Genomic DNA, 72,089 nt, shown 5'->3' with positions numbered 1-72,089 from the left:
GCATTACCCACACCCCTATAAACATTACACTGCCAGCGATGCCCTCCTCACATACAATGGGAAGCTAAAGAATGTGATGGGGAAAAAAAAGAGAATGTGATAAGAAGGGTGTTTTGCCAACATAGCATGAGCTAGTTCACTCTTATCTTGAAAGTATATTGTTCTTCTTAATTGTAAATATATTTTAAAAACACACCCCTAGGGGTGCCTGGGTGGCTCAGTCAGTTAAATGAGTCAGGTCATGATCTCATGACTCAGTTTGTGGGATTGGGCCCCATGTCAGGCTCTGTGCTGAACATGGAGCCTGCTTGGGATTCTCTCTCTCTCTCTCTCTCTCTCTCCCTCTCTCTCTCTGCCCCTCCCTACTCCTGTGCCAGCTCTCTCTCCCTCTCTCTCTCAAAATAAATAAATAAACTTAAAAAAATAAAAATAAAAATCACACCTCTATACATATACTCATTGGTAAAGAGCAATGAATCACGCTTCTATGAAATGCTATGCTTCTACTAAATGAATCAGGGTTCCTCTATTACATGCCATGCTACACTAATGGATTAATAAAAATCAAATTTTCAGGGTGCCTGGGTGGTTCAGTTGGTTAAGTGAGCGACTTCGGCCTAGGTCATGATCTCGCCATTCCAGTGTTCGAGTGCTGCATCAGGCTCTGTGCGGACAGCTTGGAGCCTGGCAACTGTTTCAGATTCTGTGTCTCCCTCTCTCTCTGCTCCTCCCCTGCTCATCCTCTCTCTCTCTCTCTCTCTCTCTCTCTCTCTCTCAAATAAATGAAACATTTTTAAAAAATTTTTATAAAAAGAAAAAAAAAGAAAAATCACATTTTCTAGCTAACATCAAAACATACACCCCAATAGGGGCACCTGGGTGGCTCAATTGGTTGAACATCTGACTTCAGCTCAGGTTATGATCTCATGGCTCATGAGTTCAAGCCCCATGTCGGGCTCTGTGCTGACATCCCAGGGCCTGGAGCCTGCTTCAGATTCTGTGTCTCCCTCTCTTTGCCCCTCCCCTGTTCATTCTCTCTCTCTCTCATAAGCAAACATTAAAAAAAAATTTTTAAACATACACCCAAAAGAATAATTATCAACGGCATACAGTTCATTCTCTCTAGTTGTAATCAGCTTTGTAGCCAGAAATCTGTCCACTGCTTTCTCATCACTGGGTCTCATGGAATCCCACTCTCATTCAAGATTTCCTCCCGGGAAAAATTAATTTCTCCCTCAGTCCCTCAGTCATATTCCCATAGGGCTACATCTCCATGTCTGTCCTAGCAACAATTCCCGTTTGCACGGTTATTTATGGATGTCACTCTTAAACAATTTGGGAGGGGGGGGGGGGCAATGTGTGAAAGAAGGGAGCCTAACATTTACTGTGCCATTTCTATGTTCCAGGCTCTACGCTAAACATTTTATAGGCATTGTTTTGCTGTCTTCACAATAATCCTATGAGATAGGTACTATTTTTATCCCTGTTCTACAAGTGGAGAAATTAAGGCATAGAAGATTTTTATGTTACTTGTCTTAGGCCACAGGGTGCTGGAGTCCTCAGCTGTGAATCCCAGCTCTCTGGCACTAGGCTGAGGCCCCTAGTCATTATCTTTCCCAGTGAGGACTTTGTGGAGCCCAACTGTGCCTCAGAAGCCTCACAGACCTACTTTGCTTAGTCACTGCCCCATCACCCTGCATTTCCAGTCACAAGAGTAGCAACTCGGTGTTGGGATTGAGGGGAGGTAAGAGTTGGGGTTAGTCTTTGCTCCATGTTCCTAGCTTTGAAATATTTAAGTATCCCAACAGGTGGGTTTTTCCTTAGGATATAGGATTCTGGCTGGATTCCACCCCCCCCCCTCTCTGCCTTTATTGTTGTTGTTCTTTTTGGCATCACAATCACGTTAGCATCCCAAATATACTTCATCTCCAAATCCTCTACCCTTAGCTTAGCTTACAGGTTTTTACTCCAAAGTGGGAACAATGGTGAGATTTTTAAAACAATGTCAAATTTCACCTTCAATTTGTTGTTTTTCCTACTCTTAGCCCCATTTATCAAATTTCCCACTTTGGGTTCTGCATTGTCACATCCCCTCTCCCTCATACATCTGGAAGTGTTTTCCTGCTCCAAGCCATGGAACCTCCATCCCAATCCATTGCTACCTCTTCAATCTCATTTCAAAGGACTCTTTCATCAAAACTTGGGTACAGAACACTGAAAAAAAAAAACTTTAAAGGCCAAAAAATTGAGCACAGTTGCTAAATTCCACAGACGGCTCACTCCACATCTACAAACGTATTTGTAAGAGTGGTTCAACGGCACAGGAGAACAAATAACGAAGTAAAACATTAGCCATAAAAACCTTCTTTTCTGGAAATATCTATACATTTTGAATGAAATGAATCATACCTTCTTCATTCATCTATTAAATGTACCTTTTCATTCGGTTCACAACTATTGTTCACCATAATGGACACTGGAGAGACAAAAATGAAAAAAATATATAGCCTAGGGCCCCAAGGATCTTACCTTCTCATGGGAAACACAGGAAATAAAGAAAAAGATTGCAAACCTAGTTATTCCTAGTGATCATGCTCTATATAAAGTCCACGCATACCAAAGTGCTATAGAGAAAAACAGACTGGATCGGTATGAAGATCCCAAGCAAGTGCTAAAGTATCCCCGGGTATCTCCTCCCCATCCTCTATTGATCAGCAATGGTTTTAAGCAACATTGAAGTCACTTCATGATAAACCAAAGGAAAGATAAATTTCAACTCCGTCTGGCATCTCCAAGGGCATGAAGAGGTAACACACCAAAACGCAGCCTTGTGTAGGAACTGACAAGGTTTTAGCACTGTCCTTCTGTGCCCCCTCTTTCGCTTCCTCCTCTCTACATTTGTTTCTCCCTCCCTGCCCACCACTTTTCTTTTCCCATGTTTATTCCTTATTCTCCTTCATCCAGATGTACTATCTATAAAAGCTCACTTTGAAAAAAAATCCCTGTTGAATACTGAACTTTGATTTTCCTGTTCTTAGTACAAAGTTTGTCAGTTTATGCCCTTAGATGATGTGTGTGTGTGTGTGTGTGTGTGTGTGTGTGTGTGTGTGTCTTAACAAAAGAACAGACTAAATGAAGTTATTTTTATTTCCATATTGCTCTTGGCTGATTCTCTTTTGTGCGTCAGAGGCTTTCCAAAGGTTCCCAACTCGAGATCCAAAAAGTTCAAAACATGATTGAGTACAGAATAAACTACTCCCTTCATGCAGAGGGGAGCCCAGGGCCACAAGCACCACCAGCAATTGGAGAAGGAATCTGGGATCTGGAACCCTAAGCAGCAAGACTTCCCATGGCCCACAGTTGACCACAAGCTTCTGCTCTGTGCACCCCTGACATAACCTAGGAGTTAAGTGAGCAGGTTAGCTCCAAAATGGTCATTTCCCCCATGGTTGGCAAATACAGCCCTCCCCAAAACAAACCCTGGCCTCTCCAGACTTTCCCAGGATCCTTATCCCAACCTCCTCACAATCAGGAAGTAAGGCTTAGCCCAATAGGTTTCCAGGACTCTGCCCCAAGGCTCCCAGCCCTGAACTTAACCAAACTCCACCTTAACTTCCTCTTCTGAAAAATAAGGGAGTTGAACCGACTTTCTGAGTTACACTCTGATTGCAGTTATGTCAAATTATTTCTCCCTAAGGACAAATACAAGATAGGAATATGACAACTTGAAAAAAGTTTATTGGTTAGGAGGGTGGAATCTCAGGTTATATTTTACTGATGAGACAGCAGTGCCCCAAATTCTGGGTTCAGGCTGCCAGAGATGGAACCCCAGCTCTGCCATATGCTAGCTATATGATCTCTCTGTGCTTCAAATTACCTCATCTATAAAAGGGAGATGGTATTGGTACCTATTTCACATGGTTATCTTGAGGATTAAAGGTGTTCATGTTTGTAAAATGCAGAGAATAGTGCCAGGCACATAGTAGGCGCTACATAACTACTGATTAAATAAATCATTTTATTCTGTCCCTGCAATGTTTGTTTAATAAATTCAAAAATTAACCTGCAATGTTTGTTTAACAAGTTCAAAAATTAAGAAAATTTCACAACAGAAAGGAAAAAAAAAAACCTGTGACACTACGAAACACTTACGTAACATATACGGTTGTTTAATAACCCAGCACTAAAACATCTGGGATCCAGATTTTACACTGCATTGTGAATTTAGGGAAACCAATACACTGGAATGCATTCCCACTGCAGCAAAAGATATGATGTGTACAATTCCTTTTCTAATCAGGAAAGTCGCAGGCTTCCCGGAAATTTAGGTTACAAGTTTCTCATTTTCACTCTGCAACAGCATTTATCCACACCCCAGCTGGAGAATACATTTTATTGTGTGGTGCTAACATTGAAAGGATTGTAAACATAAAACCAGGCCTGGCACAGTGACAGCTGTCTCCTGAATACAATGACTCAGAGCAACTGTGAGTTTAAAGAGCCATGTCTTATGTGCTAAGTCCTCGAGCATCATTGTTTAGTAGACACCTGGAGAGCAGAAGAAATCGCCACACCCAACAGTTAGCTTGGTCAAAACTGCTTCTAGTCACTAAAAAGGTGCCACCGTCTGAGCTCAAGCATGCCTTTGATACAGGCTACTGCACCGCTAAAGGAGCCAAAAGTATTTCAATTTAAGGTGAGATATGAAGGGGAGGAAACTATAAATAACAACTAACTACCTCCCGGATTCCTCTCTCTGGATAGCTAGACTTCACAATACCTTTATATGCAAATTTAAATAGCTCACCAGCTTATTCTTATTTTTTTTTTTTACCAGCTTATTCTTAAACAGTAATGTGTCAGATCTGTCGTGATGGAGATAAGATTTACTAAACACAAACTGGCTGTGGCTTTTCACCTTTCCTCTTTAAAAGTGCATTTTGATGGGGAGGGGGGCAGGGGCGAGTTGGGGAGAGGGGAAAATGGGTGACGGTCATTGAGGAGGGCACTTGTTGGGATGAGCACTGGGTGTTGTATATAAGCGATGAATTATGGGAATCTACTTCCAAAGCCAAGAGCGCATTGTATACACTGTAAGTATAGCTAACTTGAGAATAAATTATATTAAAAAAAAAATGACAGGCTAACAAAATAAATTCTAAAAAAAAAAAAAAAAGTGCATTTCTATAAAGCCATGGGAAGGAACTCAAACCTCGAATCATGAGAAAACTAAAGCCTGCAGCACAATCACTGTCATCAAAATGTTTTGAAAACCCTATGGGAAAGACAAAAGGTGTTCTGTGGAGGGATGGTGGTGATCGTAGGACAACAACGAGAAAGTACTTAATGCTATTAACTGTATGCTTACAAATGGCTAAGATGGCAAATTTTATGTCAGGTATTCACCACAATAAAAATAAAATTCAGAAAAACTCTGTTTAAGGGTTAAAGGTAAATGAGTTTTCATAATTAGTTTTAACTAAGAAACATACACTCGTTGGGGGGCTTGGGTGGCTCAATCGGTTGAGCATCTGACTTCGGCTCAGGTCATGATCTCACAGCTCATGAGTTCCAGCCCCACATCGAGCTCTGCACTGACCGTTCAGAGCCTGGAGCCCGCTTCAGATTCTGTGTCTCCCTCTCTCTCTGCCCCTCCCTCACTCGTGCTCTGTCTCTCTCTCAAAATAAATAAACATTAAAAGATTAAAAAAAAAAAAAAAAGAAAGAAAGAAAGAAACATATACTTGTTAATTAATCAGACAAGGAGAAGGGTCTCCCACTACCTAGTTTTAAGCAGATCAACAAACCTTTATGAGAGTTTTACAGCCCTTACCACTGTAATTCGTAAGTACTCTGACATTGGGGACAAACAAGGTAAAGACACATCTTCCACAAATCCTTAACTACTCATGCTTCTTATATTGATTGTGAGTTATACTGGATCTTGGAAAGACAGACTGGGAGTTAACACTGGGAGTTAGTTGAAAGGTTAGACTGGGAGTTAGTTGAAAGGTCCCCAAAGCAACATTTAAAGTCTGTATACAAATTCAAGCTAAAAGCCTGGGTACACGTTCACTTGTATGTAAGTTAACAAAACATTTAATACTGAAAGAAATACTTACTCAAATGTAACGTCGTGTGTAAATGTGGTGTCTGTTAACAGTTCAAGCTGTAGATTCTTTTCATTCTTTACGCTTTCATTACACCACCCTAAATTAGCCCTTTTAAATCACAGAGGTCTCTAGGTACCTAGTCTCCCAAAAGCCCTCAGAAGGCCCACAGGGGTTATCTAAACTGAAATTGGCAGACCTGGTAGACAAAGTCAATGGAACTCTCCATTCTGGAGAAAGACCTAGGGATGATCTAACACTGAAGTCCTGTGGTCCTTAAGCATCTGCTTGAATGTAGTACTTCAGAGGAAGGAAGGAAGGCAATAACCTGAGACTCGGAGAAGAAGCAAATATAGGCGTGGCGGTGGCTGTGGACTGATTGTACAAGGGCAGTTCTGAAGGGCATCACGAAATCCTACCCAACACTTGGAGCACCCCGCTCCTGGATCAGAGACCTGGGTCCCAAACACCTTGAGCTGGAGACAGAAAAACAAGCCCTTTACCACACAACGGGCTCCTGGGCCCTTGCCCTTGCCCCACCCCAGCGTCATCACCTCGTGGGCGCACAGCAAGCAGCTGTGTGGCCACACGCCCGGCACCGTACATCTGGCAGGCTGGGCTCCAAGCCTCCGAGCGCAGCACTTCCTGGTTGGTCCAGGATGCTGGTCCCCTCGCGCCGCCATCCCCGCCACCCCACGGCGCACGAGAACCCCGGGCGCGAGAGGACACGGAGGCACCAGCCCCACTGCCCCAGCGAGGCCCGCGGCGCACCCTGAGGGCACGCCCCCAGCCTCCCCTGGCGCCCGCGCGGCTCTGCGCTCCAGGCAGCGCCCGCCCTGGCAAAAGCACGGCCCGAAGTTTGTAAGAACTACTCTGCAAGAACTGGGCCCGAAGGCGCGCACAGGAGGCCCCGGGGCCTCCCGGGAGGCCGGTCCCGCGGGGCCGCCGGGCTCTGGCGCCCGCCGCCGACGCCTCTGCCAAGGTCCCGTCCAAGTTGGGCGGGGAGCGGCCAGCTGCCCGGGGCCGACGGGAGGAGGGACGGAGCGCGAGAGTAGCGGAAACCAGACGCCCACGGGAGCCTGGCGCGCCCGGCCGCGGCGCGGCTCCTACCTGTAGGGCGAGGGCGGCCACGGGCACCTGCGCGGTGACGGCGGATTCTCGGGCCTCGGGCGCAGCTGGCACAGCTGGAGGCGCGGGAGGAGGGGAGGAGGAAGGGCCTGAGGGGGCACCGCGCTGCGCCGCCGCCCGGAACTCGCCGCCCGGATTCGCCCTGGCTTGGCAGGGGTGGGGCGAGGCGGTGCCGGGTCCGGGTGCGTTGCCGCTCAGGCTGGCCGCCACGGCTGGGCCGAAGGGCTCCAGAGGCCGGGCCTCTGTCCTCCTCCCCGTTTCTTCTCTCTTCTCCCAGAGTCTCGTGACTCAACCTCATCAACCTATGGAATGTTCACTAGCATTATTGCTGTTATTCTCAGGTGCTCTTAGGCCACCAAGTGCCCGGGCACCCGTTCCAGGAGCTTTGCCTGTGTTAACATACCCTCGCCTACTGGAGCCGGTAGCCACGAGTGGCCCTTTTGCAGGTAGGGAAACGCGGGTTGGAAAGAGGAAATAATTTGCTTGAGGTGACATAGTTAAGAAGTAGGAGCCTTGTTGACATCACCTATAAAGCCTTCTTCCAACTTCCAAGACTGGTGTTATTGCTAATGATAGGTAAGGAAACCGAGCCTCAGGAAAGTGAAGTATCCAGCCTGATGCCACCCAACTTAGAACACAGAATTCTGGAATTTGTGTCTTGATGTCTCTAAAACTGAAGCTGCGTATAATTCAGAAATCTTAGCATAAAATAGTAAGTTGGGAATAAAATGGAAAATTCCCAATCTACCCATGGAACTGTGCAAATAGGGCAATTTTTATGTTTTTAGTCCACCTAGAATAAAAATCTTAAGAGAAAGAGAACCAGTTATCTTGTGGCTTGACCAACAGGCCTTTTGGAATGTAGTTTTGAATATAGGCCAGCTCCAACCTCATTACACAATATTGCATTCTGCCAAGACGGAGGGAAGCAATCGGCCCAGCATACACCAAACTGTTAATAAGGATGGCCACTTTAAAGCACTTAGTGGATATTGCAAAGCTGAGACTGGATGAGTTACATAATTTCTTACTGCAAACATGGAATTACATGAAATGAAAAATGTCGTATTCCAGTCCAGGGGAAGGGGGCGGGGGGTGAAATTGCAGTCTGGAACTCTTTTTCCCTATAACCTATAGTTGCTCATCCCTCCCTAGACCACATTTTTTTCTCTTGAGCACATCTTTTCCTAATGATAGAAGAGTCACGAAGCCGTCACTCTTTCCTTGTTGACAGAAATGATTGATGTCTTTTAAATCCTAGGATACTGACAGCTTTTTACAATTAAACACATGGCTCTCTGAGCAAACAGAGTATTGCCTAAGAAGAGTTTGGCAAGTGTAAGACAAGCATGTTACTGAAAGACTGAATATCCTTTCCTCCTCTTCTTTCTCAAGTTTTATTAGTCACAGATGATTTGGTAAGTGTTGTACACACAATTAACTGCACTCTTACAAGCTTGTCTTTAGAAATTGTAATGCTTTTGATTGAGAAGCAGCAGGCTATAAAATTGCATCCCAAATTCCTAAGTGTCATCATTAAAACATTTGGCACTGACCTACAACAATAGGTCTTCCTATTAACTATAATGAGAAATAAAATTATTTAAGTGCCCTCACAATAATTGAATTTCTGCTTCTCTGTGCTGGAGGAATCAAATAGTAAAAGGCCATATGTTGTTGATAGACAAACATACGCTGTGGACTGCCAAAGAGAAGTTTTAGGTGTACTGTGATTCTGTATGTAATTATTTCTGTTTTCCCGAGAGGTTTGCTGATTGTTGGTTGTTGCTATTATTTTTCCAAATCTTGCCTGTCTTCAGAGTTGTCAAGAAAAAAGTGACTACAAGATCCTATTATATATCCATCTGGATACACATTTGACATTTTTATCAAATGATATTCTAAATTCTCTCTAATTTTCATCTTTTCTTCTCAGTATAAAAGTGATATATGCCCATTTTTAATAATTTCCACATGTATATTTTACAAAAATACAAAGTTTTGGAGATAACAGAAAACAACTTTTTTTTATTGAAATTATCTATAGCCCCCCCCAACACACCCATTGTGTGTTGGTACATTTCTTTTCTGTTATTGTTTGCTGCATTTCTTTTTTGTTCATTTTATATACCTAAACAAATGTTCATTACAAAATTATCATCATGCTGTACAATTCAGAATCCTGCTTGTCTCACTGAGTATTTTTTACTGTCACTAATTTTGTAAATATGATTTTTAATGGTTGAAGAATATTCCAATCATTTTTTTAAAATCTCTTCACCTACTGATGGCTTTTAGGATGTTCCCAGGCTTTGGGACAGTTTACAAACATTCTGGAATGAACATTGTAAATACCAATCTTTGTCGAAATCCCTAAATTCTTGAGATAGAGTCCTAAAAGTGGAACTACTGAATCAACATCTATAAACATTTTCAAAGATCTGTGAGATGCTGTAAAAACACCTTCCACTATTAAGTATTAGTTGCTTATATTTGAAAATGTGATGGATCAAAATCACATCTTGTTTTAACCAGGACTCATTCAACAATCAATAATGATGAACACTATTTTTTTGTTTATTATTTGTGCTATTTACTGACAATGATATATTCATGTCCATTTCCTGTTTCTTATCATATTATTTCTTTTGTTAGTTTTCATTAATGCTTTTAATAGAAACATGTTATATGTATATACATATACATATTACTTATAGAATACACTATAAAATATAATGAATGCTAATACACATATTATTTACAGATTGTTCTTTAAAATTTGCATACAGTTGTGTTCCCCTAGATTTTCCCTCATGGTGTTTTTATATGTATACTGCTGTCCAAATCATCTAGGTCATTTTAAGATGCCCAGCATCTATCATCTTTTCTGATAGTTCCATTTTCTTATAGAGAATTAGCCCTCCCCAAAGGTGTATAGTCTCAGCAAGAGAGCAATTTTGTGCCGCAGTCTCCAAAGCAAAGGGCAGATCCTTCCTCCCTATTCCCACCACCACTTTATTTACCTCAAAGGCCAGGTGGACCATACGAGGAAGCAGGTGATGTTTGAGATGGGACCCACTGAGCAAAGGCAGTTGTAGCCCCAGCATCAACTTGGCCCTGACCCCGGTGACCCAGTGAGAGACAGTTTCCTACTTCCTGATTTTTTTTTTGCTTTTAACCTTCTGCACTTCCTCAGTATCTGCTGCTCCCAGCCTTGCCTTAAGTCTATGAAGCCCCGGTACTCTTTTCTTTCAGACAGCCAAGGGTCTGCATCCATTGTTTGCCCCCAGTAATCCTCACTGACATAACCTGCAGGACTTCTGTGTCTTTCGGTCCACCTTCCGTCCCCTGGTTAGCAACCATTTACTTTGTTTGTTAATTTGTAAACGTTTGATTCTTAATGCTAATTAACCACAGCACACAGCTACTCTGAAAACACAGAATACGGAGGAAGATATTTTATCATTGATCACCTGCTGACATAAATCAAGTCAGGCACCATAACAGTGACAGAAAGATGAGAGAACAGTGTACTTATCAAGACTTAAAGTTTTTAAAAACACATGACCTAATTAATTAATTTAATTTAATTAAAAAATACATGACCATGTCTATGGCCAAAAATCTCAAGAGAGAATGAGGAACAGAGTGCATATTGCCAAAGTATATTAAAGCTTTGTGTCTCTATATCTTCATTTTAGCTTTCTGTGGACCATTCATGTTTTATAATTTCTCCCAATAACGTTCAGCTTGTAAGCTATCTAGTACATGACTCTTTAAAAAGGGGCCACATTTGACGCCTACAGCCCCAACCAGGGATGAATCTTCTCAGTTACCCTTAGCCAGTCCCTTTGAAGGGTTTTCTGATCCAACAGTCATTCAGTAAGTCTAATAACTTGTTTAAAATATCTCTGTATTTTCAGTGTTTACTTGTTGTTTGAAATGATACTCATTTTCATGGATTTGTACATATATACGAGATAGGATGATTATTAAATAAGAAAACATATGAAATAATTTGGAAGAGTGAATATTTGTTTAGAACAAGTGTATGTCAATTGATTGCTACAATTGTGCTAAAATAACTTTGGGAGCACCTGAGTGGTTCAGTGGATTAAGCACCCCGCTCATAATTTTGGCTCAAGTCATGATCTCACTGTGCATGGAATTGAGCCTCCCCTCGGGCTCTGTGCTGACATCTCAGAGCCTGCTTGAGATTCTCTCTTGCCCTCTCCCTCTCCTTCTGACCTTCCCCAGCTCGCTCTCTCTCTCGCCCTCTCTTAAAATAAATAAACATTTAAAAATAAATAACTATAAAAGCATCTGTACTTGGTTTCCAAAAAAAAATCCATAAATTGCACAGTAAAAAATGATCTCAAAAAAGTAATGGCTCTAGGAATGTATAATTAAAAAAAAAATTTTTTTTCAAAGCTATTTTATCCAAACATACTCCTGTATTTTTGACTTTCACACTCAACATCAAATTTAAATATCTATCCATTCATACATCCTGAAAAACCACTATGCTGCAGGTACCGTTATAGTAGCTAAGGATATTGCATGAACAGAAGAAGCCTCTGCTTTTCTGTAGGAAAACAGACCTGAATGCAATATAGAGGAGATGATGGGTACGATGAAAAAACATAAACCAGGGTAAAGGAAAAAGCTGCCAGGGTGGGGTTGGGGAAATTGGCAGTGAAGGCCTCTCTGATAAGATAACCTTGGAGCAGAACAAAAGGAGAAAGCCTGTCAGATGTCTGGGCAAAGAGCATCTAGGCAGAGGGACTAGGAGGTACAGAGACGGTGAGCTAGAAATGTGTTTGGTGTTTTCATGAAAGGGTAAGGAGGCGAAGGTGAATAGAGTGGTGTGAACAAGGAGAAAAGTAATAAAACTGGAATCGGGCGACAGGGAACAAGTTTCTAAAAGGAAGAAATTTGAATTTAGTGTTAATTGATGTGGAAAGCTTCAAGTCAAAGAACGACATAATCTAACTTGTTTTAGAAGGACCATACTGACGACTATATGGAGAATAGACTGCATGGGGGGGAGGGTAGAAGCTTGAAGACAAAGTAACCGTCCAAGCAAGGGTATACTTGAGTGAGAGGCATGGAGGTGTTGGAAGTGGTCAGATTCTGCATCTTGGTACAGATAGCAAAGAAGCCAATAGTCAGGAAAACCAGTATTCAGGATGAGCCTTATTTGGCAGGGGTATCAGTTCACGGGGAGATGAATTAGTAAAGGCATCAGTGGAGCCAATTCGTTATATCACTGTTGCATTTTATCTTCAGCTAGATGAACGTTCTATGTGTTTGTGAAATGTAAATTTGAGCTCTTGCAATTTTGCCTGTAAGACTCAGTTCTACCGCCCTTAGACCAGTTGCTGTACCATACATGCTCCCATTTCAAAATTACAGACAGATTTCTCTCCCATCAAGTTTTCGACTCGGCCTTCACCCAAATAAACGTACAACCAATTCAGCATTTTAGTTCCTAACTGCAGTGCTGGTTGAAATCAGATAGGACACCTTCAGTCTCAAAATCATCTAGTTTCAGACACCGTTCTATTCCATTATAATTGGCCTTCTTTGCATTTTTTAAGAAAAATATTTCTGTAAATATGGGTTTGGCTTTATTTTTTCCTAGTTCTGTTTAGATTTAAAAGGTATGTTTGCTATACCAGCAAATGTTTTTACTTAGAATAGAAATAGAAGGACTTATTACAAAAGGTTTCTTTAGTGATAGTAAGAAAGGCAAAACTTCCCAGGGTGAGAGCCACTTGGTCCCCTGCCCATGTGCCTTCTAATCATTTAGAACCTCCAGAGAATTAGGGAAGTGTTTTCTTGGCAAACATTTGCTAACAGCTAAGGAGTTTGGAAACATTTTCATCTCCCTGCATCATTTTTCATTTTCCAGTAGAAATGCAATCCTAGGGGCATTCACTCTAAACTGTTGCTGGTATAGGTTCTCACATTTATACAATCTGTTGAATCAAAAGTGCACTTTCAGGGTGGCTGGGTGGCTCAGTTGGTTAAGCATCCGACTTCAGCTCAGGTCATGATCTCACGGTTTGTGAGTTCGAGCCCCGCATCAGGCCCTGTGCTGACAGCTCAGAGCCTGGAGCCTGCTTCAGATTCTGTGTCTCCCTCTCTCTCTGCCCCTCCCTGGCTCGCACTCTGTCTCTCTCTCTCTCAAAAATAAATAAACATTAAAAAAATTTTTTTTTAATTTTTTTAAAGTGCACTTTCGAACTAATGTCTTAGGCTAGTTTTATGACGCCTGTCAAGACACCCCCTACCCTCACACCTCAGATTGGCAAAAACAGATCTCAAAAATCTCTTAGCTCACAGCTTCAGCTGAGCTGAGATGTCCCCCAGAATCAGAACTTTCCTGTAAGAACAAAGTGGAATGGATGGATGAATGGAGGATTTCTTTATTAGGGCAAATTATTTGGCTTACATGCTAACTTAGGCTTACAGGCCCTCTGCCCAGAGATATAACATCACTATCCTTATAACAATAAAAATTCAGGGAACAAATTTCACGGTTATAGATCCTTGCCTTTAAAATACAATGCAAAAGACCCCTGCATATCGTCAGAATTACTTTCCAGTCCTTTACTCATCTCATATTCACTTCTGGGAATCTGCACAGGCCCACAAGCTCCAAAACCCTTAGGAACAGAAAAAATTAAGATACTCAGAATTTTATAAATTTTTAGAAAATTCATAGAGCGCATATTATGTTGCACCCCCAGCAAGGCCTGGGATTGCACCCCATACTGAACACCTTGTATTTCTGCAGCAAAAGATGTGAGTAAGCTACTGCATGGAAAAATAAAGACTGTAAAAAGCTTTACGTCAATGCAGATCGAGTTTTGCTGTCAAATGAGTTACGAACAAAACTTTGGGTGTTCAAAGTTTTTTGAGTTTTAGAATGTGGGTAAGGCATCAGGGACCTGAATTAAAACAGAAATGAATAGACTGCAGTCAATAGCCTTTTCCTAGTCTACCAATTCATTCAATATCTTAGGGGACAGTTTTTGTTTGTTTTTGCCAACTAATCAGAGATGTCGCATTTTTATAGTTTTAGCAAATGTATTTAACAAGTGAGCTAAGACCCCATTTGATAGTCATTTGGGGGAAGGTTTTTATCATAAATTAGTAAAGTCTACTTCCAAGTTTTTAAAAGTGGGCAGATGTGACCATTTGTATAGGTGACAAGTTTTCTGAAATCAATCAGGAAGGAAGCATTTTGCAAAGTCTTCTATCATGATCACACCACCAAGTTTTCTTCAAAAGCAGGAACTCCCACTTGCTATTAAAGTGGCACTTTTATTTTGAAGGTACAGTGTATTTTAAAATTCTGCTGTATGATTCTGGAATTGCTAGGCACTTGTTATCACAGAAAAGACAGAATGTGGAACACTAGTGTTTTTAAAAATAAGAACATGTAGGGGCGCCTGGGTGGCTCAGTTGGCTAAGCATCCGACTTCAGCTCAGGTCACGATCTCGCAGTTCGTGGGTTCAAGCCCCGCGTCGGGCTCTGTGCTGACAGCTCAGAGCCTAGCCTGTTTTGGATTCTGTGTCTCCCTCTCTCTCTGGCCCTCCCCCATTCATGCTCTATCTCTCTCTGTCTCAAAAATAAATAAACGTTAAAAAAAAAAAAAAAAAGAACATGTAGTTCCTTTAAATTGGACAATTCTGAAAGGTAGTCAGCTATGATAGATAAAATTGGAGACCTTGTCCATGATACAAAATGTTTTCACCATCACTCATCATCTCTACTAAGAACAGTAAATGGTTTACAATAGTTTAAAGATCTGGCTTTTATACTATTATCTCTATCAGCAACATCTTGTAGCAATTTGTACACTTTAGCTTCAGTTTCTTTACAGCAAGAGCTTCTTGCCTCTGAATGATGCCGCGAATACATTTATTTTTGAAGCTATCTCTGTATCTTTATCCCAGAATCCAAATTTTATTCTAGACAAAGCAGCTCTTCCACCAGTGGTTATTTTGACACAGTTTTTCCATAAAACACTGTTTTTGTTATGGAATTCATATATGTTGGGAATATATTTTTCTCCATCAGTACATCTTTCCATTATTCAGTAGCTCCCAGCCCTAGCAGAGCAACACGCCCTTTTTATTATGACAGTATCCCCTCTATTATCTTAAAATGGAATTAATTTGTAGTTTCAAAAACTACGTATAATGTATTGACAATAAGGGAGAAGTAAGAGAAAGTAAATTATAATAAAATAGACTATCTCTCAATATGTAAAATTCTCAGACAAACCACACTAGAAGACATAAATAAAAAGATCAGGGGCTGGTATTGCCTTTGGTGAATACATTTTTGTTTAAGACAAATTTCCATCCAAATACTGCTACAAAATTGCTTCTCAAATTTTGATGTGTATACACGTCACCTGCGGCTCTTGTTAAAATGTGGATTCTGATTTCAGAGGTCTAGGACCGGGCATTTCTAGTAAGTTCCTAAGTTATTATAGTGCTACTGGTCCCCTTAAAGCTGGACACTTTGAATAGGGAGGGTTAACACAATTTCTTTATAGTGACATTTAAGTGTGACAGTTACAACTGTTGACTGATAAAGGTGTTGCCATGGGTAACATAATTTTCCAAATAGCCTCAAATAAATTCAGGTCAGATTTTGCTGCCAAGTGAGTTATAAACAATCAGTTCATGACTGTTGAATGAACCAGAGTTGTTGGTAAACAACTCTTAGCAAAGTTCCAAACAATTTTTCCTCAGTTTGGACACTGGTTACATTCTCCAAAAAATGCAGTGTATATGAAAAGTGTGAAAGCAATATTTTGAATGTATACATAAAACAGAGTTTAGGTTAGGGGCACCTGGGTGACTCAGTAAGTTAAGTGTCTGACTTCGGCTCAGGTCATGACCTCACAGTTGGTGGATTCGAGCCCCCGCATCAGGCTCTGTGCTGACAGCTCAGAACCTGGAGCCTGCTTCAGATTCTGTGTCTCCCTCTCTCTCTGCCCTTCTCCCACTTGTGCTCTGTCTCTCTCTGTCTCTCAAAAACAAATAAAAATGTTTTAAAAAAAGTTTTTTTTTTTTTAAACAGAGTTTAGGTTCTAGGCTCAAATAATTAGCAGATTTTTCACCTACATGAATGTCCAATAAAACCTTTGGAAGTTGTGTGGGACAAAGAACGACTCTTCATTGTACAAAATCATTGCACACACAGCAGACCTCTAGCATCCCTGGCCTGTACCCATCACATGCCAGTAAATGGCCCCTAATCATTGTTGATCAAAAATGTACCTGCCCCATTTCCAAAATATTCTGGTGAGACAGGCAGTATGACTTCTGCTGATTACCACTGCTTAAGTGAAACTCAAACATTACTGTTTGCATTTAATTAAAACAGAATCCAACAGAAACCCAGACATTATAGAAACATTCATTCTTTCCTCCAACTGTATAGCAAGCCTCCAACACTGTGTAATTTGCTGTAACACTTGTTCCTTACATTCTCCCACAACTTGATTTATGCATCTTCCATAATTATTTGCTGATGCTTGGTTGCCATATTGTTTTCTTCACATTATTGTAATTATTTTTACTTCAATAGAAACCGGAGGGAGGATACCTGCATTTACCAAAATATTTTATTAGAACAGTTTTCTTCTTGGGCGCCTGGGTGGCTCAGTCGATAAAGTGTCCAACTTCAGCTCAGGTCATGATCTCATGATTCGTGAGTTCCAGCCCCATATCGGGCTCTGTGATGACAGATCAGAGCCTGCAGCCTGCTTCAGATTCTGTGTCTCCCTCTCTCTCTCTGCCCCTCCCCGGCTGGCTCTCTCTCTCTCTCTCTCTCTCTCTCTCAAAAATAAATAATAAAACATTTAAATTTTTTTAAAAACAACTTTATTTATAAATAAATAAATAAATAATATTTTCTTCCTACTCTTCAGAAAATTGTAAGTCCAGTTATTTTTCTTGGGTTGTATAGTTTAATGTTTGCTCTCAGAAATTCTGATTTATAGGTAATAAATAAATTATAAGCAGAGTATTCCTTATATTAATCCTATTTTTTCAGTTAATCACTATAAAGTAATTTCTATAGGCTTCAACCTTATGAAAATAGGTTGATTAATATAGAATATATACACACCAAGAAATCTCTTCTCATAATTTTGTTTACAAAACTTTAAGAAGTCTGTTAGGCTAGCACTTAACAGAGATTAATTTTTGCAATAAATGTTAAAATGCAACTTAGATTCCATAGTTAAAAATGAGAAATATACTAATTTCTGTTTTTTCTTAGAGTTTTGTTTTTATATAATTCAGCTAGCCATACACCAAATACAGCATATGGATAGTAAGCAATGTAAATTTTAAATTTTACACAAATTACATATGTATCACCAAAATGTTGCACATAAATATTGAAGACAACAATGAATAACTTGAAATCTGTTCAAAGAAGTTAAAAAAAATGAAGCAACTAGTTATGTACAAGGGAACACCCATAAGGCTGTCAGCTAATTTTTCAGCAGAAACTCTGCAGGCTAGAAGGGAGAGGTATGACATATTCAAAGGGCTGAAAGGAAAAAACTTACCACCAAGAATACTCTTCCTGGCAATGTTATTATTCAGAATTGGAGGAGAGAGAGTTTCCCAGACACAGAAAAGTTAGAGGAATTTATCACCACTAAACCAGCCTTACACAAAATATTAAGGAGACTTCTTTAAGTGGAAAAGAAAAAGCCATAAGTAGAAATAAGAAACTTATGAAAGAAAAAATTTCATTGGTAAAAGCAAACATGTAATTAAGTTAGTAGTTCATCACTTACAACCAAAGCTTATATGAAAGTTAAAGGACAAAAGTGGTAAAATAGATATATCTCTATAAAATTAGTTAAGGAATACATAAAATAAAAAGATGTAAAATATGACATCAAGTTCATAAATTGCAGTGAGGGAGTAAAAATGTAGTGCTTTTAAAATCTGTTTGAACTTAAGTGACTTAAAACCTAAAATAGACTGCTATCTATAGGGTGTTATATATGAACCTCATGGTAACCACAAACTAAAAACCTATTAGTAGATAAACAAAAAATAGAAAGGAATCAGGGAATATCATCAAAGAAAGTCATCAAATCACAAGTGAAGAAAGCAAGAGAAGTGGGGAAAAAGTACAAAAATAACCGGGAACAATTAACAAAATGGTAACAAGCGCATACATATCAATAATTACTTCAGATGTAAATGGACTAAATGCTCCCCATCATAGGCTCTATATGAAAGATATAAGGTGACTGAACGGATAGAAAAACAAGACCCATCTGTATGCTGCCTACAAGAGACTATCTTCATACCTAAAGACACACACAGACTGAAAGTGAACAGATGGAAAAAGATTTCACACAATAGAAACAAACTAACAAAGAAGCTGGGGTAGCAATATTTATATCAGACAAAATAAACCTCAAAACAAACTAGCAGGAATGCCCAGGTGGCTCAGTTGGTTAAGCAACCGACTCTTGATTTCAGCTCAGGTCATGATCTTGCATTTTGTAGGTTTGAGCCCCATGTTAGGCTCATGGTGACATCTAAAAAAATTTTAAGTTTTGTTTTAAAATAAAATCAAACAAACTAGCAAGAGACAAAGAAGGGCATTGCATAATGATAAAGGGATCAATCCAGCAAGAGGATATAACGATTATAAATATCTATGCACCCAACATTAGGAAAATCTAAATACATAAAGCAATTATTAATAGACATAAAAGGAGAAGCTGACAGTAATATAATAATAGTAGGGGACTTTAACACTCCACTTACATCAATGGAGAGATCATCCAGATGGAAAATTAATAAGGAAACAGTAGCTTTGAACAATACATTAGATCAGATGAACTTAACAGGTATATAAAGAACATTCCATCCCAAAACAGCAGAATATACATTCTTTTCAAGTACACCTGGAATGTTCTCCAGAACATGTTAGGCTACAAAAGAGTCTCAATAAATATAAGAAGAGTGAAATTATATTAAGTATCTTTTCCAACCACAATGGTATGAAACTAGAAATCAATTAAAAGAAAAAAAACTGGGGAGGTTCCGGAAGATGGCGGTGTAGGAGGACGCGGGGCTCACAACGCGTCCTGCCGATCACTTAGATTCCACCTACACCTGCCTAAAGAACCCAGAAAACCGCCAGAGGATTAGCAGAAGGGAGTCTCCGGAGTCAAGCGCAGACTAGAGGCCCACGGAAGAGGGTAGGAAGGGCGGCGAGGCGGTGCGCGCTCCACGGACTGGCGGGAGGGAGCCGGGGCGGAGGGGCGGCTCGCCGGCCAAGCAGAGCCCCCGAGTCTGGCTGGCAAAAGCGGAGGGGCCGGACAGACTGTGTTCCGACAGCAAGCGCGACTTAGCGTCTGGGAGGTCATAAGTTAACAGCTCTGCTCAGAAAGCGGGAAGGCTGGAGGACAAAGGGAGGGAGAGCTGCTGAGCCCCCGGGCGGCAGAGCTCAGCTTGGCGGGGAACAAAGGCGCCAGCGCCATCTCCCCCGCCCATCCCCCAGCCAAAATCCCAAAGGGAACCAGTTCCTGCCAGGGAACTTGCTCGCTCCGCGCAAACACCCAACTCTGTGCTTCTGCGGAGCCAAACCTCCGGCAGCGGATCTGACTCCCTCCCGCTGCCACAGGGCTCCTCCTGGAGTGGATCACCTAAGGAGAAGCGAGCTAAGCCTGCCCCTCCACCCCCCGTGCACCTTGCCTACCCACCCCAGCTAATACGCCAGATCCCCAGCAACACAAGCCTGGCAGTGTGCAAGTAGCCCAGACGGGACACGCCACCCCACAGTGAATCCCGCCCCTAGGAGAGGGGAAGAGAAGGCACACACCAGTCTGACTGTGGCCCCAGCAGTGGGCTGGGGGCAGACATCGGGTCGGACTGCGGCCCTGCCCACTAACTCCAGTTATACACCACAGCACAGGGGAAGTGCACAGCAGGTCCTCACCACGCAAGGGACTCTCCAAAATGACCAAACGGAAGAATTCCCCTCAGAAGAATCTCCAGGAAATAACAACAGCGAATGAACTGATCAAAAAGGATTTAAATAATATAACAGAAAGTGAATTTAGAATAATAGTCATAAAACTAATCGCTGGGCTTGAAAACAGTATACAGGACAGCAGAGAATCTCTTGCCACAAAGATCGAGGGACTAAGGAACAGTCACGAGGAGTTGAAAAACGCTTTAAACGAAATGCAAAACAAAATGGAATCCACGATGGCTCGGCTTGAAGAGGCAGAGGAGAGAATAGGTGAACTAGAAGATAAAGTTATGGAGAAAGAGGAAGCTGAAAGAAAGAGAGATAAAAAAATCCAGGAGTATGAGGGGAAAATTAGAGAACTAAGTGATACACTAAAAAAAAATAATATACGCATAATTGGTATCCCAGAGGAGGAAGAGAGAGGGAAAGGTGCTGAAGGGGTACTTGAACAAATTATAGCTGAGAACTTCCCTGAACTGGGGAAGGAAAAAGGCATTGAAATCCAAGAGGCACAGAGAACTCCCTTCAGACGTAACTTGAATCGATCTTCTGCACGACATATCATAGTGAAACTGGCAAAATACAAGGATAAAGAGAAAATTCTGAAAGCAGCAAGGGATAAACGTGCCCTCACTTATAAAGGGAGACCTATAAGACTCGTGACTGATCTCTCCTTTGAAACTTGGCAGGCCAGAAAGGCTTGGCACGATATCTACAGTGTGCTAAACAGAAAAAATATGCAGCCGAGAATCCTTTATCCAGCAAGTCTGTCATTTAGAATAGAAGGAGAGATAAAGGTCTTCCCAAACAAACAAAAACTGAAGGAATTTGTCACCACGAAACCAGCCCTACAAGAGATCCTAAGGGGGATCCTGTGAGACAAAGTACCAGAGACATCACTACAAGCATAAAACATACAGACATCACAATGACTCTAAACCCATATCTTTCTATAATAACACTGAATGTAAATGGATTAAATGCGCCAACTAAAAGACATAGGGTATCAGAATGGATAAAAAAACAAGACCCATCTATTTGCTGTCTACAAGAGACTCATTTTAGATCGGAGGACACCTTTAGATTGAGAGTGAGGGGATGGAGAACTATTTATCATGCTCCTGGAAGCCAAAAGAAAGCTGGAGTAGCCATACTTATATCAGACAAACTAGACTTTAAATTAAAGGCTGTAACAAGAGATGAAGAAGGGCATTATATAATAATCACAGGGTCTATCCACCAGGAAGAGCTAACTATTATAAATGTCTATGCGCCAAATACCCGAGCCCCCAGATATATAAAACAATTACTCATAAACATAAGCAACCTTATTGATAAGAATGTGGTCATTGCAGGGGACTTTAACACCCCACTTACAGAAATGGATAGATCATCTAGACACACGGTCAATAAAGAAACAAGGGCCCTGAATGATACATTGGATCAGATGGACTTGACAGATATATTTAGAACTCTGCATCCCAAAGCAACAGAATATACTTTCTTCTCAAGTGCACATGGAACATTCTCCAAGATAGATCATATACTGGGTCACAAAACAGCCCTTCATAAGTTTACAAGAATTGAAATTATACCATGCATACTTTCAGACCACAATGCTATGAAGCTTGAAATCAACCACAGGAAAAAGTCTGGAAAACCTCCAAAAGCATGGAGGTTAAAGAACACCCTACTAACGAATGAGTGGGTCAACCAGGCAATTAGAGAAGAAATTAAAATATACATGGAAACAAACGAAAATGAAAATACAACAATCCAAACGCTTTGGGATGCAGCGAAGGCAGTCCTGAGAGGAAAATACATTGCAACCCAGGCCTATCTCAAGAAACAAGAAAAATCCCAAATACAAAATCTAACAGCACACCTAAAGGAAATAGAAGCAGAACAGCAAAGGCAGCCTAAACCCAGCAGAAGAAGAGAAATAATAAAGATCAGAGCAGAAATAAACAATATAGAATCTAAAAAAACTGTAGAGCAGATCAACGAAACCAAGAGTTGGTTTTTTGAAAAAATAAACAAAATTGACAAACCTCTAGCCAGGCTTCTCAAAAAGAAAAGGGAGATGACCCAAATAGATAAAATCATGAATGAAAATGGAATGATTACAACCAATCCCTCAGAGATACAAACAATTATCAGGGAATACTATGAAAAATTATATGCCAACAAATTGGACAACCTGGAAGAAATGGACAAATTCCTAAACACCCACACTCTTCCAAAACTCAGTCAGGAGGAAATAGAAAGCTTGAACAGACCCATAACCAGTGAAGAAATTGAATCGGTTATCAAAAATCTCCCAACAAATAAGAGTCCAGGACCAGATGGCTTCCCAGGGGAGTTCTACCAGACATTTAAAGCAGAGATAATACCTATCCTTCTCAAGCTATTCCAAGAAATAGAAAGGGAAGGAAAACTTCCAGACTCATTCTATGAAGCCAGTATTACTTTGATTCCTAAACCAGACAGAGACCCAGTAAAAAAAGAGAACTACAGGCCAATATCCCTGATGAATATGGATGCAAAAATTCTTAATAAGATACTAGCAAATCAAATTCAACAGCATATAAAAATAATTATTCACCATGATCAAGTGGGATTCATTCCTGGGATGCAGGGCTGGTTCAACATTCGCAAATCGATCAACGTGATACATCACATTAACAAAAAAAAAGAGAAGGACCATATGATCCTGTCAATCGATGCAGAAAAGGCCTTTGACAAAATCCAGCACCCTTTCTTAATAAAAACCCTTGAGAAAGTCGGGATAGAAGGAACATACTTAAAGATCATAAAGGCTATTTATGAAAAGCCCACAGCTAACATCATCCTCAACGGGGAAAAACTGAGAGCTTTTTCCCTGAGATCAGGAACACGACAGGGATGCCCACTGTCACCGCTGTTGTTTAATATAGTGCTGGAAGTTCTAGCATCAGCAATCAGACAACAAAAGGAAATCAAAGGCATCAAAATTGGCAAAGACAAAGTCAAGCTTTCGCTTTTTGCAGATGACATGATATTATACATGGAAAATCCGATAGACTCCACCAAAAGTCTGCTAGAACTGATACATGAATTCAGCAAAGTTGCAGGATACAAAATCAATGTGCAGAAATCAGTTGCATTCTTATACACTAACAATGAAGCAACAGAAAGACAAATGAAGAAACTGATCCCATTCACAATTGCACCAAGAAGCATAAAATACCTAGGAATAAATCTAACCAAAGACGTAAAAGATCTGTATGCTGAAAACTATAGAAAGCTTATGCAGGTAATTGAAGAAGATATAAAGAAATGGAAAGACATTCCCTGCTCATGGATTGGAAGAATAAATATTGTCAAAATGTCAATACTACCCAAAGCTATCTACACATTCAATTCAATCCCAATCAAAATTGCACCAGCATTCTTCTCGAAACTAGAACAAGCAATCCTAAAATTCATATGGAACCACAAAAGGCCCCGAATAGCCAAAGTAATTTTGAAGAAGAAGACCAAAGCAGGAGGCATCACAATCCCAGACTTTAGCCTCTACTACAAAGCTGTCATCATCAAGTCAGCATGGTATTGGCATAAAAACAGACACATAGACCAATGGAATAGAATAGAAACCCCAGAACTAGACCCACAAACGTATGGCCAACTCATCTTTGACAAAGCAGGAAAGAACATCCAATGGAAAAAAGACAGTCTCTTTAACAAATGGTGCTGGGAGAACTGGACAGCAACATGCAGAAGGTTGAAACTAGACCACTTTCTCACACCATTCACAAAAATAAACTCAAAATGGATAAAGGACCTGAATGTGAGACAGGAAACCATCAAAACCCTAGAGGAGAAAGCAGGAAAAGATCTCTCTGACCTCAGCCGTAGCAATCTCTTACTCGGCACATCCCCAAAGGCAAGGGAATTAAAAGCAAAAGTGAATTACTGGGACCTTATGAAGATAAAAAGCTTCTGCACAGCAAAGGAAACAACCAACAAAACTAAAAGGCAACCAACGGAATGGGAAAAGATATTTGCAAATGACACATCGGACAAAGGGCTAGTATCCAAAATCTATAAAGAGCTCATCAAACTCCACACCCGAAAAACAAATAACCCAGTGAAGAAATGGACAGAAAACATGAATAGACACTTCTCTAAAGAAGACATCCGGATGGCCAACAGGCACATGAAAAGATGTTCAACGTCGCTCCTTATCAGGGAAATACAAATCAAAACCACACTCAGATATCACCTCACGCCAGTCAGAGTGGCCAAAATGAACAAATCAGGAGACTATAGATGCTGGAGAGGATGTGGAGAAACAGGAACCCTCTTGCACTGTTGGTGGGAATGCAAATTGGTGCAGCCGCTCTGGAAAGCAGTGTGGAGGTTCCTCAGAAAATTAAAAATAGACCTACCCTATGACCCAGCAATAGCACTGCTAGGAATTTATCCAAGGGATACAGGAGTACTGATGCATAGGGGCACCTGTACCCCAATGTTTATAGCGGCACTCTCAACAATAGCCAAATTATGGAAAGAGCCTAAATGTCCATCAACTGATGAATGGATAAAGAAATTGTGGTTTATATACACAATGGAATACTACGTGGCAATGAGAAAAAATGAAATATGGCCTTTTGTAGCAACATGGATGGAACTGGAGAGTGTGATGCTAAGTGAAATAAGCCATACAGAGAAAGACAGATACCATATGGTTTCACTCTTATGTGGATCCTGAGAAACATAACAGAAACCCATGGGGGAGGGGAAGGAAAAAAAAAAAAAGAGGTTAGAGTGGGAGAGAGCCAAAGCATAAGAGACTGTTAAAAACTGAGAACAAACTGAGGGTTGATGGGGGGTGGGAAGGAGGGCAGGGTGGGTGATGGGTATTGCGGAGGGCACCTTTTGGGATGAGCACTGGGTGTTGTATGGAAACCAATTTGACAGTAAATTTCATATATTAAAAAAAAAAAAAAAAAGAAAAAAACTGGAGAAAAATAAACACATAGAGTCTAAACAACATGCTACTAAACAACCAATGGACCAATGAAGAAATCAAAGATAAAATTTTAAAAATACCTTGAGACAAATTAAAATGGAAACACAAAATTCCAAAGTCTTTGGGACACACAAAAAAAGCAGTTCTAAGAGGGAAGTTTACAGGGATCCTGGCCTACTTCAAGAAACAGGAAAAATCTCAAATAATCTACTCTTGCACCCAAATTAATTAGAAAAAGAACAAAACCCAAAATTAGTAGAGCACTGGCTTTTGGGGTCTGGCTTATTTTACATAAGGTAATGTCCTAAAGTTTCATGCATATTGTAGCAAGAACTTCCTTCCTTTTTAAGACTGACTAGTATTCCACCATATGTAATATGTATTATATTATATCACATTTTGCATTTGGGTAGGTTTTGTGTTTCTAGTAATTTGTTCACTTTATCTAGGTTATCCAATTTTTGATGTACATTGTTCATAGTACTCTCTTATAATTCTAGTAATGCAGAATCAATTGTAATGTCCCCACTTTCATCTCTGATATTAGTAATTGTGATTTTTGCTTTTTTTCCCCTTAGTCCATCTAGCTAAAGGCTGTCAATTTTGTTGATCTTTTCAAAGATCCAAACTTGTTTTCATTGAGTTTCTCCTTTTTTTTTTTCAGTCTGTATTTCACTTATCTCTGCTCTAAAATTTAGTATTTCCTTCCTTCTGCTAGCTTCGGGTTTAGTTTGTTCTTCTTTTTCTAGTTCCCTAAGTTGTAAAGTTGGGTTGTCGATTTAAGATCAGAAAGTGTCTATTTTTTTTCTTAGCATTTACAGCACACCAAAAATTGGGAACCCTGAGTATGCTCACACACAAACTCTAAACATTAGAAAAGCAGATTTCAAAAAACATCTAAAGAAATTTTTGACGTGATTACATAGCAAGAGACTATTCAAGGAATGTTCTTGAAGTTTCTTGGCCCTCCAAAGTATAGATAGAATAGATGGAAAGAGGGACCCAAAATTCAAAAAAGTAAGAATTTTATTAGAAAGTATCAAGCCCTGGGGTGCCTGGGTGGCTTAGTAGGTTAATCGTTCAACTTTGGCTCAGGTCATGATCTCACAGTCTCTGTGTTTGAGCCCCCCATTGGGCTCTGTCCTGACAGCTCTGCTCAGAGCCTGGAGCCTGCTTCAGATTCTGTGTCTCCCTCTCTCTCTGCCTCTCCTCTACTCTCTCTCTCAAAAATAAATACTAATATTTTTTTAAGTGTCAAGCTCTGAATAAGGGGACTCATGATAAATACTAAGTTCAAATTTAAAAGACTATTTCCAGGGCGTCTGGATGGCTCAGTCAGTTAAGTGTCCAACTTCAGCTCACATGATCTCACAGTTTGTGGGTTAGAGACCTGCATCAGGCCCTGTGCTGACAGCTCAGAGCCTGGAGCTTGCTTCAGATTCTGTCTCCCTCTCTCTCTGCCCCTCCCTGGCTTGCACTCTGTCTCTCTCTCTCTCTCTTTCAAAAATAAACATTAAAAAAAATTTTAAAAGACTATTTCTTAAAGAATATTTCTCTTCCTAGAGAACTCTTAGCTCATCTAATTTCCAGTTTCTAAACCTAGGTGTTTGACATTCCAGCCACTAAAAACATTGTAGTTGCAATTGCAGAGTCTGTGCTTGGTAATGAAGAGTCAGGAAGAATATGAGAATCACCAGGAGACTGAAAAACGAAAACTGGTTTCCAGTGTTCAACAACAACAAAAAAATGTGACTCTAGATAAAATGAACTAATTGTTCAGCCATAATTTGTTGAACACCTAACCTATGCTAAACACCAAGCATAGTTTGGAGAGACAATAAGAAAATAGAATCCCTAACCTATAGCTTACATTCTAGTGGAGGGCCCAGATTAGATCATGAAAAGATACAGTGTTGGGGCACCTGGGTGGCTCAGGCAGTTAAACGTCTGACTCTTGGTTTCGGCTCAGGTCATGATCTCAAAGTTCTTGAGATCCAGCCCTGTGTCGGGCTCCGTGCTGACAGCCCAGAGCAGGCTTGGGATTCTCTCTCTCCCTGTCTCTCTCTCTGTCCCTTCCCTGCTTACACTTTCTGCCTCTCTCTCAAAATAAATAAATAAACTTAAAAAAAAAAGTTACTGTACTGCAGTAGAGATTAGTGTTACAACGGAGACCAGAAAATAGGTACAGTGCAAGGGTAGAGAGGGACAGCCTTATGCTACCCAGAGAGGTAGACAGGGCTTAGGTGCAGATAAAGAGACTGACCTTCACCAGCTGATGAATGGAAATGCTAGGGAAGAAGAATGAGGAAAAAGCAGGGAGAGAGTGGCATGGAAGTTTCTTCTGATGGGTGAAAGAAGAAAGACTATCTTCAGAGTGGGGGATGTTCTGGCAACAGCCATCTTAAGCTGGGCTTCTGGTTCATATGTCAGATTAGACATACATGTTGGAGGGCAGATGACAATGGTTTTACTTGGGTGTCATTTAATACAGGTAGGGCTTTAAGCTAATCAAGTTATCTGTTCCTCCGATATTATTTGGAGCCATTGAAGAGGGCACTGTGTCAAGACAGTTGGCTGGTCACTACGACTGGTGGTTTCCACTGGACATCAGCAGGAACACCTGGGCACTGACTTGACACCCATATGGCTCCCTTGTGCAGATGCCAGGCTGAGGCTGTGTTCTCTTGATCTAGGGCTTTCATGACTGTGATATCTCCAAGTCTACACCTCAGCCTTCCTTGAATTCCTCTGACCTGTTCACTAATACTCACTCTTAGGAGAGCCTGGGTAGCTCAGTCGGGTAAGTGTCCGACTCCCGATTTTGGCTCGGGTCATGATCTCACTGTCATGAGGTCCAGCCTCGTGTTGGGCCCCATGCTGGGCATGGAACTTTCTCAAGATTCTCTCTCCCTCTTTCTCTGCCCCTCCCCACTCACATGCATGCTTTCTCTCTCTCTCTCTCTCAAAAAAAAAAAAAATATATATATATATATATATATATATATATATATATTCAATCTGCAAGTATGCATGTGAACATTTCTATTTTGCAGCTAGTCCTGCAGCTTTTGACATTAAGGATCAAAATTCTCTTACCCTTTTTTTCTGGTTTTGTTGTACCCATATCCCCTCAAAGTGCCAGGTGACTATTGTCCAATTCTTTGAGCTGGGGGGAAGGGAAGATAACAGAGTGAATGGTGGAAGGGACTGAATAAAATGCGTTCATGGGAGAGGACAAGAGATGAGAGTGGAGATAGAGAGGCAGTTAACCAAATTGTTTACAGTGCTAAGTAGTGAGATTTTGAGTGGCTTTTGTTTTCTCTTTAATGCATTTATGTTAAAAACCTGTTTACAAAGAGCCACTTATTACTTTTATAAACAGAAAACTACTCATGAATATTATTATTTTTCTCAGATAACGAAGAATCACAATGAGTCAGCAGGAGTTCCCCAGGAATTAGTTATCATAAATAAACCTGATATAATATTTGGATAGAGCTACTAAGTGGATAAATCAGGAGAATACATATACATGGTATTTCTGATTATTTTATTATGTGGAACCAAAATTGATTAAATAATCTCCAAAAAGTGTTTATCATAATGTGTGACTCTCAACCTAGAGTAATGCCTTTAGCGAATTGCCACAAGGCCCCACATAGCTTCATCTAATAACTTACATGAAAAAAACAAATTTGTGTTTATTAAATTTGCAGCTGGAAACTGAGGGAAAGATATCAGAAGCACGATTCACAATAACTTCAAAGGAACAGCAGCGTGGGTTATATTACTGAGATACCAAGCAGTAATATGTGTCCAGTTCAGCAAACCAGCTCTCCACGCCTGGGATGGGAGGCAACCGGAGAGAGAGTAGGTACAAGACCAACAACTTGAGCTGCCTGCAGGCTCGGGAAGATCTGCAAACACCGGTTCCCTAGCCCAAAGCTACCATGACGTTAGGCATCCTTAATGAAGAGCCACACCTGGAACAAGGTGAGGACTGTTCCTCCATTCTCTGATTAGATGGCAACCTTCATCACTTGCATATCTGTGCCCTACTGGCCCAATTGCATTGAGTGGGGGAGTGGGGAAAGGAGAGATGGCCCTCATCCCAGAGAATTTGGGAGCTATTTTCCAGTGCCAGTGGGCCAATACTATGGCTGCTGGTATTCTTGGAGTCCACGCACTTGTTTGGACCCAATACTTAGATCAGCTAAAGAACAGATACCTTTCTGCAATTTCCCGAACTTGTAACTTCCTCCCCATTGAGTGTATTTGTGCAAAATATTGCACAAGGACTTTCAAAAATCGTTAAAGCTAAGCTTGTTTCTAAAGCCCAGCTCCCAGTTGAATTTGAGATTGATGGATAAAAGATGTTTTCTACTCTCATTTGCTAAAACCATGAATCTGGATTTGGTCCTAGGTAGAGAAAGTGTTCTTTACGATGACATATCCTATAAGAGGAGATTCTGGTTAACCTCACTGGTATTGATTGACCGTTTCCCAAAAGTCTTTAAGTTGGCATTTAGATATGTGCTCTAATTTAGTCATCTTATTATAAAATCTGCAGTGTATTTAGCTATGAATACTTATAACCAAGTAGGTAATAACCTTTTTTACAGGAAGGAAATGTGTACCTCTTAGGATTTTTATTTCTAGTCCTTTTCTTTCATCCTTTTAAATTTCTTTCTTTTCTTTCTGTTCTTTTCTTCCTTACTTTTCTTTGTCTTTCTTATGTCTTTCTTTGTTTTGTCTTTCTTTCTTGTCTTTCTTTTTTGCTTTTCTTTCTCTTGTCTTTCTTTCTCTTTCTTTCTTCTTTCCCTTCTTTCTTCTTTTCCTTCTTTTCTTCTTCCTTTCTTCCCACTCTCCTTCCTGCCTATCTTTCTATAGAGTCAGACAGTACTAAACACAAAACAGTTGATGACTGGGAGCGAGAGCCCAATCTTTATGTAACAGAGGGCCCCCAGACCGGCCTAAACTGTTGCAAATTCAGACAAGCCTAGGGAGGTTCCAGGGCCAGCTGTATTTGTGTGAGACTGAGGAGTCCCCTGAGGAAGACAACTCCCGAGGAAGGAGAGTCAAGGCCAGAGTCCTCGTCCAAAGATAATGTACTAGACCATACTCCCACTATCTGCCAAGGACATGCAGCGGAGCATCACATCAGCTGCTGGGTGAAGGCCCAGGGCCCAGGGCCACCTAGAGGCAGCTGGAAGAAATGAGTGTGGGATCCTGTGTGGCAGGAGTAGCAGACTCCCAGAGGGAGACAGGAGACCATTCTCTGGCTGAATTCTGCAGGAGGGAGTAAGGTCAGAGGAAAATGGTATGGCCTAGGAAATCAGAGTGTTTTGAAATATTTTGGAAAAAAATCTGAAGGGAAAACTGATGTACATCAAAGAGCATATTCCCTTATCATTCATGATGAGAAAATGCTGATAAAAGATAACTCACTTGTGCTATAGAGGTAGGTCCTCTGTTTACAAACACCTCCTTTAGGTTAGGGAGAACCTATGGGTTGTTCATTCCAAAGTTACTCTAAAGCCAGTATTTAAAAGGAAAATTTTTGCACCCTTAAAGGTGCACCCCAGGGGCACCTGGATGGCTCAGTTGGTTAAGTGTCCGACTTCGGTTCAGGTCATGATCTCATGGTCCATGAGTTCGAGCCTGGCGTGGGGCTCTGTGCTGACAGCTCAGAGCCTGGAGCCTGCTTTGGATTCTGTGTCTCCCTCTCTCTCTGCCCCTCCCTGCTCATGCTCTGTCTCTCTCTGTCTCTCAAAAACAAATAAACATTAAAAAAAATTTTGTTGAAAGTGCACCCAAAAAAAGTTGCAAATCTCCTCTAAGGAAATAGAACACAAATTTTGCCTGACTGGAATTATTATACTTTTGAAAACACAATTAAACCTATGTTGTAAATACTTCTTCCACTCGACAAAAGTATAAATGCACTTTGAAACGTCTTTCTTATAATGACTGTCTTTAACTCAGAATTAACAAGGAAAAGGTAAGCAGATTTGGGGAGATTTTTTTATTGCTATTATTATAAACACATACAATGACTTCTTCACAGTGTGTGTGGGCTTAGCTGGTTGTACACAAACATTTCTAGACATCAATAATACTTCTATACTTTCATAAGCTTTTAAGTATAGCACCTTGCAATAATATGGTCTCCCCTCATCACTACATTTTCTCATTTGTGGACCTCAGCAAGCACATCTCCAGGCTTCAGTTCGGGCCAGCTCTGACGTCGCTGGGAGCATCAAACTCATTGACCTCAAAATGCATATAGTTGGGTTCTATAATGTTTTTCGGGGTTTTTTTTCTCTTTTTTTTCTATATCAAGAGAGGAGAAAAAAATATATAAATTGCACGTGGCCTAAAATGGACGTCGTCTGGAGATGACGACTTGTGTTAACTGCATAGCCTTGCTTCCCGTCCACAGAACACGTGCCCATTTCAATATTTACAGAATGTATTATTAGGGAACATAGAATAATAAAACATGAAATGAGGCAAAAGCATAGGAATTTGGCTTTTATTTTCCTTTTGGTAGAGAGATTTTTGTCTCACTCTTGGAACGAACTTAAAATAAAGGCTGTTAAGCGAGGCTGGAAACAATTTTTTTAAGCAAAAGCAGGAGTTATATTCACCTTTTTGGAATTGTACAGATGTAACCTGTCTAGAGAATAAGAAGGATAGAAGGGGCGTCTGGGTGGCTCCGTAGGTTAAGCATCTGACTTTGGCTCAGGTCATGATCTCCCAGCACATGAGTTCGAGCCCCACATCAGGCTCTGATCCTGCTTCAGATTCTGTGTCTCCCTCTCTCTCTGCTCCTCCCCAGCTTGTGCTTTGTCTCTTTCTGTCTCAAAAATAAACATTAACAAAAATTAAAAAAAAAAAAAAAAAGGATGGAAGAGAGTAGTAGATGACATTAGAAGAACTCATACAATGGCATTTTTAAAAAAAATACTTTGGTCAGTTTAGCATTAAGAAAAACAAGGACACCTGGGTGGCTCAGTTGGTTAAGCATGCAAATCTTGATTTCAGCTCAGGTCTTGATTTCGTGATTCGTGAGTTCAAACCCCACATCGGGCTCTGGCCAACAGCACAGCCTGCTTGGGATTCTCTCTATCCCTCTCTCTCTGCTCCCCCCAAAAATAAATAAAATTTTAAAACTCAAAAAAAAGAAAAGAAAAACAAAGGGTAAGCGTTTTGTGATTTGTGTATGCATGTCTGTGCGAGTAAATGATAAGTCTATTTCCGTAGGTCTTACTGTTTCTTATCTCATACACACACACCAGAGGACTTACCTATATAAGGTCCATACAGAAGTGGGTCTGACTAAAGATGGCAGAAACTTCCTCAGAGTCTACCACATTGTGCCTCTCCTTCCTGCCACTCACTAAACATGATTTACAAAATGGACGCTTTCAAAAATTCTTCTGTCCCTCTCTTTCATAGGAAATAGACGATTTTCCTAACACATAAACACCTCTTACCCCAAGTTTACAAGAACGTGGATCAGGAGTCTGACCTATCTCTTTTGAAAAGCTGCCCATCTTTCATATGGAGCGTAACAGATGAAGTGCAAAAATAGCAATGGATACCACTCTAGGCGATCATCGATGCTATAAGGAGCGAGGAAAGGAGAACCTCTGTGAAGAGAGAATTGGAAGAAACAGTAGAATTCACTCTGTTTTTAAATATCCTAAGTGAATATGGTCTAAAAACCACAAAGCATAGTTTTATCCTCAAAGGATGTAAAGGAAATAGAATCTTCAGAAAAGAAAGGCTGATTTGTGCTGGGGAGAAAGCTGAAAAGAACATTTTATAAGAAAGTCAAACTTCAGCCAAGCCCTTAGTTTTTTCAGCCTGAGGCCTGAACTATAAAAATTGGAAGGAACTCTCTCTTTAGGACTAGACCAAAGAGTTTATATTATGGATCCTAGCAGCTAACTTTGTGTTAACTACTTCTCTCCCGCTATGCTAAGCCTGGTAATGGGATTAGGATGCTTCTACTCTGGCTTCCTTCTTCCACTTTCCTCTCTGCTAGGAAAATCTAGGACTGTTGGGCATGGAGGACGGCACTTGTTGGGATGAGCACTGGGTGTTGTATGGAAACCAATTTGACAATAAATTATATTTAAAATAAATAAATAAAAATTAAAAAAATAAAAATAAAAATCTAGGACTATTATTAGCATCATTGCCTGATTATTGGTAACACAAATAATTATTGGCAAATAACCAAAACTGAAAAAAAAAAAGTTTAGCAACAGTATACGAGACATTGCTCTGTTCCACATATCCAGACGATTTTAAACTCAGTATCAGATAATTATAACGTGTGACCTGTGGAACTTGAACGTTTATGCTGAGCTTATATCAAATGTATCCAAGCTGAAACAACTGAGTAATGATGTCAAAGATTCATACTTAATAGTTGAATTGTATTCCCTTTAAAACTTAAAGGTGTGTTGAAAATTTAGGAAAAACTATGAAATTCTTTTTTTTTTTTTTTAATGTTTATTTTGAGACAAAGATAGACAGAGTGTGAGTGGGGGAGGGCCAGAGACAGAGGAAGACACAGAATTGGAAGCAGGCTCCAGGCTCTGAGCTGTCAGTACAGAGCCCAACACGGGGCTCAAACTCATGGACCATGAGATCATGACCTGAGCTGAAGTTGGACACTCAACTGACTGAGCTACCCAGGCTCCCCAAAAACTATGAGATTCTTAAAGCAGGACCTGTTTCTCCCTACGGTATTGCCATTCAAATTGAAGACCTGAACTAATATAAGTAATGATGCATCTGTCACTAGAGGGGGTTAAAGCATTTCTGTCCTCTGTTGCCCTGGGGAAAGAAAGGTTCTAGAGAGTTGTCCTTCCTCCCCCTTGGTATGTGTGGGAGTATTAAACCCCAAATAGAAGAGTGCTAAACTTTTTTTTTCATATTTTGTTTTTCTATAAACAAACTTTATCTGTGGCCTTGTAGCAGACAGTCAGTTCCAGGAAACACACAGCAACAATGTCATTCCCCTTGCATTGCACATAATATAAAAACAGAGTTTAAGTAAATATTTGAATTAGGACAATTTGAAAAATTTGACTTTGGAGTAGCCTTTCCCTGGCATGTATTGATCACTCCTTTGCAGAGTGGCTGTTTCGGTAGATGCAGTATGCCAAAGCTGCACCGTTTAAATGAAGCCGGTTCAATGAAACATAGCAAATACCAGCAGGGTATCGTCTTAAAAACTCAGCCTTTGCAGAACAGAACTCAAATTAGGAGGCTCAGCTCCTGCTGCGTATCAAAGAAATCTGACTTTAACTAGCGGTAGAGCAACACCTAGTGCTAAATGTAGATATAGCAGAAAGATCAGTGGTCACAACTGGCTTATTAAATTACGTTAAGGTTGCAGTTAGACAGCTTTCTGTATTGGTATTTTGACCATGGAATCAGTCTGTGAAATGACAGGCATGGACTGGCTGATCTCTCAGGTCCCATTCCATTCTGCAATTCTCTAGTTGGGTCATTACTATGTACTTTTCATTCTTATTGCCCCACATGTTTTTTAGTGAACTTGTCAGTTGGGTAAAGGAGGCTTGCTTAGGCCGAGCTTTTATCTTTAATGTCAATTAGCCTTGTGTGGATCATGAGGAAGAAATAGAAAGGCTTATGTACTGGGACAATGAGATGGGGAAGTATCTAGAAATGCCTTTTTCTCCTCTTTAAAATAAATATATAAATAAATAAAAACCAAGGCAGGGTATCTGCATTGTTGAAAAGAGAAAGGAAAGTGTGGGCCTTTGTGTACACAAATGATAGCATCATGTGGTAAAAGTAGGTGTTTATACTATGCTACCCAACTCCTTATGTCAAAAGGATGCACTTAGTTTACCAGTTGTCCTATCTCAGAAAAGATCACAATATCATCTGAATGGAAATATGCTACCCGCATAAGTTTGTATAATCCACTTCTCATGAGTACAAATTTTCATATCTGCACTATTTCATTTTTCTATAGAGTAGAAGAAGACACTTGTTATCTATGAAAAGCAGCCAGATAAAGAAGTAGATGAAACCCTTGAATAGACAGAGATGCATAAAGATCATTCAATTAGATAGATCCCTGTGAATATGAGCCGCTTTAAAAGTTGGCATCACCGTGGATTAAAAGGCACATTCGAGCTTTCTCCCAGAGGCGGAAGTTCTTGCTAGACTCACGCGGTTCGTCTGTGGCCTTGTTTCTTCCTCTATTTAACACAGAGTCATGTGGATGTTTGTCACATGCTGGTAGAGCAAGGTTAAAATAATCCCAGGATGGGCACACCTCTCCTATATATTCACATACAATGCACATGTATCTGCAGTGCGGTCTCACAGCTCAGAGAGTCAACCTGGAAGATTTTCTTCATGTTTCTATGTGGATTTTCATGGAGAGGGAATGGAGAGATTTAAGGTACCAAGATATTAAATGTTTCCAAGTGAAGCCCTGAGGAGCCAGCTTTCTCAGCAAAATGGTCTAGATAAAAGCAGTTTCATTCATTCATTCATTCATTCATTCATCAGTACTTCCTAAGCATCTACTATGGGCCAGGTATTATTCTTGGCTCTGGAATGTAACAGGGAACAAAACAAAGTCTTTGCCTTCATGGAGCTTTCATTTTAGTCGAGAAGACACACAGCTAACAAATAAGGCAAGAGCTATGAAGAATAAAGTCAGATGATAAAAATTAAGCTCAATAGAGGGATGGGGGAAGAGATTGATGAGAAAGGTCTGTGATGAGGGGCTTTTTGAGCAGAGACCTGGATGAATTGTGGGAATGAATCAAGTGTTTGTACCATCTTAGCTCACCTTGCTTTCTTGTATTATGAGCATACAGAAAAGTGAGGTTCCTGATATTTTAACCATTGCTTGGAGAGTAGAGTAAGGACTCTGTTTCCTGGCCAATCAGAAGCTGGTTTAGAGAGGTTAACCCTACCTAGCCACTCTCAGCTAGTGGATGGGGATTTATCTTTGAGTTCCCTGCATGTCCAGAGCCTCACTTAATTCTCATCAATCTATTTATCTACACGAGGTACTCCATGGCTCCTAATGGTACCAGTTGCCTCCCGGCTTTTCATCCCTTTCCAAGGAGCTGGAAAAGAAGAGCGATTTGGCTTTACGTTCCTTCAATCCTTTCCCTTCTTGGCCTCTGCTGTGTTGGTTGACAAGTTTTAATTATTTTATGACACAGTCACCAGGGCTGGGCTGAGATCACCAATTTGTTACTCAAAGGCTGTTAATTATCCAGCTGGCGGATGCTGGCTCAGGGCTGTCTATTGGTGTGCCAGGAGGGCAAAGTGAGGCCTCCGTAGAGGAACTCTAGGTGAAATCTCTCCAGCAAAAATCCATTTGGCCAATAGACAGTGTGCAGTGCTTGGTTTGTTCCCTTCGCTTATACCAGACAGAAGTGGATCTAGCTGGTGGTTCCCAGCCCTCAAGGAGATAGCATTTTTACTGATAAAGGCTTCTTAGAGACAGGCATTTGGGCCACGCAGGCAGTTTAGCTCCCTTGGGATTTCTTTCAAGTCACGGCATCTTAGATATGGAAGGAATCTTAAAAATTATCTAGTCTAACCTCCACATGTTGCCGAGAAGAACATCAAGATTGTGAGAGGTTTTGATTTACTCAAGGTCACACAGCCGTGGTCTTTCCCTACTGCATTATGCTGCTCCCCCATCTTATTCATTTGTTTTAGCCTCCACCCTTGGCCAGCCTTTCGGGAACAATGCGTGCAACAGCCATCATCTCCACACTAAGGGCAAGAGCCCCCGCGTGAAGCACTGAAAGATGGAAAACAAGGCACAGCAATGCTCTAGATAGAAATTCGGATTTCTACTTCAGTACATAGAAATGAAACTTTGGTTTTAGTTTTCCCCTTTGTTCTAATTTTGTAAAATGAAATAACGAAGAATCTCTCGCTCCCTCCCTCTCTCTCTCCCTAACTGGGAGTAGAATCAGCAGTTCTAAAACTGTCTCCTCTGTGGATACGCAGCATCATCTCCCTTCCTATCATGTTCTTGGTTTGAGTACAACCCTGGTGTGCAGCTTTGGTATGCTTCATGGTTCAATTTTCACATATGCATATATGTTTTACAAGATGTAGTACATCTGTAAACTGACCTGGTAGTGAAGAACAAAAATTACCAGCTTCAGAGTCAAGCATCCCCAGATTCAAAGCCAGGATTCAAATGCTGATTGGTTGCGTCACCTTTGTTATTTAACACCTCAGAACCTCAGCTTTGTCATCTGTAAAATGGGAAAAACAATGACAACGGTAGTGAAGCCATCCTCACCGTTCCTCCCTCTCTTTTGCTTATTGCATGGATATAATTGGATCCAAACGTGGGTTTAGTTTCTCACAGAGCAATTTGGTTCTTTCCTTTTTCAAAAATGCCAAGAGAAGGAACTAAATGAGTATACATTTCCTGTCTAAGAGGATTTCAAGGTCTGTCCCTGAAATCAACTTAAAAACAAGCATAATCTGAGAACATTTCAGGTTGCATAGAGTTCCTTCTCTCTCATTCTGCTCCTTTGCCCTTTCTCTCTATTTATTTCCCTTTTGTCCACCCTACAAATATCTTTTGTAAAATGTACATGAATGGCCCGTGGTTTCCATCGGTCCTCTGTCCTGGAATCAACTCTGTCCAGACCCAGGCTTTGGATCTGTGAGTGACGCAAGAAGCTGTTTTTGGCTTCGGGAATGTTTTCTTCTATGTTCTGACTCCCCTCTTGTTGTCCTTCTTTCCTCTCCATCTTCTCTCCACCTCTCTTCCCCAGACACCCCCACTGTTTCTCTCTTCCTGTTTTCTTAGTTTCTTCCCCGCTCCTTGGTGGCCAAAGCACCAATCAATCACAGCCGCTGCCACAATCTCAGTTCTATCTGTGGCTCCTCTGTCTCCATGATTAAACAAGATAGGAGCAGCCTTTCCAAGGACAGACCATCTCCACAGTAGCCTGTGGGAGGCTGCCTGGCGAGGTCAAGCCTGCCAATAAGAGCATTTCCTTGCAGCTGCAAGGCTCGGGAGAGCAAACTGACAGCGAGCTGCACAAGTTTGCCGCGACACACTTAAGTTGTTTTGCTCTGCAAAAACATGGGAAAATTCTGATAAATTCCAGATGATTTCAAAACACACTCGGGGGTCAGATATACAAAAGGCAGATAAAATCTAAATTAGGTAAGTACAAGTTGATGCACAAATCTCCATTTGGGTCCAAACATCTTGCAGATTGGAAGGCTTTAAATTTGACAATTCCCAGTTAGGGATGATAAAAATTGAACTTTGCTCTCCTTAAACCCCAAGCCATTATGAGAAGAGAGGGTTCACTCAAAGTTGAAGTCAAATGGTTAGTAAAAAGCAGAAGCAAATGAATGATCATTAGGAAGGTTTTTATGCTGTTAAGACACTTGAATAGCTGGAAAGACAAAAGAGTATATAGAAGATACTCATCACTGGGTCCGCATGAACGATATGTCTTCACAGTGTAAGCTAACATACCTGTTCCATTGTCCCTATTCTAAGAAGACGGGCTCCATGTTGGTGTTGAAGGCAGGCAGTGGATTTTTCCTTACAGTCCTTATACTGTGACCTGCATTCATCAATACTGTCAAGGATTATTGAGCCAGTTGTAGCCATATGTCTGAATAAAAGTTAGACCTTTCATTTTACACAGTTAATGAATTTGCTTTTTTTTTCCTCACCATTCAATTTAAAATTTTTGTACCTATAGAAAAGCTGAAAAAAGCATAAGAAACACTAAACTAGTTTCACCAATGGGACATTCTTTTATATAAATATCATGCCATTCATTCTCCCAAGATACTCAGCATTGATACACTGTTATCCAATATTAAATGCATATTTAAATTTTTCCAATTGTCTCAGTAATATTTTATTACCTTTCATGACATGGACAATTTTGAAGAGTCCAGGCTACTGCTTCGTAAATGTGCCCATAACCCGAATTTGTCTGATTGTTTCTTTGTGATTAGATTCAGGCCAAACATTTTTGCCCAAAACACTATTCAGGTGACAGTGTAGACTTCCATTGCATCATATCAGGAGGCACTGATGTCAATTTCTCCTGGTATTGGTGATACAAAGTTTGATCACTTGGTTAAGGTGGTGACCGCCATATTTTCCGCTGTAAGAGTATCCTTTTCCATTGTGCTTGAATCCCAAGCACAAGGGGGGTAGCAGAGTGTTAATTTTCTAATTTTGTCATTCCTTTTGTATATATTAGATGAAATCCTTAGTATCAAACCCGGGTCTTTCTGATGTCAAAGTTCATGCTCTTTCTGCTACCGGAGCTACCTCTCCAATATGTAAACAAATGAAGCTAATCATCTGAAGCTGCTGGGACAATAAAGCATTTTAATTTCATCTCTTCTTTAGAGGTCTGTTTTCTTTTACCTTGACAAAAACAGTCCCCTTTCTGTAACTTTGAGACCCCCTTAAAAAAAAAAAAAAACAGAACAAGATGCATGCAGAGCTATTTCTAGGGTTCACATGTAAAGAGGTAGAGAGTGTCCAAATCAGCTTCTCTCCTTCAGCATTGCTGACATTATCCCACCCTTTCGGGGGGATTTAGGTTACATTTCTTTCTTTCTTTTTTTTTTTTTTTTTTTTTTCAGTGGCAAAGCTGGATTGAAGAGGAATTTGGCACAACCTCTGCCATTCTTTCCTGAGCAAAGACCGCTGGATCCCCCTAGGTAAGGGGGAAGGTAGGGTCTGCAAAGCAGCCTCCAAGGAGGATTGATTGCACACCCCCTTCCTGTGGTGCCAAATGGGAGGCAGGGGGCGCTGGAGGGGGACAGGAGGTGGCGGGGGGCCCTGTGAGCCTTGCTGGCTGCAGACACCAGGAACACAGAAGACATGGCCCATCTGAGAGGAAGCCCTGGTCACAAGCAGAATTACACTCTCTCCTTTCCAATTAGCTGCCTTCTCTGCAAGTCTCTTTGCTTTAAGGAAGCTGGTGCGGGTAGATTCCTGTGGAAACGTGTGGCTGGGAAAAATCCCTGGTTCTACCTCTGTCCCTTTTCTTCTTCACATTAAGGGGCAACAATTCTTCTAATCACGAATAAATTCAGGTTTATAAGTCACACTGGCAGTATCAGGGTTAGCCTGCCAGTGTTACAAACCCTAAAAAAGCCCCCCCAGATTAAAACAAAAAATATTCTCTTTGTTTGCCATCTTTGTACTGTTTAACATGAGTATTTCAACAGTCTTTATTTTCCAAACACGCAAACAGGGGAGAGTGATCTGACCCACAGTATATTGACATACCATGTAGCTATAACCTTGAGATAAAAAGTAAAGGAAAAAGTCAAAACAGCCCAAACCAGATACTAACACAAACAAGTCTTTCCTCAGTCCAGACCCCTTCCCTCTGTAGCAAGGGCAACACTAGGATTAGCACAGAGTGGCTAGCACTCTGTGGTTAGCACTATGTGTGGCATAGTGGACACACTTACCTCTATGCTGGGGCAGACGCTCAGGGCCCAAGTGCACAGCTACAAGGTCCAAAGTATTAGTTCATTTGTTCCACAAATGTGTATTAAGTATCTATTCTGAGCCAGACACAATTCTAGGTGTTGGGAACATCTTACACATCTAGGGCTTGTAAAAGACTTGGAAGGCCTCTGCCCTTGTGGAACTTACCTAGTGGCATTAGGAACAAGAGAGAGAATATCCTCCCACAATGTTGACAGAAGATGGGAAATAACGGCTATTGCAGAAAGCCTGAGGTGATTTCCTGGATCCTGTATATCCAAGAAAGCCACTGCTTCAAAATCTGGGTCGCACTGTGGAATAGCTATAGAAGGCCAAAACACGGAAAGAAAAAGGCAGAGAATCAGAGAGAAGCTTCCCTCCTCACCATTCATGCAAGGATCCTTTAGGAGTTTTACCATATTGATCAGGAAGAGTCAAACCTACTGTCTGTAAGTTGATGCATAAAAGCAACAGTAATGACTGTGCCTCTGTCCCATGCTGAAAGAACCCCAAAGATGGACCGCCCAACGTAATAATAGGGAGATAACTAAGCTTCTTTGCTATACAGAGCTCCGTGCTGAGAATTTTACATGCATTGGCTCATTTACTTTTTTTAATCACCACTCGGTGAGATAAACACTAATTTTATTCCCATATGAAGAAAGACCCAGAAAGTTAAGTAAATTGCCCTTGCCCAAGGACACATACCTGGCAGATAATGGATCCTAGCTCTGTCTCATACCAAAATCTATGTTCTAAACCACTGCATTTCCATTCATAAAATTATTTTTCATCATCTCATTTAAAAGAAAGAGTATCAATATAGAACAGGAAAATTATTCAGCTATCTTCAGAAAACGGTCTGTGTTTTCAGATTATTATCTTAGAAGAAACAAACGTGTCCTATTAGTCAAAAGCAAATACATACCACTTTCTCAAATACATGAGAAATTAAGAGATAAGCCTTTTGCAATCGCTTCAATGTACATAAGCCCAACGTCTAATTATTGAATTGAATTATGATTCAAGAATGATTGGAGAGTAGGGGCCGTGGCGGCTGCGGTCATGGTGGTGGTTGTGAGGTGAGGCAGGCTGAGGGGGAGCAGCCCGAGGGGGGATAGCCCGAGGGGGGATAGCCCGAGGGGGGGGAGGGCGGGGTCTGGTGGCAGCGGCGGGTGGACTCGCGATGATAAAAAAAAAAAATTAAGAAAAAAGAATGATCGGAGATTGGTATTTCATCCGACTAATAAGTTACTGCTCAAAGTGCATTTTACAACTGCATACACTTCCACCTTCGTCCTCTACTTGATAATTGAATTAATAATAAAACACCTAAGATGAAACTGGTTTCGAGAAAACAAGACAGAACTCCATGATGAAGCGTATGCCCCTTCGGGAATGAAACCGTGTCAAAAATCTTTATCAAAACTTCAAAAGTATGGTAATAGAACTGAACTTTGAACAATGGGGAGAGGTCTTGCGTTTGCTTGAAATCATTGAAATTAAATGTAATGAAAAGTGATCAGAGTGCTTATTTTTACTTTGTTTTGTGGGAAATTGTGCTGGGAATGTGGATCTATTGTGCACAAAGGATGTTGGCTTTATGCTGGAACCACCAGGCAGGTTGAGTTGAGAAACAATTAGCTCAGTCAGCAAGCCTTTGAATCTGATTAAGCCAGGAAGTGGGCACTCCCCACGACAGGGCAGAATGAAGGGAATGGAGGCTGAAATCCAAAACAAGGAATGACTTCTCCCTCTCCCTCCCTCTCTTTCTCTCTCTCTTTCTCTTTCTCTCAGGAAACTAGTATTAGAATTAATTGTATCAAATTTATGTCAAGGATTACTTCATTACAATTCACTATCTTTGGTGAAACAAATGCAAGCTTGTTTCCAAGTAGATCAACAGTCCACATGTGCCATGGCTACTGTCTCCAAGAAACTTCTGTTTACTGAGGCCTGACATACCCTCATGTTTTGGTAACAAAATATCTTTGAGATCCAGGACCCAAGTCACAGAGGAAGATGCAGTGCCTATCCCAGGCTGCTGGCCGAATTCTCATTTCTCTGGGGACTCTCAGTGTATCCTCTGGAGTTATCGCTTTCTTCCTTGTCTTTTCTTACAAGCTTTGGTTCACAGGATGGAATGTCTGGATTGCTTGCCCCATCTGGAATGGAGCTTTGGTAGGAAAATATTTTATTACATATATTAAGAGAGTATAGAAAGAAGGGAGGGAAAGAAGAAAAAGAATGACGTGTCTTTTTGGGGGTGCTCCTGGGTGGCTCAGTCAGTTAGTTGAGTGTCCGACTCCGGCTCAGGTCATGATGTCATGGTTCACTATTTCAAGAGCCCCACATGGGGCTCTGTGCTGACAGCTTGGAGCCTGGAACCTGCTTCAGATTCTGTGTCTCCCTCTCTCTCTGCCCCTCCCCCACTCATGCTCTGTCTTTCTCTCTCAAAAAATAGACATTAAAGGGGCGCCTGGGTGGCTTGGTCGGTTAAGTGTCCGACTTCGGCTCAGGTCATGATCTCACGGTCCGTGAGTTCAAGCCCCTCGTCGGGCTCTGTGCTGACCGCTCAGGGCCTGGAGCCTGTTTCGGATTCTGTCTCCCTCTCTCTCTGCCCCTCCCCTGTTCATGCTCTGTCTCTCTCTGTCTCAAAAATAAATAAACGTTAAAAAAAAATTAAAAAAAATAGACATTAAAATAATTAATTAATTCATTCATTTCAAAAAAAAAGAATGACATGTCCTGTTTAAGTTTTGCAACAATACAAAGAAGTCAAAATTCTACAGAAAATTAGATGACTGGAGAACATATATTTCTATTAGTTGTCTCTTAAATGTACAATCTTTCTTAATATCATTTTATCATATACACTATCACGTGTACTATAATGAAATGCTGTTCAAGAAATTCTTAAAAAGTTGTTTTAGTCTTCTCACCTTGGTTTTCTGAGAAATTGGAATCTATCTTTTGAAATTTGAATTTTATTGTTTTAAGTTTTTTTTTTTTTTTTTTTTTTCAATAATCTCTACCCTCAATGTGGGGCTCAAACTCACATCCCTGAGATCAAGAGTCACATGCTCTCATGACTGAACCAACCAGGTGCCACTAAAATTTAAATTTTAGAAAAGAAATATGTAAACCATAAAAAATGTAAAAAAAAAAAATGGAGAACCGAGTAAAATAATCTTCAGATGAATGCTTTCACTAGAAATACTCAGGTGTGTTGACATGATCCAAGGATTTGCAAGCCCCAAACCTTAGTTCTCCCACATTTTTCTTTGCACGCAACTGTTTGAACTGCAAATAATTCAAGAATTTGGGTGATGTACTTCACTAACTTCACAGTTCATTAGCAAGTGTGCATGTGGCAAATATAAGTAGGCACCAAGTAGCTGCTCCATGTCTATTTACTGAATGACTGTACAAAGGAAGGATTAGACCGGTACCCCAGCCCTCTGTGTCAGAGAAATGAACACATCTAGCCTTGTGAGTTGGTGTCTTCCATGGTGGTATGATTTAAGAGGAGTTACAGAGGCTTGCAACAAATCCTTCTCTCATTGTTTCCTGTGATGCATGACATTCACCATTGGAGACTAGAGAATTAGACTTTAAAGCCTTTTGATCTGAAGGAGTTTTCTATTGAAATGTAGCCAGTCTTGGGAGAGGCAACACTCTAAGTCTTAAAAATCTAACTTTAACTAAGATATCACCTAAAAGCAAGACGCTATAAAATACCATTTTAATCTATTTATTAAGTAAATATGTATTGATAACCTACTACATGCTTGAGTTAACAATGGGGGAGAAAAAAAAAAACAAACAAGGTCTCAATTTTTAAAAACTCCATCTAGTGGGACTTAAGGATGGTGAGTAGATGGGAGAAAGCCAAATGGTGCGAGTGTGGGACTGAACAAGGAAACACTTTGATGATGTTTTCCTTTTTTCTTTTCTCTTCTTAATTTTTTAAATGTTCATTTATTTATTTTGAGAAAGAGAGAGCAAGTGGGGGGAGGGGCAGAGAGGGAAGGTGAGAGAGAATCCCAAGCAGGCTTTGCACCCTTAGCACAGAGCCTGATTGCAGGGCTCAAGCCCACAAACTGTGAGATCATGACCTGAGCCAAAATCAAGAGCCAGACGCTTAACCCACTGAGCCACCCAGGCATCCCTTCTTTTTTTTCTTTTACATCTACCTCCCAGTCTTGCCGGTCTGCTCTTTTCCTCATCTCCTACCTGAAACCATATGTTCATTCAAAGAAACAGTTATTAAACATTTACCAGAATGCAAAAATGACAGTGACATTTATTCAAGCAGCTTCCACACTTTCTGTTGATGACCCAGAGTAAGAAAAACATTTTACATCCAGGACCTAGAATGTACATAGTTGCATGTATATAGTTCTCTCTAGATAAGTAGTTAGATTTTGATACATATATAGAACATAGAACAAACAGCTTCAAAAAAACAATATTTTACCTTCTGTGTCAAATGAATTGATATTTTCTATTCTATTAATTTTTTTTTATTCTGACTACAGAACTGACCCAGTGTTTAATAAAACCATAATTGTAGTCCAACTCTGTATTCCTTTCTTGTAATTCTTTGCCTATCCCTGCAGCCTATCCTAGAACATTCAGCAGACACTGAGAGTTGATTAGGATCACAAATTATTGAATACAGATTTGCTCTATGCCAGTATCTGTTTTATCAATTACTCCCAGAGAAATGACAAGCTCTGTCTCCAGCATACAGCTAGTTGGTGGCTATTTGATTTTGAGACCAATGGCATAGGGAATTGGAATCCGAAAGGTAGGATTTGGGGAGACAGAGCCTATGCTCAAGTCCTGATTCTGACATTCTTGGTATATGGTCAAGAGCAGGACCCTCACTCAGCCAGTTATACACTGCCTTACCTATAACATGAGGAATTTTGTAGGTAAAGAGAGTCCATGCAGAGCTGTCTAACCCTAAGATGCTCAGTGAGAACGACCAAATTTGAACAAAGATTGTGTAATAAAGAGCTTCCCCGGTTTTGAAGCTCTACACACATGCTAGTTAATACCATGCCTTTCGTCTGTGCTGTGAGCGAGGAAAATTTCTACCCTCCAGGTGCTGGGAGGGTACCCTTCACATGGGGAATTCATTTCCTGATTTCAGGGGGACAGAGGAATGTTCTGGCACCAGTTGCTTAAGTAACTTTAATTCAAAGTAATCAATACACCAAAGTGGCGTATTTGGGGGCTGCCTGCCCTGAATCCCATCGGTGCCCAATCTGTCCAAACGCTTTGATCCTAACCTCTTGCTGCCTGCTCACTTCCCCATTCCATTCCCTGCCCAGTGGCTGAATTCCCCATCCTGTTAGCTTTGGGACCTCATCTCCTACCACTCTTCCCTTAGCTCATTCCATTCCCTTAGTCATCACACTGGCTCCTTGTTGTTTTCAAATATTCCAAGGTGTGTTTTTGCCTCAGGGCCTTTGCACTATCTGTTCTCTGCCTGGAGCTTCCTACCACACAAGGCTTATTCTCTCACTTCCTTTTAATTCTTTGAAGAAATATCACTTTCTCATTGATGCCTTCCTTCATTACCCTCATTTCCCTATTTAAAATTGTAAATCTCAGGGTGCCTGAGCGGCTCAGTCAGTTAAGCAGCAGACCCTTGATTTTGGCTCAGGTCATGATCTTATGGTTCTTGAGATCGAGACCGGCATTGGGCCCTGCCCTGACATCGCAGAACCTGCTTGGGATTCTTTCTCTCCCTCTCTCTCTCTCTCTCTCTCTCTCTGCCCCTCCCCTGCTTGCTTGTTCACTCTATCTCCCTCAAAATAAATAAATAAAACTTTAAAAATAAATAAATAAAATAAAATTGTAAGTCTCTCCCACAACTGGCATCCCCAGTCTCTCATTCCCCACTCTATTCTTTTCCTGATGGTCCTTATCACCATCTAATATACTACATAATGTATTTATTTATTGTTTGTTAATACCCCTCCCAACAAAATGTATATTGTACAACGGTGGGGATTTTTTTTTTTCTATTTTGTTTACTGCTGTGCCTCCAGCACTTGGAACAGAATGAGTCACATACTAGGTGTTCCATAAATACTGTTTGATAAATATGGCTGAATAAGGGAATGAGTCCGTGCTCAGGTGGTACAAAATGCATCATATCAGTGAACTCTCATTAGGTTGCAAGGACTAAAAGTCAAGCCAGTATTCACACTAAAGCAGGACAAAATTGTCATGAAAAGGAAAGCAATAAGAGTGCTCACTCTTTCAGTAATGTCTAAATTTGGAACAATGTGATTTTTTTTCTTTTTCTAGTGAGTTTCCCAGTGAAGCACAGCTCTGTCTGATCGGGGTCAACTACGAAAGGTCTCTGACTCGTGCCACAACTTTCCTTCCTTCCCATTTCTCAATGTGCCTGAAGAGTGAATCTTCCTTTGGTGGAAAGACAATGTGTGCATTTCAATCCTATTGACATTTCCTTTTGCAAATGACTCCATATCCCTTCGGAGACTTAGAAAAGATAGATTTTTACAAGCGGAACAGAACTTTGCATTTGTTCAGTGCCTTCATTTGAGACTTTCTGAATTCTTCAAAGTATCGGTCCTCAGAACTCTCCTCACTCTACTCTGATAGCCACATGATAAGCAGTTTTCCTAGGATTTCTGAACTAGGTTATTTAAAGGCCATCAGCTGCCAGAAAGTATGCAGCAAGATCACAGTGCCTGATGGACTGGGCTCTACTTGAATCCCGGAAAACGTGGCTTGGCACCCTCCAGTGACTTAGTTAATGGCAAGCCACAGTGCTGTATCCAGAAGCCTACCTGGAGACAGGAACTTGGGGAAAGGTGGGCAAGACGTCCCGTGCAGGTCCCAGTTTCCTCCCCTGTCAGAGAAGGGACTTGATTGTACCATCATCACTCAAGCCTCTTATAGCTTCAGTGGTCCTGAGATTTCCAAACACCTGATGGCCAATTTCCGCTTAGATATCCTAAACTTCTATAAGCCCGGCTTGTTCCCCAAAAACCATCTCACCACCAAAAGCAGTGATTTCTTCTCCAGACTTTCCTGGCTTTGAACTCGATTTCAAACCCTAGAGTGACTTTTGATTTCAACCCTTCCCTCCAAACTAGTGCTTCTTAAACTGTAATGTGCATATGAATCACCTGGGAATCTTGTGAAAATGTACACTCCGATTCAGGAAATCTGGGGTGAGGCCGGGCACCTGGGTGGCTCAGTCGGCTCAGGTCATGATCTCATAGTTAGAGGGTTCGAGCCCCATTTTGGGTTCTGCACTGTGCTTGGAATTCTCTCTCTCCCTCTCTGCCCCTCCCCTGCTCGTGCTCCCTCTCTCTCTCTCTCTCTCTCTCTCTCTCTCTCTCTCGTCTCTCTCTCTCTCTCTCAAAATAAATAAATAAACATTTTTAAAATTTTATTTACAAAATCTGGGTGAGGCCTGAGACTCTGCCTGTCTCACAAGTTTCCAAGTGATGCCGATGCTGCTGGTCCTAAGACCACTCTGACAACAGTGCCCTAAACCAACCCACCCTCAGCCTCACTCCTACCCCACCGCATCCAGTCAGTTGCTAGCTAACTTTTATTTTTCTCGTGAGGCATATCCTTATCCATTCTTTCCTCTCATGCTCACTGGGTACCACCTCCCCCTCAACTCCTTACCACTTCCCACCCCCACCCAGGTTTCATGCCTACATGACTTTGATAGCCAAACTGTGGGAACCCATTCATTAATGAATCATAAAATCCATCTATTGCATAGCTAGCAGCATTTATAAAAGTAGAATAGAATAGAATAGAACAGAAATGGGGCACCTGGGTGGCTCAGGTGGGTCAGTTAAGCGTCCAACTTCAGCTCAGGTCATGATCTCGCAGTCTGTGAGTTCGAGCCCCATGTCGGGCTCTGTGCTGACAACTCAGCCTGGAGCCTGCTTCGGATTCTGTGTCTCCCTCTCTCTCTGCCCCTACCCCGCTCATGCTCTATCTCTCTTACTCTCAAAAATGAATAAATGTTAAAAAAAAAAATTTTTTTGAAGACCCAATTCTGACAGAGACGCCTAGGCCTCACCTCATTCCTACCCAGCACACACTTGAGCACAAGCTTGTCTTTCTAGACCTCTGCTGTGTCAGTCAAGCTCCTCCTTCAAAAACCTTCAGTGTTGCTTCATTGTCCAAACGAAGCCGAGATATGTTAGCCTGAATTTTGAGGCCCTTCTCAACCTAGCCTCATGTGGCTTTCAAGCCTGATTTCCTACTCTTTTCTACCAGGAACCAGAGCTCCTGCCCCTCTGGGCCCCTGTCTCACTGTTTCCCAAGCCTGGCTGCCACCTTCCCACCTTTACATGCATTTCTCCCACTGCCCAGACTGCCCTTCCCTCTGCCATCTCCTGCTGAAATCACACCCATCCCTCAAACCTGCTTCGGGTCCCGTTTCCCCCATGCTGCTTTCTTCCACGATCATCCCCCCTGGAAGCGGTATCTTGTCACTGGGCCCTTCTCACACGGAGTGTACTCACTCTTCCTGCCTCATTTTGTGGACACTCTTATACGCACATTACTTTCACATCTGGACTGCAAATTCCAATGAAAGTTGGAGCCACTGTGTGTATGATTATTACTTGGTGAGCTTGCTTGTCCTATTTATCCTCTCTGTTCCATCTTCTAAAAAGTAGGAGAAGATCAGGGCACCTGGGTGGCTCAGTCGGTTAAGCTTCCAGCTCTTGGTTTGAGCTCAGGCCGTGGTCTCCTGGTGGTAGTGAGATCAAGCCCCATGTCAGGCTCCATGCTGAGTGTGGAACCTGCTTCGGATTCTCTCTCTCTCCTTCTGCCCCTCTCTCCCGCTCATGCGCACTCCCTCTCTCTTTAAAATAATAAATAAATAAATAAATAAATAAACTTTTTAAAGTCGGAGAAGATCTCCATCGTTATAAGGATTAAATGAGTTATCGTATGTAAAATGTTTAGTGTAGTGCCTGGCATACATACAGTAAGGGCTCAGTAAATGTTAATTTATGCTATTATGCCATCTGCAGAGTGCCTATCACATCCCTTGTTGGCAGTAGACTCACAACAGATGTTTATAAGTGAATAAATTAGCCCATATTAAAATGATTCCTCTAGGGGCACCTGGATGGCTCAGTCAGTTAAGCATCTGACTCTTGATTCCAGCTCAGGTCCTGGTCTTGTGGTTCGTGAATTCGAGCTCCGTGTCAGGCTCTGTGCTGTCAGGCTCTCTCTCCCTCCCTCTCTCTCTCAAAATAAATAAATAAAGTGATCCCTCTAAAAGTTTCTATTACTGTTGTGATGCTTCCCCGCTTCCTTCAATTCGTCTGCTTCTGGGAACCTTTAGTCCTTTATGTCCTTTACAGGGGGCAATTTAAAGAGCCTGTGGGAGGGCCCACAATTATCATCCGACCAGAGTGTTAGCTGCTACCGTTGCAAACCCCAAGCAATCTCTCTGGAACTGCCTGTGGAGCAGAAAGCTAGCCTGCCAAGAAGAGTAGAGAGAGAGCAGAGTGCAGGACTGGGCCTTCTCTCCGGGCTCCTACCTCCCCAGGCACCCCCTCTGGGTCCTTTCTGAAACCCAACTGCCCTGTTGTGCCCAGCTCTTGCCTCTCAGACACCGCCTCTCACATTTCCTTTTCCCATTTGACTTCTCTCCCCTACCCTCAAAACTCTTCCTTTTTCTTTCTTCCCTCTTCCCTGTCTAAATACAAGAGTTTAAAAAAGAAAAGAAAGCAAGAAAACAGGAGGCTATGACTCAGGGGACACCCGCCCTCTGTCTCGCAGGCATGCTGGACAGGGGCACCAGGGAAGATGGGTGTGCTCGCCCCTGAGCCACCTCTGTCCACAGGGTGGGTTTCCCAAGTTACTGAATGGCATTCATACACCAGCCTACTCCATGAAAGATCTTTTCAAAGTTTTGTGTAAACAAAGCAAAATTCAAGCTGGCAGCTACAACCAAAATATCAGGCGACTGCAATTCGGCTGCATTTTTCAACTTTTGAAAGGAAAGAAACGGTTCATGCCAAAGTGGTTAAGGCAACCTGGAATCTTTTTTTTTTTTTTTTTAAGGCAACCTGGAATCTAAGCGTCTAATAATGTCAGCTCTCTCCTTGGAGTTACACCAGGAGAGGAGTGTACCCTTCACTTTTCTCTTGTTTGCCCCTGTGTTTCTCGCCCGTAGAGGAGTAACGTGCCCATTGGATGCCTTTGCCTCTGAAAGCGTAGACTGGCCCCCGGCTCAACATCAATGTTCAATTGCTCTTAATAATTCTGTTTTGTTGTGCTATTTATGCTGGCTCAACCTCCACAGGGTCCCTTGGAAACTTTCCTCTTGAGAATCAAGCCAACCTCTTTCGACTACAGATGGTTCTGTTTTTATCCACGGGAGTTTTATGGTGCGGCAATGCCACGTCTGGAATTTCAGCCTGAGCCACACGAGAAGTGTTGTGTGAACGTACATGTGCATACTTCTCCCCCACCTCTCTTGAATTCTCCAAGTCAGGCATTCAAAATAAAATATGCCAGGAAAATGAAAAGCTGGATCTAAAAAAAAAAAAAAAAAAAAAAAAAAAACAGGCTGGACACAGAAGCTACAAAAGCAGCATATCACAAAACCATATTGGTAGAAGCTCTGATTTCCACCCCCTTAAATTTGTTGATACTATATATACAGTCATGTTTATTTCTCTGTCAAAAACCTAATTCGTAACTGCTTTTACTCCTGCCCTCATTCTATATCTGGTTTCAGGCACGTCTCTTCCTGGTTGTCTCTCTCAACCTCAAAACATTCCCTGACCAGGAACAAATGATTTATGGGTCAGGAATAAGCAGTTTCCAGGCTCAGTGACCACAAAAGGTCTCCTTCACCAGACCCGGAGCTGAATCAAAGATGAGCCCAGAATTCTTTTTTCTTTTTCATTATATATATTGCCCTGACACCATTCCCTCCTTTGTTGAACTATTTTCATTCTGCACTTTGGGTCTTTTTCCCTCAACGGAAGCTATTAAAAAACAAAACAAAACAAAACAAAACTTTTGAAAAGCTGAACACCAGTGCACCCAGAACAATTAATGTCCCGCCATGCATTCACTCTAATTATAATCTTTGTTACTTGAGAAACGGAGATCACATATTTGCATCCCACCAGTAGGCTGAGGCTCCTGAATCTCAAAAGAAAAGCAAAGAGTAAAAGATAATGCTGTTGCTGTGCAAGTTTTCAGGGTTCTGTGACACATTTCCTTTCCGGTTCCTCCCATTTGTAATTTTAGCAATTTGTGGGAAAGATGAATGATAGACAATTAATCAAAATAAAACATATGGCAAGGGTTATAAAGCCAAGCTTTTATTGCAGTGACACCTTACAGTAGGGGAGGTTGTAATTGCAATGGCAAAGGCAGCACAGAAAATAAAAAAAAAAAAAGAGCTTGTATGAATCATGTCTTTATGACACTGATGGCTTTTTTCTTCATTGTCATCCCAGATGAGGAAGAGATCAGAGCCATAAATCCATTTAGCCATTTGCTGTTCTTTCTAGTTCATAATAAAGTTGTCAAACCGTGAGACAGATAGAACTCTTTCCAGAGGTACATTCTATCATGGATATTATTTTTCCATTTTCTTTTCACAGGCCATCATGACCGGTATACTTCTGCTGGTGGCTCACAAAGAGTGGACCAAGAGATACCTGGTAAATATATAGACCTTCAGTAGGATGGTTGAATAGGTTTGAAGGTCAAACCTCTACCAGTTCAGGATGGAACATAGAGAATGTGATTTCCGATTATAATTGAGTTCCTTCTGATTGATGCCTTACTATGATGGATTTCAGTAATAAACTGGCTTTAAATGAATATTTTTTATTTTTATTTTAGAGAGAGAGAGAGCACAAGTGGGAGACAGGGAGGGAGAGAGAGAGAGAGAGGGGGGAGAGAGACAGAGAGAGAGAGAGAGAGTCTCAAACAGGCTCCACTCTCAGCTTGGACAGAGCCCGATGCAGGGTTTGATCCCACAACCCTGGGATCATGACCTGAACTGAAATCAAGAGTTGGACGCTCAACCAACTGCCACCCAGGTGCCCCTTAAATGAATAATTTATATCTGATTTCTTCTCCAAACACTTACTACAAGTTCCTGCGATTATTGTAAATATTTAAGTATTCCAATTTGGAGAGGACAGAACCAATGTTATGCTCCCAAATTTCATTCTGAATAAATGGATCTATAGGCTCCTCTGTTTTTAATAATGTATGTTTAAGTCTCAACTCCTCAGCTTGGGATGTCCTTCCACTGTCTCTGTTACTTCTCCCCCCCCCCCCAAAAAAAAGGATGGGAAGTCTATGATATATTGCATTTCAATAGTAGGGAGCCAAGTAATCCCAGGATATAGAAAGACTACTTTGTTCTGATCATAGATCTTCCCATGGCTCAAATAAGTGTGAGTCACCTGGGAATCTGGTTAAAATGTAAATTCTGATACAGTAGATCTGGGGGAGGTATGAGATTCTACATTTCTAACAAACTTCCAGGGATGTCAGTGCTACTGGACCATGGACCATGCCCTGACTAGCAAGGTCCTAGGATAAGGCAGGGATTCTGGTATTCATCTTTTTCCCACCGTAAGCTGGCTCTTAACACATGATAGAAGATAAATAAACACATGTTTGTTGAATGGAATTCAATTAGTTTTTGGCTCAGTTGGCTGATATGTTATTCTCCCAGAGTGTAGATTCAAGAAGAGAATAAAAGGGCCTAAAGAGAAAATTGTAACCCATTTCTCCTTCACTTCCCAGTAAAAGAGATTAATATCCAACAACGCTTTCTTTCTCCACATCGCTGAGAAGCTTTTGAAGAGTCTAGTTTCCAAAGTAACAATTTATTTTTGTTTTATTTTCAGTGGGAAGCTAGTTTCACCTTTGTGATTCTAAGCATTATGGGATGTCCACTTCATTTTGCGATAGCCTTGGAATCTGCTCTCCTTGGTCCATATTGCTTCTACTCGTTTTCAGGGATTGCAGGGACCGGTTACCTCGGTTATGCAGTTGCCTTCCCTTTTCCGTATGCAAAATTCCCATCAGCTTGTGTGGACCCACCACACTATGAAGCGTACCACCTGACGCTTCAAGCCTTCGACCTGTGCCTGAGCTTCGCCATGTTCTGTGTGTCCCTGACAGTGTTCATCAAGCTTTCTGCAGGACTTATCTGGAATAGACACATACATGTAAGTTTTCAGAAAGGGGGAACCAGTTTTTTCCATCCTGAATGCTAAAATGGAAAGTCTACCATATTAGTGCCTGATCTGTCTCTCTTACTTATCACTGTATCTTTTATAATCAGACTTTTCCCACTATTTCTACTTCTACTCCAGCAAAGAGGCTGATATACACCAACAACAAATTTACCTTTCTAACTTTTTCTAAGATGGCTAATAAGAATATTAATAATATTTGGGGCATCTGGGTGGTTCAGTCGGTTGGGCCTCCGGCTTCGGCTCAGGTCATGGTGTCACGGTTCGTGGGCTCAAGCCCTGTGGTGGGCTTTGTGCTGACAGCTCAGAGCCTGGAGCCTGCTTCAGATTCTGTGTTTCCCTCTCTCTCTGCCCATCGCCAGCTCACACTGTCTCTCTCTCTCTCTCTCTCTCTCCCCCTCTGTCTCTCTCAAAAATAAACATTAAAAAATTTTTTGAAGAATATTAATAATATGATAGTAATAGAAGTATGAACTGAATGTTTACTATGTATCAGTGTACTTCCCATTTCACACATAGTAGACTATAGCTAAAAAATGATGTAATTTGAGGGCTTCTGAGTGGCTCAGTCAGTTATACTCCCAACTTCGGCTCAGGTCATGATCTCACGGCTTGTCTGTATGAGCCCCACGTCAAGCTCTATGCTGACAGCTTAGAGCCTGCTTCAGATTCTGTGTCTCCCTCTCTTTCTGCCCCTCCCCTGCTCATGATTTATTCCTGTATCTCAAAAATAAACAAATATTAAAGAAATAAAAAGAATTATGTAATTTGCCCAACATCACACAGCCACTGAGCATGAGGACCAGATTCAGAACCCAGAGCTATTTTTCTTAACAGTTCAGATTTATCCTGGACTTCTCATCACCCACATTGTATCCTCTCTCCTTCGCTAGACATCAAGATGCATAATTCTGGCCTCCAGGAGGATTAGAGCAGGATCAACTGGGAGAACAGTACAAGTGATTTCTGATTCCAAATTCCTACATCTGATATGGGTCACTCCATTGTGGGTTGAACAGCCTCCTCCTGGAAAGAGGTATTTCCCACTGCAAACTCTTATACTGGCTTGATAATTCAAGTTAGTTTTATATTAAGGTCAGGTGAATTTGAGTTATGTTAGCCAATTTTTTTTCCCGGTTTGATCATATCAGCACATATCAGCAAAGCTGGAAGACAAGAACTTGGCACTCTCAATACCTTTTGTGGTCAGTCTTGTCCTTTCAACTTCTACACAAGTCTGCAAAGGAAATCCTGTACATTCTTAGGAACAGAGTTGATTTTGCAAGGAGGCCCACTGAGAGTTGAGGCTAGTAGACCAAAATGACCTCCCCTGCTGTTCTGCCAGTGCATCTAGAAGTTTAGTATTTGAAATTTCTCCCTTGTGGGGACTATCCCAACTTCCTAGAGCCCTTTTGTTAAAAGGAACATAAACCCAGGAGAACTACACATTAAAGTGTTAGCCACCCATAACTCCTTGGCATCAGACATCTGGCTGCCATCTTTGGGCATGACACCTAAAGTTTAACAATGGATGGAGGTCAGCGAGAAAACTATGAAAAATTATGTCCAGAGCTTGGTAAGCCAGCCTCATGGAAACCCAATAGTGAAGCCACCTGAAGTTCCTGGAAAGAGAAAAAATTCATTGAGAACAAAACAAAGTTCTCTAAGTTTAGAATTTTGCCTTTGCCCATCTTGCTCAAAACAAGTGATTTCTAAATTAAGTGTGTAATTTCTAAATTGGATGCAAGATCCAACACAACTACAACATGTTGCTCAATGTGGATCAATAACATCAAAATCACCCAGGGTTCTTATTAAATCAGATTTCTGGCTTTCATCCCGGCCCACTCTTATGGCAGAAACTCAGGGGTTGGAGGCAGGGAATATGCATTTTTAGCACATGCCCCCAAGAGATTCTGGTAAAAATTCTCTTCCTAGCACAGGATTCTCTAAGTGTCACTTCTGGACAGAATCTCAGTTTTCCCATGTGCATAAAATGCAGCACGAGTTTGGGTGAAAGCTCTCGATAAATTTAACAAGCAGCAAATCTTTGGTGAGCGTTTTTGGATGATTTGACACCACTTAATCCATGGTGGTGGCATATCATGTTTCATTAGCAAGGATGAGTGGCTGACATAATGGGATATGAGGTTCTGTATTAATAAATACACCACCGCCTCCCCGAGCCCACAAGGAGCATGTGCAGCTTGAGCAAACCTTTGTTACCATGTTACCATGTAGAGATCTCAGTGATACTAGGCACAGTTTCCAGCAGTGAAATAATGTATTGTTTGTCAAAATTCTAGAAAACATATAACCTTCTCAGAAGAAATGGCAGATCACTGGTCAGGATATAGAATTCTACATGGTGATTCTGCATTTAATGAGCCTCCAGAAAGTTTTGATGTTAGGTTCCCTATGTGCTGGAAGAGACAAATCATATTTTTAAAATTTTATTAAAAATTATAAATTTATTAAAAGCTATATAAATACTGTAAAATATGCTGCTGATTTACTCTTCTTTCATAAATGTATCAATGTAAATGTGCATATGTAAATACAGGAATATTTATGCATGTAAATGTTTGTAAATATCGGGAAAATCGAAAGCTGTGAAAATTTGTAAGAAAGAAGAAAGTGATAGTTTAAAGGAAGATTTGGGGGAAATTGTATTGTGTTAGAGAATAAAATCATTTTTTTTCATGTATGTAATAGTCAATCTCATGATAGAAAATATTCACTTCTAAGAGTTTTTCCGTAAGTCTGAAAACATGTTTTCAGAAATTTATCAAACAGTCCCTTAGGAATCACCATATTCATCATTTCTCTCTTCCCTGTGCCTTTTCACTTTAGGAGAATTGAAGTCACCTTGCATCCCAGGCAACTCAAACTATTATAACAAGATACCAGAGACTTGGTGGCTTAACCAACACACATTTATTTCTCATGGTGTAGGAGACTGGAAGCCCAAGGTCAGGTTTCCAGTAAGGTCGATCTTCACTGAGGCCTCTTTTCCTGGCTTGTGGATGTCACCTCACTGTCCTCCCTGGGCCCTGCTCCTGGACAGAGAACTCTGTCCTCTTCTTATGAGGACACTAATCCCTTCGTGGGGGGGTGTCTCATCCTCATGACCTCATTTAAATTTAATTTTCTCCCAAATGACTCGCATCTATATACCATCGCAGTGGGGAGTAGGGCTTCAACATAGTGATTTGGGAGGAAGACGCTAACAGTAGATAGCATCTGGTTGAGGGTCACACAGTGTCGGTGTGTGTGCGTATGCAGTCAGTTGGTCCCCAACTAAAACCACAGTGAGAAATGCTTGAAAGAGGCATAAAGGGTTTTGCTTTATGATGATTTTGATAAAAGCATTATATGAGTGCTACAGACTGAATGTTTGTGTCTCTGAAAAATTCATGTTGAAGCCCTAACCCCCCTCCCCCCCTCCCTCCCCCCTCCCCCCCTGCACTGTGCTGGTATTAGGAGGTGGGGCCTTTGGGAGATAATTAAGTTTATCAGGAAGGTAGAGCTCCCATGATGGGATTAACTTCATGATGCCCTTATAAGAAGGTGAAGAGGCCAGAGTCCTCTCTCTCTCCACCACATAAGGATACAGCAAGAAGGTGGCCATCTGCCAAATAGGAAGAGGGTTCTCACCAGTTGCTGAATCAGCTGACACCTTGATCTTGGTCTTCCAGCCTCTAGAACGGTGAGAAATGTTTGCTGTTTAAGCCACCCAGCCTATGGTAGTCTGTTACAGCGGCCCAAGCTAAGACCACAAGCCCTTCCAAATTTTCCAGGGCCCCATGGGAGGAGCTGGAGCTGGAAAAGGAGTAAGAGTCCCCGCTTCTGTGGCTACATGAAACACCATGAAGTGACCCTGTGGGCTTAGGACTCAGTGCAGGGGGCAAAGGAGCACCGCATAAGATTAAGTTGAGAAACTAAAACGCAAAACAACCATAGCCGAAATTGTCTACATTCTTGGTCCAGTAAGTAATAAAGTGATGGGAAAGGAAAGAATTGGGACGCCAGACGTGCTGCAGCTGTCCCCTGCAGCTACTCTGCCCCTCCCCCACAGAATGGAATGGCTCCCTCTGTTTTCCTTTCATTATTCATTGTTATGTTTGGGGTTTTGTTTTTTTGTTTTTTTTAATGAAAGGAGAAAGAAAATATTTTCCCCCTTAACATGTGATACAATGGTTTTATTTTTTTTTTCTCAATGAATTGAGAAATATTTGCTTCCCATAAAAGATGTAGGTAAACCCTTGAAACAGTGAAAAAACATATGAGGACAGAATATTTATCAGTGGAGGACCGTCTTCCTCTAAACACAAGACAAATCTGCAGAAATATATTGGCTTCAAATCTTCTAGCGGATGTACCCTGCATCATCAGCAATAGCAATGTGTTTTGCCATAAATTCATCCATGACTCTCATCCTAAAGGTCCGAGACCTCATGTTGGGCTACACCAAGGTCTTTCTGGTGCTTCTGGGAACTAAATCCCCTTGGGGAGATCCAAGTAAAACCTCAAGTAGGACTACACAGCGGTCAGAATGCACTGTATTTCTTCCTCACGAGTTCCTTTATGTGGTCTCCTCAACTTGGTCGATAGAAAAGTCAGAATCTAGAAAAATAATTGCAATCCAGGGCATTAGCATTCCTTTGATCTCATTATGTTCTCTGGAATAATAATGCTGGTGAGTAGTAGCAGAGTGATTGTAGGTCTATTTATTGGGCAGTGACTATTTGTCAGGTGCTTTACCTCCTTTCTTCCTCACAACACTGCAAAACTCATTCTCCCCCTTTCACAGATGAGGACATTGAGCCTGCCATGTGGAGTCAGGATTCGCTCCTTGTCTCAAAGGGTCTGGAGGCCAGGCTCCACCCTGCTGAGTCACACCTTTTGGAGAGTGTATTCAGTTTTACAGACTCCGAGTGGCTTTGCATAAGCATGCATTTTGTAGACAGTCTTTCTTATGTTTCTCACAGACAAAAATTAACTCACATATCAGAAGTGGAAGCTATTTTTTCCAGGATATTTTCATTTCATTTAATCAGCAAGATGATGCCAAGGGTGATAGCAACTTGCTAAGAGAGGAAATGAGAGGGAAGTGTCTATTGTGATGTATTAAAATAAGCTTGATATTTTGTCAAAGCAGAAGAAATAGCTGAGGAGGTAACCTGAAAACTGCCTTTTGTCAGTTTTTATTTTATAATCATTGTGAGTATCAACATATTTTCCTTTTGACAGTCAATTTAATCTTTTAATATAAAATATCCTACTAGGGTTTTTTTTTTTTCCTTGCTCCTTACTTTTAATCTAAAATATTATTATGGGGACACTGGGGTGGCTCAGTAGTTAAGTACCTGACTTCTGCTCCAGTCAAGATCTCACAATTCATGGGCTCAAGCCCCGCGTCAGGCTCTGTGCTGACAGCTCAGAGCCTGGAGCCTGCTTCAGATACTGTGTCTCCCACTCTCTCTGCCCCTCCCCTGATCATGCTCTGTCTCCTTTCTCTCTCTCTCCCTCTCTCTCACTCTCTCAAAGATACATAAACATTAAAAAAATTTTTTAATGTTATTATTATGAATATATTTTTCAACAAACTTTAAGTGCTGTATTTAAAACAAATAAGATATATATTTAAAACACAGAAGAAATTTTTGCTTTCTAAAAGAGCAGAAACTTGAGCAGAAGTCAGAAACCTCCATTCTCTATAATCATATAAATTTGGTTTCAACAAAGAAAATTGAATTTATACTAGTGAATATGTCAAAATGACTGAAATGGTGCCCATATGTGAGCACAAAGCCATTTAGGGAGGTAACAATGTTGGCTGGACACTTTGCATTGTATTAATTAACGAAGAGAATATGCAGTGGCTGTTACTGGGCACCTGAGTTCATTCCCCCAGGAAAGAAGAGAGAGACCCACGAGCAAAGTAATAGGGTGACACGCAATCAAGGCTATGAGGATTGAGGAATGACACAATGTCACTTCCCTCCCAAACAGGCCCTACCAGCCAGCAGGGACAGTGGGTAAGGCAGCAGTTCACCCCTGCACACATCAGTAGTTGTGGACTTGAGCTTCCTCATCTCTAACACCACAGGGCTTGGCCAGCCACGTCCAAAGACCTTTCCAGATCGGTCTCGGTCTGTGATTTTCAAATAAAACTTTATTCCATTGGGGAAGATTAACACTCAGAAGGGAGGACTGTCAGCAACCAGGGGTGGCTCTTCACCTGTCCTAAGCCATGTTGATGTGTCGCTGGGGTACCCCACATAGCCTTTACCCTGCTAGCTCAAGAAGGAATATACACCAGGGACACCTGGGTGGCTCAGTCGGTTAAGTGTCCAACCTCGACTCAGGTCATGATCTCACAGTTCGTGGGTTCGAGCCCTGCATCGGGCTCTGTGCTGACAGCTTGGAGACTGGAGCCTGCCTCAGACTCTGTGTCTCCTTCTCTTTCTGCCCCTACCCTGCTCTCTCTCTCTCTCTCTCTCTCAAGAATAAAATAAACATTAAAATTTTTTTTAAAAAAAGAAGGAATATGCACTAGCAATATTATCCAATCAAGATGGATATGAGAGTTGTCACAGATTTATAGATCGCTTTAACCACTTTGGGAAAACAACTTTCTTTGCTCAGTATTCGGTCTGTCATATCAAACCAACCAGAATTATCTTGTTGGTTGTCTTTTTTTATGATTCAGGCAAAATTAATATATCGTGTTACATTAATTTTAGGTGTATGATATAATATTTCAGCAATACTATGTGTTTTCTCAGTGCTCATCAAGATAAGTGTACTCTCTGTGCACTTGATCCCCTGTATTTATTTGACCCGTTCCCCTACCCACCTTCCCCCTGGCAAGCCACCAGGCAGCCACCAGTTTGTTCTTGTGTTTAAAAGTCTGTTTTTCCATTTGTCCCTTTTTTAAATTTGTTTGTTCATTTTGTTTCTTAAACCCAACACAGGAGTGAAATTGTATGGTATGCGTCTTTCTCTGATTGACCTATTTCACTTGGCATTATACCCTCTAGACCAATCTGTGTTGGAACTTAAGTTGCAGAACTTAACCATTGTTTTACCAAATAAGTAAGGAGTTTTAAACTCCAGTTTATGTGCAAAAAAGTTGTTCCAAATGTTTTTCTCCTCTTATTTCATGTAACTAACCTAGTGTCATGGATAAGAAAGAACGCTGCTAGTTAAAGCAATAGAATTGCTAAGCGCTGGATGGTAATTAGTACCTATCTGACAAGAGGAGTATCTTGTGTTCACTAGTATATGACTTCCCTCCTATCACGTGTTGAGGAATCTGATTCCAAAGCCCTAAATACAACACTCATTATTTATACTTGCCCCTCAACATTTAGTGAACATATATTATTTGCCATATACCATGCTAAAAGCTGAAGGGTAGAGACAGAAGGATGAGCAAGACATATTCTGGTCCCCCATTGACTTACAGGGACTGAGGGGAAATGTCACCTGCACCAGAAGGACCAGGAGCCCACATGAGGAATAATGAGATTTGAATTAGGTAGTGTTAGTGGACATGGAGAAGAGGTGAAACATTTGAAAGATATTTAGAAGGTACAATCAAGAGAACTTAGTATCAGTTAGCATGAGGAATAAGGGAAGAGCTCAGGAAGATGCAAAGGGGTTTCTTTTTTTTTTAATTTTTCTTTAATGTTTATTTTTATTTTTGAAAGAGAGAGAGAGAGAAAGCGTGAGCAGGGGAGAAGTGGAGAGAGAGGGAGACACAGAATCTGAAGCAGGCTCCGGGCTCTGAGCTGTGAGCATAGAGCCCAATGAGGGGCTCAAACTCACAAACCATGAGATCATGACCTGAACCAAAGTCGGATACTTAGACTGAGTATCTGAGCCACCCAGGCACCCCATGGGATTTCTTGACCATGAGAGACAAGACAGAGTCCTTGGATTTAATGTGTGAGTCCTACTTTTATCATTTAGGGTTTCATAGCCCGTCATTAATAAAAAGCCATTTTAAGAACCTAATAGAAGGCATCGAAAGGACTTCTTCCTGGGGTTCAACTCAATGAGGTACTGAAGCTTGCCACTGGACACTCCATGGCTTTAGTTGGTTACATACCAGATCCAAATGATGCCTTGCTTTGAGTTCATAATAAACCTAGTGCTGAAGAGCACAGGCTATAAGAACAGTTTCAATCTAGGCCATATTTAACAACTTATCTCTTCGTTTCTTCTACTGACACTCTTATGGCAAAGGCTGCCAATGAGCAACCTGTACATAGCCAAGCCCAATGGAGTCTTTTCAATCCACATTTTCCTTGACCTCTTCACAACCTTTGAAACTATTGACCACTTTCTCCATGAAATCCTCTCCCCTCTGACTTCCATGGACAATTTGCTTTGGTTTTCTTCCTTTCTCCTTGGTTTTTCCTTTTCAATCTATCTGATGGCTCCATTGCTCTGCTGAATCCTTAAAGGCTGGTGGCTTCAGTTAGCACCTTTGGGCTGATACCTCACACATCCATGTCTATAGCCCAGTTCCTTCTCCTCCTCTAATGAGTTCCACATCTGACTATTTTCTGGACACTCTCCTGGGGGTCTCACAGACACATCAAACTCAAGATGTTTATAATGGCGCTGATCATTTCCTTGTCCCCAACACCTGCTCTTCTTCCTGTAAATCCAGCTCAGTTGCCAGCAGTCCTGGTGACACTCAGGACAAGCCTGAGACTCGGAATCATCCTTGACTCCTCCCACCTGAGCTGATCACCATATCCTGGCAGCTACACCCCTTATTCACTGTGTCCCCCTTTCTCTGTACTGATCAAGTGGCCCTGGTCCAGCCCTCCATCTTCTCTCACTCAGACATCTTGCTTCCAATCTTGTCTTTCTTGAGAAGTATCCTCCACACAGGCTCTAGACTGAACCTTCTGAAGTTCCAATGTGCTCTTGTTACTTTCCTGCTTTACATCCTTCCGTGACTCCCCTTCACACTCAAGATACAGCCACGCTCCTCTATGTGACATTCATGTGTGTGTAGCTCCTTTCCAAGAATATGTGTTCCTTGAGAATGGAGACTGACTAAAGTGAGCTAAATGGTGGGACTGGGAGACTCAGAAGACAGGAGAGTAGCAGGTTGCAATACTAGATGCCACGTTTACGTATTCCCAGCCAGAGCTAAAATCTTACCTCACTCTATGTCAGGAATATTTCAAATTTAAAAGCAATTCACACAACATGCAGGAATTTACTGTGGTCATGGACTCCAAAACAGAGCTCCAGGAAGGAATACAGAGGAAAAGTAGATATGAACTTCCATACCAAGGAAAAGTGCCTTATTGAAGAATTGCTTTCAGCATTATTTATGGTATGTGGAGATCCTGAGAAGTCATGGTACTTTTGAAGTCAGACAGTTTGAGGTATAATTGTTTCCTCTGTCACCTACCATCTGAGTAGCCTTGAGCAAATCAATATTGAACCTCTTTGAGCCCTAGAGATAACACCTACCCCACATGTTGCAAAGTGAAATGGTATAATTACTACAAAGACCCTTACACGGACTTGGCCCTTGATAGTTGCTCAAGAAATGTTTGCTTTCTTCCTCTTAGTTCTAATCAAATTTAAATTCTTGGCTCTCATTCAAAGATTTTAGAAAGAACCCTTTAACCTTCTGTTAATTTTCAAAATGCCCCAAGCCAATCCAAACCAGACAAAACAAATAACAAATGACCAAAAAAGATATTCAACAGAGAGATTCCTCACTTCCTTAGACAGTCCCTGCCCACAAAAGTAATGGTTCTTCTGAACTGTTTTATGCTTATGCCAGATATTTTATTACACATATATTTCTTTTTTATATCTTTCTGCCATCCCCCTTCACCAATATCACCAATATTGTTCTCTCTGGTGATTCCTTTTAAATCCTTAAGTGGTACCATGGTGCTGTTACTTGAGTCATCCTTCATTGGGTTCCTGTGACATAAAAAAGGCTAAATTAAATGTCAGAAGTGACACTCTATTTTCTTTGATAAATTGTAGAAATAAACACTACTTTATTTTTTTTTTCTTCTAGGGTCAAAAGAATGGACAATAAATTTGAAGCAGTGTTCCTCTTAAATTTGTTATACTTGTGACCATTATTTTGAAATACAAAATAATTTTCATTTTCAAACAGTTTTTTCTGTGTTCTTATAAAATAAAAGTTGAGATAATTGTACATTTTATGCCTTTCAGATTATTAACCTTGTTTTTTCTGATTACATATTATGATTTTTAAAATGGAAATTTTATCATCATTGTCATAAAAATTTTTAAATCTGAAATACAAATTTGCAGTGAATGAATGTTTTCTTTAAATGCCTTTTGCCCGTGTTTAGTGTTTCATTAAACTATAATTCTATATTACCTAAATTAAGCAACCATTTTGCCCAGCATTTCTTCATTGCCATTACCAAAGCAACTGTAGATCTGCAAACACAATTAAAACATAGAATAGTAGCCATAATGAGAAGGGTCTCCTGCAAGGGGAGAATGAGCCTCCCTCCTCGCTTCTCTATAAGTTGTCTATGGCACTCATGACAGTTTAATAGTCAGAAGGGACCATAGCTGGGGCGCCTTGGTGGCTCAATCTATTAAGCATCAACTCTTGATTTTGGGTCAGGTCATGATCTCACGGCTCATGAGTTCAAGCCCCGCATCGGGCTCTGTGCTGACAGTGTGGAGCCTGTTTGGGATTTCCCCTCTCTCCCTCTCTGGCCCTCCCCCACTTGTACTCTCTGTCTCTCAAAATAAATTAATTAATTTAAAAAAATAAAATAAAATAAGAAGGGACCATAGCTGTCCTTTTGGCCAACTTTTCACAAATGTCCCAAGGTCTAAATGCCCCTGACAGCTCAACCATTCCCAAGAGGCAACCCCATTCAGCAGTTGAGTGGCTCTCAATTGAGAAGACACAGCTTATTTGGGTGGCTGTAAGAGGTCTTGGGGCACCTGGCTGACTCAGTCAGTAGAGCATGCAACTCTGGATCCTGGGGTTGTGAGTTCGAGCCCCACACTGGGTATAGAGATTAGTCAACAATAAAATCATTTTTTAAAAAATGTAAGAGGTCTCTTTTAATCTGGCCAAAGATTTGCTTCTTATATTCTCTATGTCATATATTCTTACATGTCTCTATGTCTCTATGCCCACAGGTCTTAATAATATAGCACAGTGGTTCTCAAATGTGATTCCTATGCCAGCAACAGCATCATCACTGGGAACTTGTACGAACTGAAAATTTGGGAGCTGGGTCCCAACAGTCTGCGTTGGGAAACCCTCCTCCAGGTGATTCTGATGCATGCTGAAGTTTGAGAAGCACCCGTGGAGTGTAATGGAAAGCAGGCAGGACTTCAGAATGAAAAACACCAGGATTCAGATCCTAGACCTCTGGTCAGTTTAGGTAGGTAATGGCCTCGGTTCCTCCCTGGTCAGATGGAACTGATGAGGAGAGCTGATTCCTAGGCTTGTTGAGAGAATTCAGTGACACTATCTAGGTAAACCACATAGCAGAAAATCAAACACAAGGACAAAAACAGTGTCTAGTGTTGTTGATTCATCCGACACATTTATTAGATGCCTTTGAATATCAGTGTCTACGGAGTCCATTCATTTGAGAATGCACAAGTACAGAATGAAAATTTTAGACATAACATTAAAAATTTTTTTAATGTTTATTTATTTTTGAGAGAGAACCAGAGCGTGAGTGGGAGAGGGGCAGAAAGAGAGGGAGACACAGAATCCAGAGAAGGCTCCAGGCTCTGAGCTGTCAGCACAGAGTCTGATGTGGGGCTCGAACCCGCCGACCACAAGATCATGACCTTACCTGAATAGACATAACATTTTAGACATATCATGGAAAAATATGATATTTAGAGAAGCTAAACAATATGTTCCAGAAGACACAACTGAATTGCTGGTGTCTGAAAGTCCTCTAGGTACCACTCAGACCTCAGCTCTGCAATCAACATATGTTCCTCTGTCACCTAAGAAGCTGTAAGATGTCTAGCTCTGGACCTGGGACTTATCAGTATAGAGCCTGAATTAATTTTAATATTATTTGAACATTTTGAGCCAGGACTGAGTGCCCTGGCTATTTATTTATTTACTTCCATTTTACACTCTTATTTGCATCCATCTCTGTTTTGAAAGGGTTTAAGGTGACTTTTGGGCATTTTATCAAGAATTAAAGTTTCAGCTGCTATGGCACCAACTGTGGGGCCAGTGAGGTCCAGTGGAACTTTGGTGCTCAGCAAAATCAGCACAGTTCTGAAGATCCCAAACTGATACACAAGTGAAAGAGTCTAATACCAAGTGCTTTAGGCTGACTGGAATCCCATGTAGAACGTGTTAAAAATTATATTCAGTTTTCAAGAAATATGTAGGGGTATTTCTTGCCCTTGCTTTCACAAAGAAATGAGCAGACATTTTACTATGCCCTTGCCTGGGAGAACTAAATTTTTGGTTCATGCTCACCATCACATGCCAAAAAAAGTCTGCTTTACAGGCCTTCCGGAAGGAATAAGGCACCTTTACTTTAAAACAGTCTGTTTCCAGTTTTGTGTGGCTGATAATATTACTGGACTAGTGACAGAGGCCAAGGCAAGAAAATAGGCTGGGTTACTTATAACTCTTTGAATGTGGACACATCAGCTTGTGGGAAGGAAACTATTTAAAATGGGGCTTAGGGAAAGGGGGAAAAAAATCCCCTTTCCCCATATGAGATTCTTCCACAGTGTTGTCATGCAATCTTGAAAACCTCCATAGAACAGTGGATCACTCTCATTGGATATATGCAAATTATCTGAGACCCAGTGGTTTCCTGCCAGGCAAAAACTTATAATAACAGAGCAAGAATGCAATCTGAGCCCTTGCTCTCTGCAATCCCTGAAAGAACAGAGTCGTTCTTGACAGGGCAATTTCAGCCCTTGACATTCCAGGAAATAGCTTAATAATGTCATTTAGGCTGGGGTTGTAACCAATCCTAAGACATAGAGACACAAATGCCATATGTAAGATTTAAAATATCGGTTCAGGGACCATTATTCATTTTCACAGAGAGTTTAACAACAAAACACCGCCACAACAAAAACTAAGCCATGCATCCTAATTAAATTTAGCATTGTCCCCACTAATTAAACCCAGTATGAGGAAACGGAAGGGTTCCTGTCCAGAAATTTCAGACACATCCTGAAGACTATTTCTTTTCCGTTGACTTTCCTAGGTACTAGGACCATGTCATGTCCAGGATGTGGTCACCAAACAAAACTGTTTTTGATCATTAATGTATATGCAGAAGTGAACCCCATCTTGGGGCCTCACAGGCCTTTATGAGACACGCTAGCCTTTACATTTCAATGTGTTTCATTTTCTCTGGGTGCTGTACAGCTGAAAAAGGTTACAAGACTCAGGTTAAAAGTCAGGAAGTAGATCAGGGCCCCATACTATGACATCACTTTCTTGCAATGCAATGATGCAATGACATTTCCTGCAGGAAAATGATTAGAGTTGACGGGCAGCCTCAGTTCCCTGCAGTGGAAGGTGTCAGGCCTCCCTCACTCCAGCTCCTGCCTCCCTCCCTCCTGTCCCTTGTCTGGGGCTTCTCAGAGGCCAGAGAGAGAGAGAAAGAGAGAGAGACCCAAGCCACTTCCATTTTGTGAAAATCCTGATATATTTAAAATGAAGGTGTGTTAGAATTTAGCTACACAACTTGTGGAATATATTAATTGTGAAAGCAATTGACACTTTTAAACAAAATATATATACTTTTGCCATTTACAAAACAGTTTCTAGATCTATTATTAATGGTGACATAGGGGCACCTGGGTGGCTCAGTTAGTTGAGCGTCTGACTTCTGATCTCAGTCAGGTCATGATCTCAGGGTCATGGAATTGAGGCCCACATCAGGCTCTGCACTGAGCGTGGAACCTGCTTGAGATTCTCTCTCTTTCTTTCTCTCTCTCTCCCCTCTGTCCCTCTGTCCCTCTCCCTCTCTCTCTCTCTCTCTCTCTCAAATTAAAAATTAAAAAAAAATTTTTTTAAGTGACATATAGGCAGAGCCACAAGGAATCCTTGTACATGCTGGCCAAAGGGAAGAGCAGGGATTAAAATTGACTCACTCTCTGATCGTCAACCCACGCTTGCTGGAGCGGTATGAGATCTGCCTTTTTCTGATTCACACAAATGTCTCCCCACTCGCAATAGGAGGTCTTGTAACAGACACAGGTTTAAGTTGAATGACGAGTCATTCTTCTGCCTTCAGTCCCCGGTGTCTCTATACCTGTAGGTGTAACATCTTTCAGGGGCATCTCCAGAAGTGCACATTTTAGGACCTGCCTGATTATGAATGCTAAGCCAGTGAGTCTCCTGCCAGTATCACCCCAGCATGTAGAGAGCCTTTTGGGGGGACTTATAAACCAGTGTTGCCCGTGAGCCCCCACAGGCTGTGTGGGGCACATGGCTTGGTGAGTAGAGGCTCTGAGCAAGGCTTCGCCCTGGCTAGGTACTTTTATGTTCAAATTGCAATACTGTAATGGCATTAATGGCCCTCAATATGGTGGACGCTGCTCTCGACTCCATACTCAGACAGAACTGCCCGGGCCCTTAACACCAATTTAGAGACCCGAATCAAGGCAAGAAGAATCTAAGGGCTGGCACCAATACTGGGACTCCACATCAAACTGTCCTTGCTTGTCCATCTGTGGCCTCGTAACTCAGTTCCTGGATTTCTGCCTCTGTGTGAGCTCTAGTGGCTGGGTGCCTGGTGAGTGCTGCCTGGGACTAAGCATTGATTCCCTTGATTTACCTTACCATGCCTCTTCTGGAGACCTCAGGTGTGCCCCCATAAACAACAGAATGAGGACTCCAGACTTAGAAGCTTCTGTCATTTTTCTTCTGCTTGTCACCCTGCTTTGGGATCCTCTCAGGAGTTAATGGCATCTGCCGAGCAATGACTGCAGCTATGACGAGAGAACAGCTTCCTGGCGCATCTTTTGTCCATTTCAAAACAAAACTAAGGCTAAGGCACTTTTATGTCAGAAGAGAGTCAGCAGGAGAAGTTTCTACTCCAAAAAAAAAAAAAAAAAAAAAAAGGTTATGACTTCAGAAATGTAAAGTCTTAGGATCCCTGATGGATTTACATGCTGGAAGCAATGTTTCTAGGTAATGCACTGGGTTTGCCAGACAGGTTTAAGCTCCCTGTGGCAGTTGGATGGATACGTGTCAGGGATGCTATGAGGCATGGCTTACACAGAGCTCAAAAATTGGGAGTGCGTCTATAAATCATGACACAGTAACTGGATAGAGCTTGCAGTGACAATATGCTAGCTCTGGAAAAATTAGCAAATATCTCAAGGGCTAATGCATTTCTTTAGGATGAGTCAAAACACAAGCAGAGTTGTCACTCCTTTCCTTCACTACCCTCTGGGTGTTCTCTCAAAGGTGTAGGTCTTCATGAGTAACTGTTTCCACAGTCTCTCAAAGTATCAGTGGCTACAACCTGGGAAGCATGACATGCCTAGAAAGGACTATAAAACTTAGATCACGGGCAAGAATGTAAAGTGTCCGACATTACTGGGTTTTGATTACTGTGCCAAATTTGCATTCTTACGCTATCTAATCACTCCTGTGAAGGAAATTCATTATTTCCTAGAGTTGAACTTACAAGGAAAAAAAAGAATTTATTTTACATTTGGTATTTTTGTAGAGTCACAAGGTCTGGAGCCTGTATTTTTCACCATTTGAGCAACCCTTCTGCTTGCCCATACGTGTTGAAAGTGTCATTTAACCTGAATACACAGATCAGACTTGCTGAAGACTTTACCCTTTCACCTTGCTGTAGGCAACAAGAAAGATCAAAGCTTCCTGTATGTTTTAGGGATGACCCCTTCTTTGTTCCGACTACTTTTCACATCTCCTGTTTGTGGAAGCTTCTGCCAAAACTGATTATTTCTCCATTCCATAAATCTGCTTATTATAAGCAAGACTGCCATTGCCCATTTGGCCTCTTAGAAGAAGGAATTTACCGATGTGGACAGATACTTTATCATAGCTTTTTAAAATCATAGTATTTAAGGGTACCTGGGTGGCTCAGTTGGTTAAGCCTCTGACTTCGGCTCAGGTCATGATCTCACAATTCGTGAGTTCAAGCCCCGCGATGGGCTCTGTGCTGACAGCTCAGGGCCTGGAGCCTGCTTCGGATTCTGTGCCTCCCTCTCTCTGCCCCTTCCCCACTCATGCTCTGTCTCTCTGTCTCTCTCTTTGTCTCCCAAAAATAAACATTAAAAAAATTAAAATAGAATTTCCTTATAAAAAAATTAAAATCATAGTATTTAAAACACATATTTTAGGAAAAAGAATTGTCAGAATTAGATTTTTTTAAGTATTTATAATCAATATGCTATAATGATAAGGCTGAGATACAACAAGGAAAAAACTCATCTGTTGTCAATTCTGCCATGAAATAACCAAATGACTGACATACTTAATGTATTTTATTTCTACTTTAAATGACCTTAATTTATTTGTTAATTCGTTAGTTCTTTTTGGTTGGAGTAGAATATAAAATGAACCATGATATATTATTTCACTTAGTTCGTTAATTTATTATTGATTAAGAATATGTAAAGTGACTACCAGAGGACAAGGGACAATGACTTGTAGATTGAAATCTTCTAGTTCACAAAACAGAGATGATACAGAAATAAACACCATGAAGGTTACACGGGTTCAATACTTTCCAGGCTAAGGGCTGAAAAGCAAATCTTTTCACCTTTTTGGTCTTAGTTTTTTCGTCTATAAAACAAAGGAGCCAAAATTAATCATATGGTCCCTTTAGCTCTAAAATTCTGGGACTAGGGGCACCTGGGTAGCCTAATCAGTTATCTGTCCAACTCTGGATTTTGGCTCAGGTCATGATCTCACAGTTGATGAGATCAAGCCTAGCATTGGGTTCTGCACTGACAGCGAGGGATTCTCCCTCCTTCTCTCTCTGCCCCTCCCCCACTCATGCTCTCTCTCCCTCTTTCAAAAATATATAAACATTTTTTAAAAAACTAAAAGAAATACATGCCTGTGCTAAAAGCAAATTTAAGGGGTCCCTGAGTGGCTCAGTCAGTTTAAGCTTCCAACTTCAGCTCAGGTCACGATCTCACGGTTCATGGGTTCAAGTTCTGCATCAAGTTCTGTGCTGACAGCTCAGAGCCTGTAACCTGCTTCCAATCCTGTGTCTCCCTCTCTGTCCCTCCCCCACTTTCACTCTGTCTCTGTCTCTCTCTCTCTCTCAAAAATAAATAAACATTAAAAAAAAAAAACTTAAAATGTTCAAACTCTCACAAGCTTTGTTTGTCAAATATCATAAAGAAGGTAAGCTCAAATCTGATTTACGACCACTGATGGGGAGGTGGACGCTGTTACAGATATGGTGATCAATGAGAGGAAAAATATGGAGTTTGGCCAGAAGTAGGAGAAAATATCTCAGTGGAATAGACACACTGGGAGGGAGGGAGCCACAGCAGAGAGCTGAACAGCAAGACTGGGCTGAGTGCACTGCAAGTCTCAGATCAATCAATCAACAAGGATTTTATTCTGCTCAGGTTACTTTATTTATTAAGGGATTCTTAAGGGGGCGCCTGAGATAACATGGCCAAGGATTATAAGCCATACTAAGTATAGAAGACTGTAAAAATATCTTAGCATCTAGCTCTATAAGACTAGTGGAAGAAGGACATCTGTAAGTAAAGAGGGCTTAGAAAATATTTTAAGAATGCTCTGAGGTTCAGCTTCAAACGGAGGGTCCTGGCTAAGGATTGTGAAGAAATAGCAGTTACAGACAGCCAGTGGATGATAACCAAAATGGAGTTGCTCTCTCTCTAAGCAAAGACTGCGGACAACCACTATTTGGGGAGGATATTACCAAACTGTTGCAAGCAGTTACTCTGGCTGCCA

At 41.2% G+C, this 72,089-nt stretch overlaps 2 protein-coding genes across 5 annotated transcripts in view; one reads left to right on the top strand and one right to left on the bottom strand.

Annotated features, from left to right (window-relative positions):
* The window catches only part of PLD1 (phospholipase D1), a 213,622-nt gene extending 206,321 nt beyond the window's left edge, over window positions 1-7,301 (bottom strand). For 2 of the 3 annotated variants that reach the window (XM_049628566.1, XM_049628567.1), the window contains exon 1: window positions 6,665-6,978. The gene's annotated coding sequence lies outside the window, so the exon portion shown is untranslated. Of the gene's footprint in view, window positions 1-6,664; window positions 6,979-7,220 lie in introns of those variants that run through there. The other variant, XM_049628563.1, reaches the window with a different exon arrangement.
* A 35,053-nt stretch (window positions 7,302-42,354) lies between these two features.
* TMEM212 (transmembrane protein 212) lies at window positions 42,355-64,325 on the top strand. 2 transcript variants are annotated; one of them, XM_049628568.1, is made up of 5 exons: window positions 42,355-43,016; window positions 52,493-52,552; window positions 53,759-54,082; window positions 55,003-55,145; window positions 64,182-64,325. In XM_049628568.1, the coding sequence occupies exons 1-5, from the start codon at window positions 42,858-42,860 to the stop codon at window positions 64,240-64,242; spliced, it is 747 nt and encodes a 248-aa protein (XP_049484525.1). In that variant the 5' UTR covers window positions 42,355-42,857; the 3' UTR covers window positions 64,243-64,325. The 2 variants fall into 2 exon arrangements, with proteins under 2 accessions (XP_049484525.1, XP_049484526.1); XM_049628569.1 differs by lacking the exon at window positions 55,003-55,145 and having other exon boundaries at window positions 42,702-43,016.
* Window positions 64,326-72,089: the final 7,764 nt, after the last annotated feature.

Source organism: Panthera uncia, chromosome C2, assembly GCF_023721935.1.
Source record: "Panthera uncia isolate 11264 chromosome C2, Puncia_PCG_1.0, whole genome shotgun sequence".
Taxonomy (NCBI): Eukaryota; Metazoa; Chordata; class Mammalia; order Carnivora; family Felidae; genus Panthera; species Panthera uncia.
This window is presented reverse-complemented; position numbering and strand designations above follow the sequence as displayed.

Bases quoted from the DNA above. Each gene is read 5' to 3' on its own strand.
- TMEM212 (XM_049628568.1), top strand. From the start codon at position 42,858: ATGCAGTGCCTATCCCAGGCTGCTGGCCGAATTCTCATTTCTCTGGGG. The intron at 43,017-52,492 runs GTAGGAAAATAT...TTCTTTTCACAG, and splicing joins CCATCTGGAATGGAGCTTTG to GCCATCATGACCGGTATACT. The intron at 52,553-53,758 runs GTAAATATATAG...TTTTATTTTCAG, and splicing joins AGTGGACCAAGAGATACCTG to TGGGAAGCTAGTTTCACCTT.